Here is a 70190-nt window from a genome sequence, read left to right on the forward strand (position 1 = left end):
CACTGAGCCCCCTCCTCCTCCAACCCACAGCTGACAAAGGGACCTGGTGTGAGCAGCAGCTATGCGACTGTGACAAGGAGTTGGCCTTCTGCCTGAAGCGCAACATGGGCACCTACAACAAAAAGCTGCGTTTCGCCCGGTTCTCCAAGTCCAGCTGCAAGGATCAAACCCCTATGTGCTAGGAGAAGCCTGCCCAGCTGTCCCACGTCCCCTGCCCTGCTGGCTCTTGGACCTCGGAAGTCCGGCAGGATTGCTGACACCCCTGCCACAAGGGTAGCTAACCTCCTGAACCGGCCTGGCTCCTTGAACACACTCCCTAGAAGAGGGAGGGTCTCGGCTTCTTTCCCACCACCCACCTTGCCTCTTGGACCTTCTAAATCTTCCCAACCTAGGCAGCGGCTCTCTCCTTTGAGGGTGGGTTGTAATCTTGGAGAAATCCACAGCTAGGGAGCCCTGGGGGGTGGCGTTTGAGCAGAAGCAGCAGGTGTTGGGGGCAGGGCCTGGGGGCCGAGGAGTGGCAGGTTCTCCCTTGCCTATGGCACTCACTCACCAGGCCTCCCAGTCCCATCTCACTTCTCCAATACACTGTCCGAGCTGCAGCCGGAGTGGCCTCTCTGAAGGGCAACACTGATCTTTCCATCCTGTGACTCTACTTAAAACCCTAAGACCTTCTATCACCCGAGGACAGGGCCTCTTGCAGGAGTTTGGGACCCGCACTGTCTGCGCTGTATCCCTCTCCCTACTAGGCTTGAAGGTCCTGGTTGGTGGGGCCCATGCCTGTCTTGGGCTCATCTGCATTCCTGGTGCCCGAAGTAGTGTAAGGGGAGGCTCGGTACATGCCTCTGGAGAAGGCTGGAGGAAGCCCCTGCTGCTCTTGCCCCAGGCCCGCAAGCACATGCCCCACCGTCCTCCAGGTTCTTTCCTTTCCTGCCCCCAGGCCTTCACCCAGGTGGCCTTTCTTCGGAAATGCCCCGCTTGCCTTCTCCGGGTGACTACGCCCTCGTCGGGCTCCTCAGAAGGCTCCATGGCTGATTCCTCCCCGGCTCTAAGGCCTCACTCCCTCCTCTAAGCTCCCATAGCACTTTTTGGGTCTGCAATTTACCAAACTTCACCTTGGGTGCTTGATCATTGTCTGGACTTCTCTGATCCCTCCCAACTAGACTGGAGCTCCCAGAGGATGGAGGCTATGTCGGTGACAGCTTTCTTTCCTCCGCTCCTCCACATAATAGGTGCTCAGTTAATGCTTACTGACTGAATGAGCCCATAACGCGTAAGTGGAGGTGGTGGCAGATGTTGCTGGTGTCCCACTCAGAGCCCCTCTGGCCCAGTTCCCCGACTAAGCCAGACGTTGGCTCTGAAGTGCTCACATCTGCCTCACTCTCTTAAGGAATGACCTTGTCTGCTGGGAGCTACCTTGCCTATCCGCCCACACTCACCCCACCACCTCTAATGGATGAGAGTGGAATATAACACCATGGAGAGTATGATTGCCCACCCTCTGCCTGCGCAGGGCCATGTGGACTGTACCTTGCACGTCCAAGGGCTCCTCCTGGGGTCAGACATCTGGGGCCACCTCTTTGCTTGCTCTGTTCCCCGGCCTATCCTGTTTTCCTTGTTCCCTTACAGGTTTCTCCTGGGAGTACTCCCTCAATAAATCTGCCACTTGCACAACGAGCCTCATCTCAGGATTGGTTTCTAAGGAAACTGACTTTGAATGGATGAATGGATAGATGGATGATGGATGTACAGTCAATGAAAGAATGGATGGCTTTTTCATATAAGGATCCACAATCTGCCATTCGTATGTAATTAGCCATGTCTTCAGCAACAGGGCTGGGGTACCGGAAGCCACCCGTGACCTCCAGCCTGTGACACACACACATATGTGAAACAACTGGCCCAGCAATTTTCTGTCTACATGAAGCTCAGCGCTTCATGCAAAGGAGCATAATAGGGATTAAGAACTACAGATGCTGAGTTCAAATTCTAGTTATACCACCCACTAGCCACGCGACCTTCCAGGAAGGATCTCAGTTTCCTTGTGTGTGACATATAAATGAAATGAAGAAGAAAATAAGGTGAGATTAGTGCATTAAACAAAATTAATGGCGAAGTCTTAGCACAATGCCTGGCCATGGGTAACCCTCTTTAAACATTAACTGTGTTGTTATTGTGATTGCCATCGTTGCTACAGAGTAACCAAATCCAGTCACTGTCCCAATAAACCCGGAGAAAATCATGTTTTCCTCTGGCCACCCAATTCCTCTCTCTTTTCTACATGACTGTGTAAGCTGTGTCAGTTAGATCCTGAAGCACAATGTCCAATTTATTCAAGGTCAAGAGCTGGCGACTCTAGCTGTCCATCAGAACTTCCATGTTCCAGGCTGTGACTTGGGCATCAGTGTTGGTGGGTATGAGCATTTATTCCTATTTTAAAACGGAACAACCTGATGCTCAGAATGGGCCCAGGAACCTCCTGAGGTCCTGCAACCAGCAAAAGGCAGAGCCAGGATCCGCCCTCGGACTCTTCCCAGCATGCTCCCTGGCACCCACCCCATTTGTACTGATCAGGAAGCTTCCTGCTGAAAACTGTGACTCAATGGGCTTCGACAGTGAGGGCATTTATGACCTTACATGACAATAAGTCTGGGGGGGAGGTGGCTCCTTAGTGGCTTGATGCTGCCATCGTCCCCGGTCTCCCTCCTGCCCCTGGCTGGCCCCAGAGCCTTCCAGAGAGCTGCTCCTGGCTCCAAGAGGGCAGCCGTGACCCAGATCGCAAGCCAGGGCATGATAACATCCAGCAGAGAAAATGCAGTCGCTTTTGTGTCTCTCTTTAATCAGCCCACCACCACCACCTGCAGATCTCCCCACTCAGGACTAGCCCCCCCAAACCACGGTGGCCCCAGTGAGTCCCCTGGTCAGTCTTAACACCTCAGGATTTATTTACCTCTAAGATGGGGCAGGGTCAATGTCTCTGAGAGGTGCACAGCTGTGAGAATGGGGGCTGTCGGAGTTGTTGATGGGACTGGCATTGGGTGGGCACACCTGGGGCTGGGCCAGGAGCAAGGCTGCGTCTGTAGTGCTCCCCTCTGTGAGCTAAGCACCTAGTGCAGGGCCTGGTGGTCACATAATAGGTGTCAATAGGTATTTGTTGAATGAATGAATGAATGAATGAATGAATGAATCCCAGGCTGGTAAAGACATGGCACTTTGGACCAAGAGGAGGGAGGGGCACATAGGGTCTCCGGGTGGCCAGAACTGAGTCCCTGAAGTAAGGCAAGGCCCTCCCACCCAGTGAGTTCTTGTTCTGGGCCAATTGCCCATCACTGGAATCAGATAAGAGTCACAAAGGAGGGAGAGACTTCCAGGCACCTCTGTTCTCGGTCCCCGTCTCTCACGTACACTTGGATGTGGGAGACAGACAGAAGGATGCGGTCACTGAGCATCCTGTTCCCTTGAGGTCAGGTTCTGCACGGACACCAGTGGGTGAGGGGCAGAAGGGACACGGGACACCTGATACTGAGAACCTGTGGTGCCCACTTACCTACTCCTCTCCACCTCCTCGAGCCTTTGCCACCTGCATTTTTCAACTGCAGAAACTGAAACTTCAGGATGAGTCACTTGTTGATAAGTGGCAAGGCTGGGACTTGAACTCAGGTCTGTCTGGCTCCAGGGCCATGTCTCACCCTACCTCCCACACTCTTACTGAAACAGGTGGTGACTCAGCCCCGGTGTCCCTTAAGGGGAGGATAACCACACCCAGGGCCGAGGAGGTGAGGCTGGGTGTGGCAAGGCAGCCAGCCCGGGGAAGAGGGCCAGTGAGTGATTTACCGACAATAATAATAGTGCTCACATTTGGAGCACACTCTCCCGCACAGAGCCCCTTCCCACCACTGGCTGGCCCAGTCCTCGGGTCACCTGGATCCAGGGTTCTGCTTCTGGAGTGTGGGGGTCCCACCCAGGGGCCTCATCAACTGATGGCCTCTCCACATGTCTACCTGTTTTTCCAGCTGGATTTTGCTGCCAGATGCCCGGGCTCCCTTCACACATCCTCTCCTCGTGGCTGTGCAGGTCGGGCTGGGGCTCCTGTCGCTTCCACCACATCTCACTGCCCCTGGAAGGGGAGTGGGGGCGTCTACACTGGCGGTCCCTGCATCCATGCTGACTGCTGAGGTCGGCCGAATGCCAGCCTTTGACCCAGAGCAGCCCGGGCAACCCAGAGTCAGGGCCTATCTCTCTCTAGCTTAGGGTCTTCTGGGGGTTTTTGTCTTTAGTTTTGTCACTGAAAATAAAGAAGAGATTTTAAAGTAGCTTGTGAGAACTTCTCTCTCTGCCTTAGGGTCCTGGCCAAGCCTAACCCGCTCGGGGCCCCTTCAGGAAGGTTCTTTCAGGGCTCTCTGCGAGACTGGCCTCTGTCATCCAGAGCTCAGCTGACAGTCCCTCCCTCAGGAAACCATCCCTGCACTCTCAGCCCAGACTAATCCTCTCACCCCCTCACTTACTGCCAGTCTCTCCGCCTTATTCTAATTCTCCGCTTTCGATTTTCTGATGGTTTTCTTTGTCACTTACTCATTCAGCCATTAGCGCGTCTTACTCCAGCACTCAACTAGAATGTGGACACTCCAAATGCAGGGACCACAACATGCCCAGGATCCAGAACAAGGCGGGAGGTGTATAAAATAGCTGTTGAATGAATGAACGAAAGAACGAACGAATGAATGAATGAATGAAAATTGAAAGCTCATCCTATTTCTCTCAACTGAGCTACTTCCCAAATGCATGACCTTGAGCCAGTGGTTTTACTTCCCAGATTCTAGATTTGTGATCAGTGAATGAAGTTGATCACACCTACTTCTTGGGGTTGTTTGTGAGTCCCATGAACAGGAATTTTTGCCAGACCCTCACCTCTTTCTTGATGAGTGCTTCCGGTTGGTGAGAAGCATGGGAAAGAGTGGAAGGGGTGGGTATACAGACTGAAAAGGGGACACACATTTTATCACCTCCCAGCCCCCTCCATCACAACTGTCACAAATCAAGAACACTTCCCTACTCCCTGGAGGCCGTGGAACTGAGGTGGAAGGTCATTCTCCAGGTGGGCTGCTTTCTCTGGAGTTTACTCCAGGAGCCAGGGTGGGCTGGGGTGAGCCAAAGGCAAGGCTGTCCCCTCCACTCAAGTACCCAGACCGGAGATGAGTCTGCTCTGGTCTTGGCTCTGCTGACAGCCAGCAGTGGAAGCCCTTCCCTGATCCTAAACACCCCAGGTCAGGGAACCCGAGGGCGGAAGGAAGAGGAAGAGATTCACCTGGTTTCCTAAGGGGGAGATGGGAAGATACACTTTTCTGAGTTCTCTCATGCTGAGAACCTTACATACTTTTTTTTAATTCATTATTTCACAGATGAGGAGTTAGGCTCCGATAAGAAATGTCTCGCTGGAGGTCACTCCCTCAGTGAGAAGTGGCAGAGGCCAGCCAGCTCGGGAGGTCAAGCCCTATAAGTAATCCGGCATCCTGGCGCCCCACCCCCAGCCCAGGTGGGGCCTCCCTAAGGCCACGGTTCTGAGACTTCATAAGAATCCTTCAGGGGACCTTGTTTAAAATGCAGGTTCTTGGGCCCCATACCCAGAGAGTCTGATTCTGGGTCTGCGTGGGGCCCAGGCACCTGCCTTTTTAACAAGCGCTGCTGGATGGGAACCATACCCCCCAAAGAAAGCAGTCCTCCCTCCTCTATCACTGGGACCCCGGGACCCCACTTCCCCTATGCCTGGCGTCTAGAGCAAGAGGGATCTGCCCCCATGGCTAACCCCAGGGCTGATCAGCTCGTTAATCCCGAGGCGTGCTCCCTCTGGGCTGGCACGGCTCCCAGGGCGGGAAGACTGGTGACCCACATTCTAAATCAGACCACGCAAGCCGGCTCTCTGGGCCTCCTCGGCTTCACCTGCCAGAAAGGAGGGGGCGAGGGCGGCGGTCCCCAAACCTCAGCCTTTCACACGTCACAGTCCTGATGTCTGCTTTAATATTTCACTTTATGGAAAGCTTTTCTTACTCTAAATAAATTTAGGTAAGAAACATATGGCCTTGGCCGGGTGGCTCAGTTAGTTGGAGCATCGTTCTCTGCACCAAAAATGTTACAGGTCTGATCCCCCCGGGGCAGGGCACGTACCTAGGTTGCAGATTGGATCCCAGGTTGGGGTGTATGCAGGGTGGGGGGCAGCTGATCGATGTTTCTCTCTCTTTCTCTCTCAGTCAATCAACAAACGTATCTTTGGGTGGGGAAAAGGGAAACCAAAAGGAAACATGTCACTCTGGCATAGGGAAAACCAAGATCACTCGTCATAAACAGAAGAAGGGCATGAGAATAAATGCAACAAACAAAACTCTCCTTGGACAGAAGAGGTACACAGTCAACAGCTGGGTGAACCAGCAGGCGCCCGAGAGACACTCAGGGTAGCTGGGCTCCACACTGACGCCACCCTCCCCTCGACACCGTCTGAGGGCTCCCCGTGAGTCCGTGCAGTTCATTCAATCCTCTCCCGAAAGCCCCGCACCAGGGAGACGAGGGTGAGAATGTGGGATCCGCAAAAGTGGGCAGTCAGGGAGCTGGGGCCAGGAGCCGAGGGGCCTCACACCGGGCCTGCTGGTCTCTCCTTTGCTCCATGGCCTTGAAAGGGATGAAGATGTGCCACCCCCCAAAAATGTGCCACATTAAAATTAGAATTATTTGGAGCCAAAGGAAATTGAGAAGACTTCTCTGTGCTCCCTTCATCTGCCCTTATAAAAGCAGGGCCTGAATTTCCCTTTGGAGAGGTGCCCCCCCTCCGGCTCTGCCCTCGTACGAGGGAGAGAAGAACAGCTCTTATCTCTCGGACTGTCAACACCAACGTGAATTTGCATACACTGACTATGAAAATAGCCCTTATCTTCCCTTATTTCCCCCACATATTTCCCAGTCATTTCCCCCTAATTTATGGTCCCGCAAAGTCTAAACCCCCTTTCCTTTGCTAACGTGTTCGAGAAGCCGCTGAGTCCAACCGCGGCGCCGAGTTGAGCTTCTTTCCTGTGCACGCGAATATTAACGAACAAATATTAATGTCCCAGTGTGCCTCTTGTCTCGTCCATGCGTCCTTTGTTAGTTTAATTCACGGGCCCTCATTCAAAGGGGGAGGAACATTTTTTCCTCACCAACACTGTCCCGCAGATCCCCACGAACAGCAACACCACCAAAGTGAAAACCGCAGGCTGTGTGGAAAACTAAGGAACAGCACAGCCGCCTGGACTCGTGGGGAAAATGCGTCACATGAAGGGTTGGTGAGAGAAACGCTCTGACATAGTGGTTGAGACTGTGGGCTCCGTGTCCCAAGGGTTGCCAGCTCCGGGGTGTCCCAACTCCTGGGGAGGGGGTCTTGGCCACTCCAAGTCATTAAAACTCTCGGAGCCCAGTTCCTGTACCTCTAAAGTGGGGATTATGATACTGTCTTCACAAGGTATTGGGAGGGATGAATGACAGACCTCTGGGAAGCACTGAGCAGCTGGCCTGGCACGTAGAGACCAGCCCGTGGGAAAGGGGGCCGCTGCCATTGGGACTGTTGTGGCTGGTGAGTGAATGCTGTCAGCTGCCACCGCACCAGCGTCACCGTGTCACTTTCTTACTCCCCCCCAGGACTTGCCTGCTCTCATGGCCACGCCAGCTGGCTGCAGGTCTCTGGCATGATCACGCAGGCCACAGAGAAGGGACCCTTCCTCAGCTACCTCATCTATGGCTGTCACTGTGGCGTGAAGGGCCAGGGATAGCCTGTGGATGCCAATGACTAGGACAGCAGACGGGCTAGCGAAGATCTGAACTGAAACCCTGCCTGGGCATCCTCTGAAGCAGGGGGCAGCCACACTGATTCAGGTGGGCTCTGGGGTTCAGACGCATTCATCCTGCTGTGGTTCCTGGGGCAAACTCCTTGACCACTCTGTGCCTCAGTCTCTTCATGCACAGAATGGGGGAGTTCATGGTCCTTTTTTCATGGGTCCATAAGAGGATCAGGCCCTGGCTAGTGTGGTTCAGTGGATCGAGCACTGGCCTGTGAACCAAAGGGTCACTGGTTCGATTCCCAGTCAGGGCACATGCCTGGGTTGCAGGCCAGGTCCCCAGTGAGGGGGTGAGTGAGAGGCAACCACACATTGATGTTCCCCTCCCTCTCTTTCTCCCTTCCTTCCCCTCTGTCTAAAAATAAATAAAATCTTTTTAAAAAATAAGAGGATCTGTGGAACGAACAACGCCGGAGCACACTCAGGACACTGTCTACACTGGGAACTGCTCCATCACATCAGGCACCCAACCAAGCAGTGGGGGCCATGAAGGAGTCCCAGCCGCAGTCCTTGTGAGAAACTCCAACGCTGCTAGTCAAATGAGGGCCCCAGACTTGACGGTCTGAGACCCCAGTTCAAGTCCTGGCACCACGAACTTGCACGTGACCTTTAAGCAAGACACTTTTCTGTCTCTCACTTCCCACTCTGTAACATGAAATGTTTGGAGGCTATATTGGATCGTGGATATAAAAACACTTTGAAAAGCACACCATGTTGAAAAGATCTGGAGTGTTCTATATAGGAAGGAAGTCTGCAAGCTGCAACATGTTCAAACTTCGGCTGGATGTTCCATATGATATCACGGCTGTCATAGATAAAGAGATCCTGAGAGAAGATAATAGCAGGTTCAAGGTTTACAACCCACTGGTTTATTTGAAACCTGAGTACTCCCAGCGTCCAGCAGCTGGCTCACTCTGATCCAGAACAGCAATTATACAGCATTCCAGGTTTTGGAAGTCATCTGTTTAGGACTGATGACTCACAGAGTAGTAGACGTCGCAACTAAACCATTTTAGGTGCTTTGAATCAGGGGTTCTCGGGCTTGATAAATCAGTTGTTTGCCATTTCTCAGAACCTATCGTTTTGAAATGAATGGACTGGTGAGTTTGAGATGTGACCTTTCTCCCACTTTTACAATTTAAAAGTGGAAGACAACTTATTTACAATTTATTCCCATACAATTTATTCCACTTTCTCCCCAGCTCCTTGCTGGACTAGGGATGGGACGGATGAAGTGTATTGAGATGGTCCGTGCAGAGGAATTGACACGATGACCAGGAATCCTCCAGATAAGGATGAGGTCAAAAGAAAGCTAGAGCCAGACAGTAGTTAAAGCCGTAAAAGCAGATTCTAACTGAGAATGGTTACAATAGAAGACAAGGGACCTCATATGGAACTGGGCTGCATTCCAAATTCAGCAGGGACAGGCGGGTGGGGATCATCAGCCAAGGAACAGACAGGGGGATCAGCGGATGGAAAATTACTGAGAGGCTGCCTCTGGGGTCAGAGGTGACTCTGGCTAAACCAACTCAACAGGATTCCTGCTGCAGGCAGGCCACGGTGATCAGCCACCACCTGGAAAATGGTGGGGGATGAAGAATTGGGTGATCAGATATCCAGGGTGGGGGTTCTGGCTAAACCTACTTGACAGGATTCTTGTTCTCGAGGATGAGGCCCAGTCAAAAAAAGGTCTAGAGGAGTCTGACTACAGTTCCGCCAAGGAAAGGCATCAGCCAGCCTTTCTTGTTCAAGGAAAGAAGAAACACCCTTTCCTCTGCATAACTAGAGTCCATCTCTCCTTTGGTCATTCATGAAGGATCACCTACACCATCTGCCGAGACTTGGTTCTGGAGAATATTTGCCGGACAGTGTAGCAGTCAGTCATTTAATGGGCGGGTATATATGAAGATGAAAGAAAAAGAGAGATTAGTAGTTGGAAGCCCAGTTTCTGAGTTCAGAGCACAGACAACTGAGAAGGTTTCTTGCTGTTGGACCAAAAGCATCTTGAAGTGATGGAGCAAGGACAGGCAGTGACAATCTAACGCATTTCCTGGTTTGCAGTCTAAATGACTTCGGTGACAGTATCTGGGGTTCCAGTGAACTGTCTCAGTGGCCCACATAACGACAGGCATGAAGGTTGCCCATTCGTGATCTTCGGTTGTGATTTTTCTAAAGTTTGTAGCAAGTCATCCAGCTTCTGCTTGCCAGACTTCTGGAAAAGGGTAGTTTATAGTGCTCAGTGATGCCAAGTCAGGGAGGTAGGAGAATAAATTAGAAACCGGAGTTTGGCTGTTTGTAGCCAGATATTGGAGAATGCACAAGGGTGCACTATAGTTTTTCATTGAAACACAACATTGCTCTCCAGAATTACTTCCACTTTTATCAAAGATAATGGAAGTAAAGTTATCCTTGTTTACAAAATAAGTCTGATCTCATTAGGTTACTTACAGAAAGGCAGCAAGGATGGCAATGGACCAATAGGCCTTTTAGAGTTTGTGTTGCTGGAACCTTTCATAGGAATCTCAGACTAGACTTTTAAAAGCCTCCCAAAGTGAAGAAACCTAAGCCAAGAACGCATTACCAGACTTTGCCTTCAGTACATACAGCTTTGAGTGAATTCTTCTCTTCTTGAGGCCCCCCGAGATGTCCTCGGTTTCCTGGGCCCTCCAGGAAGTGACCTTCCCTAGTCATCTCTAAAGCTGGACGCCCTGGAGGCCAGGTACTAAACCATGGCAGTTTTTCCAAGAGGGTTTTGCAAGCACTGGCCCCAGTAAAGTCAACGTAAGTTCCTTAAAACTGTCTCGTCATACCTGAATCTATGCGCACCGTTTCCAAATACGACATTCCAGCCAAAGCCTTGGTAATGCAGCCAGTTACCTCCTGTTGCAAGGAGAACACATGTTATTACCATGAAAATAAGAATACTCAGTAAGAGTTTCTGAATATCGAAGGCATCAGGTCAGGAGAAAACATAAAGGTTTTATTTCTGTTTATAAAAGTAGAGTTTACTAAAGTATTGAGAGCGCAGATACCTTAAGAGACAAGGGAAAAGGGTTCCTTATGTGGAGGAGACCTGGAAAGTAGAATATTAAAGAACCAGCCACGCGGCAAACAAAAACCGTAATCACCCTTCATGGATTCAATCAGTCCCGTGTTATTCATTCCTGTCCTGCTGGATCGTGGGTCAGCAGTCTTACGAAGTCATCAGTCCCTGATTAAACGTGAAAAGCCTTGGTCGGTGCAGTGGGAAGGGCGCTCAGCTCCTCAAGCAACACATCGCGAAGGTGCTATAACCTGGCCTGTAACTGACTGCAAATGTTTTCAGAGATGAATGGGAATAAAACAACAAAAAGCTTAAGATGGCTGTGGTTAAATATATGATTCAAGTTCATTCAATAACAACAATGAAAAACTGGCTATGTCTGTGACACCCAAGATTTAAAAATAGTAACTGGGAATGTGACTAATAACATCAAATCAGGACACGCCACAGACAGCAGAAACATTGAGACATTTCTGGGAATTTACACAATTTCTGCAATAACATTTTACATATGGAAATGTAACCTAGGGTAGATTGAGTACCTCTTCTTATTCGACAATGCTTTTCATGCAACTTAACATATGGAATAAACCGAATTATTTGCGACATCTCTCTTTTGGTGGGGGGCGGTCGGTCCTCTGGGAAATCTCAAGGTCGGTTCAAGCACAAGAAGATTTCATTGAGGATTTGATTTTGGGAAGTCTAGACTGTCAAAAATATCTTTAAAAACACAACACTAAACAAGCAAGCAAAATAAAAACAACGACACTGAAATCGAGAACAGGGGGACAGCGACTGGAGGGGAGAGGGGAGGGAATTTCAGGGGAAAAAGGGGATTTACAGGAACAGGTATAAAGGACACATGGACAACAACTAAGGGGGTTGGAAAGGGAGGGAGGTGGGGGGCATGGGGGGGTGGGCTGGGATGGAAGTAAAAAAATACTGTAGTTGAAAAATAATTTAAAAATAAAATAATACAAAAAATAAAAAAATAAAAAAGATTTTGTAGAAAAGTACTAATTTTTTAATGACACACCTTTGTAAATTGATGTAAAATGTGTCTCCATTTCAGGAACTCTTTGTCTTTTGAGACGTCTTGGCACCATTTCAAAGTCTAATGAAAGACATGTACCTTGAATGCACATCATTATATAACTTCAGTGTCCACAAACCCCAAGTAAAGAGCTCCTGACCTGAATAGACAAGCCATGGATGACCCCCTTACTTTGCATTGTTAGGAGTTTTCCACTGTCTCACAGGAATACAGATGTGTCTGTGGGAACCCTTAACAGCAACTGTGTCATTTTTGCTGAGAAAACACCCCCCCCCAAAAAAAACCCATTAGATCTTTTAAATATGAGAATTTGGTTTGGGTTCTCTTCAACAATGATAAAGGTTAACCTAAGGTACAGGACATAATTCTGGTAAGACAAAATCTAGACCCCTAGGCTGATTACTTTTTGTAATCTCTTATTAACAGCAGGCAAACAATCCAAGAAAACTTGCTTGTTTTTACAGAGAGAAAACCAAATTCTAGTTTTGCATCAGTGTATTTTTGATAACAAAGTTAATTTTGAAAAAAAGACATAAATAAGTCAATGCAATCACAGCCAGCTTGACCACACATAAAATTCTTGTTCTGCAAACCTATGACCTTATAAGTCTATTTAGGTTTTGTCCTCTCTGTTCCTCTTTCTGGAATGACCTGTTGTCTCATTTTAGGAGAAAATTATTCTCTTTTTCCTTAATGAAAACGCACCCTTCATACCTTGTATACTTTTCCATATTAAAAACACATCCTAATTTCCTTGCTCCATTTTTCCTGTGTTATTTATAGTAGTTTTATTTTCATATTTTGATCATAATGTTTAAGTACTAATCATCTCTGTCCTACAGGGAAAACTGGGAAGTGGAGGGTTGTGAATGGTCACACGCCGACGTTCTGAGGCTGTCTAGCCCCTCTTCTGACGACACTTCAGATTTCTAGAGACATAGGTTTCTCCTACTGCAATTGTCCAGTGTCTCAGAAAGAATATGCTTATTAACAGACTCAAATATAGTTAGCTTCTCTATACCACATGAAAAAAGAAGCCGAAAATATGTGAACCCAAAGTTATGTCCATTAATTAGTGTTTCAGTAGTTTATCTTACTTATGAACAATCTAGATTTCTAATAAATATCTACGACTTCATTTCACTTAGCATAGGTTTAAGGTTTCAAGTTACTGAAATGACTTGGGAAAGTTTCTAAAGCAGAAATGTTAGACTATCACACAACATTTAATCTCAAGTTATTTCCCCGTTCACTATTTTTACAGCCTGTGCATGTTAGGAAAACATCACCAAAGCAGAAAACAACAATAACAAAAAACATGAAAAACCTAAACACAGTTAAATGTGTGGGTTTTTTTGTTTTGTTTATTGCTATACTCAATAAACATGAAGTAGTGGATATTAAACAATTTATTTTTATTGCATCTTTCCTTGTATATTTAATTTTAGGTTTAATTTATGACTTTAAAATCTTGACTGTCTAGTAGATATAATATTAGCTTATTGAAAGAGTAAACCCAAAGAAAATGAGAATGAATGCTCTTTCCATACTTAATGCTGATTATTCAGAAGACATAGCTGTTTTTATTACACCCAAAATATGTAACTGATTGTATTTACTGACAATTTACTCAGCTCACGTGAATTTGGAAACATTAGATTTAGTCTCTGTATTTCTGGGAGTCTCAGGAATTTAATCTATGTAAGCGCTTATTTATCTATATGCCAGTATGAATAGAACTCCGTTAAGGGGCTTTATAAATGAACTTGGCCATACCATCTGGAAGTAGAAAAACATCACACATCCATAACATACATACGTAATCACACCAACACACACAAAATAGAAAGTTTACAGCTTTCGCTCTAAGACGTCTGCTGTAAGTTAGGCAAATGCAGTATTAAACTCTGCCCTTGGCTTCACTTTTACACTTTTTATTAGAATTGTGTTTCTGGCAGGTGGGACAAGGGGAGGTTCCTTATTCGACACGAGGGCTAAAGATTTTCACAGTGTTTGTGGAGGGGGCCTTTAGGACCCGCATTTGTCCCATGCGTCATCTTAAGGAGGCTGTGGACTACGTTTAGGGTGAGAGACAAGAGGACATCAAGGAGCTGCTTGGATGTGTACAAACCCATCCAAATAGACAAAATAGCCAGTCTGTGTCCAATGAGCCTTCTGCCTTTGCAGCCTCAGTAGGGTTTGGGGGTCCCCTCGGCCTCTGAGATCCCCACATCGGGATTTGAATATCCAAGTGACCAAGGGGCTGGAGTGAGCAGGGAAAAGGTCTGGCAGGTGGATGGAGGGATGGAGAAGGTACATGTTCTCAGGGGGTAAAATCAAGGATTCAGGGGAACTGAAGGGAAGACCAAAGTGGTAAGACGAGGAGACCAGAAGGAAAGTTCTGAGAGGAGCCAGTCTGGGGACATCTCAAGTTTCCCGAAGAGGCCATCGAAGTTCCATGTCATCCTTAGTAAGACCATGCCACCAGGACAGGAGGAAGACAGAGGACACTGGACAGAGGACAGAGGACAGAGCTGGCAGGGCATACAGTCATCAGGGGTTCGAGAAGGGAGTTTCCAGTCCGCTGAGAGCTCCCGTGTTCTTGACGTGCCTGTACGTGCCATTCCCTCCAGAGACCTGCCTGTCACAAACGTGGAAGTCTGGGGCTCTGACCCAGCTTCCAGCAGGGGCGTCCAGCCTTTCGGTGCCTCTGCGCCACACCGGAAGAGGAGTTGTCTCGGGCCACATATTAAATACATTGAGACACATAATCACACAAAAAAAAGTCTCATAATGTTTTAAGTAAATTTATGAGTTTGCATTGGGCCCTGTTCACGGCCGTTTTGGACTGCAGGTGGTCTGAGGGCTGCAGGTTGGACACCCCACAGAACCTCACCACGCTTCAGCACAGGCTAGGATCTCAGCCTCATCAGTGGATCCTGAGCCATCAGTCAGGAGTGAAGACAAAGCCTTCAATGGCGCATACTTAGGGTCCTGGGTGAGAGGCCCAGGGACCCAGGGATGAACCGGATCCTATCTGGCTCTTGAGCCCATCGCAGTTAAAGAAACCAGAGCTGGAGAGTAGCTTAAGCAGCAAAAGCAGATTTTTGTAACATGGGAAAAGAGACCTCAGTTATGGAAAGGGACTCGATTCCAAGTATAGCAGGACCATGGGGATTTACAGCCAGTTAGCAGGCTGGGAGTCAGAGGGTGGAAAATTGCCGAGCAGGAACATCACGGGTACAGGAGGGTGCTGGCCAAACCAACTCCGCAGGATTTTTGCCAAAGGCAGGCCGGGGTGACCAGACGTCGTCACCTGGGGACAGTGAGCGATGAGGAATTCAGTCAGATACCCAGGGCGGGGGATTCTCTGCAGTTAACTTTCGTAGCAAGATTCTTCCTCCGAAGGACAAGACCCAGGGATGGGCCCAGGCCAAAAAAGTGCTTAGAGGAGACCAACTGACTTTGGTTAAGCCGATTTTGTCAGTGACACAGTTACTAGGGCTGAGCTCAGTTTAAAAGGCAGATGGGTGAGTCACACATATTAAGAAAATGTCCTATCATAAAATATGGAAACTGTTTGAAATACATTTTTAATTGGAAGAGAAAGTTACAAAAGGCCCGTATGTTAGGTGGGTGAGGGTGGTGAGGTATAATTCTGTATTTGCTAAAAGAACACGCCTCTTCCACTCCTCCCCCAGGGCACCATCCCAAATTTAGGAATGTGTAATGTACAGACCAGGACCAGAGGTTGTCCCAGTCTCTGGGATGTCACTGGGCTGTGCCAGGGGATAGATTTGAGCATATCAAGTAAGCTCTGCTCACCTTTGGTGACGCAAACCCTCCCAGCGTCCCTGCTGTCTGCATCGCCCACAGAGCTTGTTTACAAATGCAGATTTCCGGTCCCAGACAAGAGCTTCTGATTCAGCCTGGGGATTTGTGTTTAACAACGGGTAGTTCGGAAGCAGCCCGTCTACCTGGCAGGCCCTAGGGCATCCTTAGCATGTATCAGCTTCCGCCTATGCAGAGCTCTCCTGGCTGTACCAGGACTAAATCCCTAGCCTTTCCCATCCCAGGGGAGAATGCGCACAGCACTGGGAAGCTGTGGTCTCTGGAGCTAGAGTCATGAGGTGCCCCTGTATTGGCAGATGGGGCCAGGTGACCCCTTCACGGCCTGAGTTGTGCGATATGGGGTCCTTCATGAGCAACATACACACTCTTTGCTCCCTGTCATGGGGACAGACCCTGGGAGAGTCTGCGGGGAGCCTGGCCCACAGCGTCAGCCCACACCCTTCCTGCTTGGACAGGAGCCTCTGGCTCAACCCAAAACTCCTTCATCAGACATCCTATCTTCACTGTGTTGTGGAGCACTCGTTCATTGTGGGTCTGTCTCCTTCCCTTGACTGGGCTTCCTGAGGGAGAAACTCAGGTTCTGTGGTTATTGCTCAGTCTTTCTGTGCCCAGGGCCTAGCCAGGCCTGGTGCCCACAGGGGCTCCATCAGTGTGTTGAGGAAGTAATGGTGGGTGTGTGAGTGGACAAATGACTGGTGTTCCCTGGGAGCCCAGAAGAGGAAGGATGACCTCTGCTGGGGAAGATGTCACCTGGAACAGGTGCCACCCAGAGGTAGCATTTGAGCTCACTAGGCCTTGGTGGGTGGGAGGGACTGAGCTGGTGGGAAGGTTGGATGCACGTTCCAAGCTCAGGGCACAGCACAGACAAAGACTGGAGGTGCCGAGAAAGGCATGGCCTCCAGCCAGGCTGCAGCGCCCACTTGCCCTGAGCTCAGGGCAGGTCTCTCCACAGTTGCTGCTACTCCCTGCTGAGAGCTCACCAGTGCACCCCAAATAGGACTCATGACCACATCCAGTGTGGTAAATGCTTTACGGGGCAGCTTGGGAAGACTAGGAGAAGGGGGCCCACCTTCTGCCCTGGACACTGACCCTGGCCCTCAGGGCTTATATTTGGGGCTGACCATTTGCAGTCAAATCCCTTGGCCTTGGGTTTGGTGGTTCTCTTCCATAGCAAATACCATTTATTGACTGCCTACTGTACGCCGGGCACTGCAGGGGGTAATTTGTGTGCATCGTATCATCAAACATGTTTGACAACAACCTAGAGCCCATTGGACAACTGAGAAAACTGAAGCTGAGAGAACTAAAATCACAGGCCTCGCGAAGTTCCATGGCAAGGAAATACACGGAGTCACAATACGCGCCCCTATCTGATTCCAAAGCCCTTAAACACTAGTTCCCCGTGATTCAACCCAGTGGCTTGGATCTCTGTTTCCCGGTGAGGAGCCAAACACCGGTGTTTACTTATGTCCAGGTCCCGTGCCGGATGGCGATCGAACATTTAGGGACTGACATCATCGCAGGGATGGAGCGCTGCCGCCAGAAGCCCAGTTCCCATCTAATGGTGTTCGAGGAGAAGGCTGAGGGAGTCCTGGGCACTGACCCAGGGCAGCCTTCGGGGGTTTATTTATATAATGAAGGCTGAGACGCAGAAGCCACTGAGACACCCATGACTTCAGCGCCAGGCGGGCCCTGAGAGGCCGTGTGAGCTGGGCTTTCTCACGTCCGTCTGAACTGGCCCCAGCCGACCCGCACGGACACACTCACGACAACTTGCTGAGCCAGTACTTTACCGCTTTGTAAACATGCGCACACATATGCACGCACGCACGCAAGCACACACACGGATCTGCACGTACCAGATACAACCCTCCTGACTGATCTCGTAATCCATGGATGGACCAGAGATGCAGTTAAAATATTTATTAAACTTGTTCTTGTCAAATGGAAAAACTGAAGTCAGGAAGGGTCAGGCACGTGCCCGAGGTCACTCAGGACATGTGCAAAGTGGGACCAGAGCCTGGTGCCTAGTCCACAGTGCTAGTTACCCATGATTCTGAGTAACAGAACGTGAACCCAGCTGAGTGCCCAGAGGTGTTTGGATGGTTTGGGTGCAAAATGTGTTCAGCTAGTGAGGATTTCGTCTGTGCTTCTCGTGGCTTCAGGGGCACGTAAAATACTGCAGGGCCTCAGGGTCATGACTACGGTCATCCGTTTTTACTGAGCTAGTGGGGTATCGATGGCCAGGCCCCCCTAAAACCATGTTTTCTGTACTGAGTTTCTGATCTTGACTCCTAGCTGTGGCACCCAAGAAGACACAGACATGACCCCTGCTCTCTGGGCATCTGGGATCTACAGCAGCAATGATGGAGGCAAACGAGGCTGCGGCGTGTGGAGCCTGGGGACATCCCCTGAGAGCGCCCTCGGTGCCCGGTGCCCAGACAAGCAAGTAGGGAGTGTTCAGAGCATAGGCCCCGCCCCCGGGAAGCTCAGGCTCTGGATCTGCACCGTCCCAGGTCCAAATCCCCACTCTGCCTATCTTGTGTTGCTTGGCCAGGGCTACATTCCCAGGCTCAATTTACTCACCCATTAAATGGGATCATTGTACCTGTCCGTTGTGTTTTGGGGAAAATGAAATGAGATAACCTGTTTGAACATCTCTGGCACATGAAAGGCAATCAGTAAGTATTAGCTTTTTAAATTATTATTACCATCGTTATTACTGATAGGAAAAAATGCAATTCACAGGTAAAGAGAAGGGGTGAACGTTCCAGAAGGAAGACACCAAGCAAACAGAGGCAGAGCTGAAATCAAAGGGCAAGATTCACAGGGTGGAGGTTTGGGGACATAGAGAATAATTGGGAGATCAAGCTGGAAAGGCAGCACAGCCTCTAGGAGAAGATGCTAGATGTCAGGCTGAAGAACTTGGCAATGGGGAGCCATTGAAGGCTTTAGAGGAAGGGAGGGAAGGCCTTTAGAGGAAGGGAAAGAAAAGATGGGTAGAGAGCTCTTGAGTGATAATAGCAACCCCCTGCCGGAGGTTCACTCACTGCATAGTTGTGGGCTTTCTGAATTCCACAGGAAAATGAATTCTGTCGCCATCCTGGGAGACTCCTAGGAAGTGGCAGGATTTTTTAGGTTGCTGGGTGAGGCTCTTGCTACCTGGGCAGCGTGTGAGTGGGATGGGTTTTTCTGGTAAACCAGAGGTGAGCACTCCAATTTCCTTCCCAGGCTGGTACATGTTCCAGGAACAAGTGCCGGAAACAGGTCTGCAAGTGTGACCAGGTTGTCCTTGTACCTGCAGCATCTGGACACATGCGTCTGGACACGTGCCATGGCTAGGACCTCACTACCAGGAACAGGTCACGCAGGAAGTCCACACCCCTTCAGGACATCTCCGCTGGCCTCCTGAGAACACTGCCTGGCGTGACCATCTAACAGAGCTCCCACCCGTCACCACCATAACTCCAGACCAAGGAGACATGAGCAACTGGGAGGCCAGTGGGTGAGCCCAGCTTGTCCAGACCGCCCCACCAGAGAGGTCAAAACGTCACAACTGCTGTCGTGCCTGCTCAGCTCCTCAGTTCCTATTCCCAGACTTCCCTGTGAGTGAGTTCTTGGAGGGCAGGAACTTAATTTGTTCATTTGATCACTCATTTACTCAACAATCACCTGTTGAGCACCCACTCTGTGGCAAGCATGCTGCTGGGCACCAGGGAGCCTGCTGCATCCGCCAGGGTTTGGTCAGAGCAGCAGAACGACCAGGGCCATCGTTTGCAACCCTTTCATCTCGTGGCACATATAAGTCAATGACTAAAATTCTGCAACACACCCAAAAATCATGTTATAGTTTTAGCCGATCTAACAAATAAGTAGGTATACTTCTGATTCATTCACACAGACAGCTATTGTTGTGTTGGCTGTCGTCATTCTTTACTTTGACAATGTGAGGTCCGTGTCCCTGACCCCTTTTGGTCAGGTGCGGCATGTGTTAACAACCACTGTGCCCACCGGTGCACGGCAGCACACTGGGCTGAAAACCCAACTAGGGGGTGCCTGTGTGCAAAACAAGGGACCTTTTTACAGGGATGTGATGTCTGGGAGTGTGGGGGCCAGTAAAAGCCTGTGTGAGTTTCTTTCTTTCTGTGCTGTTGCTGCTGCCTAGGGTCTTGCAGCCCAAGCGGGAGAGCGAACGGGGCCTGTGCAAGCCCCAAGAACAGCCTGGGACTCCCATCAGCCTCACCGCTGGCAAGTCTCCAGCCAGAGAAGATAAGGAGTCCATTGGGCAGGATGAGATTCAGACGTCAGCGAGGGCTTCCTGTCTGTCGAGTGTCTGTGCGTGTGGGCTGTCTGCCTGCTTTTATATAAAGCTCTACCCAGGGAGGCATTTGCAACCTGGTCTGTATATCTCAGTATCTGCCCTGAAAGGGCGGCCATCGGGCAATTTTGGGAGAGATGAGCCTCCTGGTGGTTCTCTTGCCAGGCATAGTCAAATAAAAGAGTCAAGGAGACCCCTCTTCCCAAGTTGCAGCAATCATGTGACTTCAATCATTTCCTCCAGAGCTGTTCACAGCTGTGAGGGTGGATCCAGGCAGCAGGCATAGATGACCCCAGCGGGGTCCCCTCCACTGAAGATGAAGGTCAGGGCCCCAGCCAGGCTAACCACCCAAGGACAGACTTTGGAATCCCAGGAGACAGTTAGTTCAGAGAAGAAATGGAGCTGGCTCTCAGGTGGAATCCAGGTGATCCTTCTGAGAACCCCCAGTGTGGCTGAGTCCCTGAACCATCCCAGGTTCTATTTTCTCTCCCTGCGGGCTAGAGTTGAAGACAGTGGGAAAGTGGTCGGAGCCCAGGATTCAGAACCAGCCATCTGTTTGTCGGTGTGCTGTGTGGCTTTGCAAATGTCTCCTAACCTCTCTGGGCCTCCATGTCCTGGTAGGTAAATGCAAGTTCTTCCCAGACCCTTCCACATCAAACCCACATCAGCTTGTAGTGTTGCTCTCATAACTTCATAGCACCCCTAGTCCACAAATGCCTGTCAGCACTGGTCTGAATACTGGGTCTCTGAGCTGGGATACCCCGGGGAGAAGGGCCTGTTCCCAGCCCCTTCCTGCAGAATGTACAAGCAAGGCACCGCCTCGCCTGCTGGGTGACCCTGAAGGGAAGGGAGAAGCCTATGCTGGGTCTCTTCTCCATCACCCAGAACACTGCAATCAAAGGGAAATGGCGTTAAGAATGAAGCTCCCCTTTCCTCCACATACCTGGTTAAAAGTGAGCTTGGAAAACGACTCTGCTCAAAAAGATGTTGTGAATAAGTTGGACGCCTGAGCCCTGTTCTGTGTCACATCGTCGAATACAGACACGTGTCCTCATCACACTTTTCTAAAACACCAGTGTGTTTGGGGCATTCAAAAACTCAAACTGCATTTAGAAAATGGTTAACACTGGAGGTTTTAAACATAGACCCCATTTATCATGAGGCTATTTTGGGATTCGTCGGTGGAAGAGAGCCAAAGGTCTCTTCTAGGCTAGGACTCTCCTTTGTTTTAAAATATGCCCTTTCTTCCTGCTGTCTGGGTATTCTTACAAATTACTAGATGAGCTGGGGTTTTTAATGTCCTTACTTGGTAAAAATAAACCTCGTAGCTGAAACCTACTTTAAAAAACGTTCTGTTCTGTGAAACCCCAGGACCTCAGCATCCCTGCGCCAGCATCCAGGTGGCTTCAGGTTTCCCAGTTACGTGGCGTGAAACATGACAGTTTCTCTTTGTAAAAGACAATGTCAGAGAGGTTCAGAAGTGGGCTGGGCTTGCCCAGCTGGAGAAACCAAGCCGGGACTTGAATGTGGCGCTCTCTGTCCTGGAATCCCCTGCTTGTATAATTACAAATTCTCTTCTCCCCACCCCCTCAAGGGAAAATGAGACCCCTTGCTTGGCTCCAGAGGACCCCCAAGATTTAAGGAGGTGAGCCTCAAAGAAGGCCTGACACTCATCTCAGAAAACCTTCTATCTCAGAGGGCTTGGTTAACTTCGGGTTTAGTGGCCCAGAAACAGAGAAAGGTGCAGGAACCCCCCCACAGCAGAGAGGAATGCCTGTGTGGTTTGTATTACTCCTGAGGAGACATTTTAATATCTACATGTCAGATGTATGGAGTCAATTTTGCTTCTTGTTGAGTAACACTCCCTAGAGAGTGGCAGAAACTGAGAAGTACATGGATACCAGGGAAGTCTTCCTCCCGGAGATGGGGCTCTGTCTTCAGAGTCGACAATGATGGGCTTGGAGTTCAGAGGGAGCTCTGAGCTCCAGAAGGACTGATCTCACACGTGGAGAGGCCAGGGACCTTGACTTTGTCGAGTCCTATGATCAGACTCAATCTCTGGGGATTCTGTGGAGAGCGAAAGGTGGCCATGGGGCTCCTCCCAGGCCAGTGGACCATCAAGAAAAAATGAGGGGCAAGACAAGGGAACCTCTCTCAGGAGCCCAGAGTTGGAAAGCTCCATGTTGTAGGAGGAGGGGACAAAAGTCATGATCTGGGAGGAGCTCACTGAGGGTCACTAGATGCAGCAGAGTTTGGAGACATATCTGTAGGCAGGGTTGTAGCTCCTTAGGTTTTTCTTCAGGCATTCGACCAACTTCTGGTCACAGGCACAGAGCTGCACCTGGCATTGGGGTCCGGGCTCTGCAAACAGGATGCCAAATGCAGAATGAGGAACAGAAGGTACGCTCGCTCTACCGACCTTGACTCCCGGGCTTGCTTCAGTCAGGACTTGCTTCTAGGCTGAGCGGATTCTTAGTCTGCTCCCTGCTCTGTGGGAGCACTCAGTCTGGTGAGGGAGCACAGTGTCTACACTGGGGGGGGGGTGGTGCGTAATCTGATGGAAGGGACCAGCTGCTACCCAGGGTGAGGTTGCAGCCCAGGGAGTCACAGTTCCTGCCCTCAGGGAGCTCCCAGTCTGAGGGTGGGGACTGCCCCTGTTCCGAAGGAACCCCAGTTCCCACAAAGACGCCACACTCAGACTTAGCTTTGAACTCAGGTGGACCTGAACTTGAATCCCAACTCTAGCTGTGTGTATTGGCAAGCCTTTGAGTTTCAGTTTCTTCATCTGTAGAATGGGGAAACTAAACCTACTCATGGGGCACTTTCAGGGAGCAAGTAAAAGGAAATATGCAAAGCATTTGGTACTACTAAACACTCACTCTAAGAGGTCAGAGACAGGGGCAATATTTCTGCACACACACACACACCCCCCCCCCCAGCTCTGTCTCCCAAGATGTAGGCTGACTGACATCTAGGGGCAGCTGCATTCAGAGCCAGCAGAGGCCCGGGCTTTTCCAGGGGCCTGAATGGGAAGCCCCAGCCTTACCGCAGGAGACCAGGCCCCGTGAGATTCTGTACTTGTAATACTGTGCCCAGGTGTTGCAGCCTTTCTTCTCCAGCACCTCATAGCAGCGGTCATGCACCTGGCAGCACCTGTCAGTGCGAGACACTTAGATCCTAAGTGGAAGGGGCGTGTCGCTTAGGCAGAGACCACATCAGTAGGTGTAGTCTGGCAGAGAAAGAATCTAGTAATAATATGCCCTTCCTCTCGGACGGCCTACCATTGGTGAGCAGCTCATAATCGTGCTTTGTCTTCCTAAGCTCTCCATGAGACTACATCTCCCAGCCTCCCTTGCAGGTAAATGTGGTCACATGACCAGGTTCCAGTCTGGAGAATGCGGGTAGAAGTGATGCACACCACTTCCGGACCTACCCATAAAAACCTCACACGTTATCCTCCCCTCTCTCTCTTTCTCCATCTCTCAGCTGGATGACGATCCAGCCAAGGACTTGGAAGCTGCAGGGAAGGGCAGAGCCACAAGGTAGAAGGAACCTGGGTCCCAGAATCAACAATGTTTGGTCAAGCTGTTATAAGACCAAAAAATAAACTTCCAGTGTGTTAGGTATAGCAGCTTGCATTAAAAAAAATTTTTTTTGAGATACAGAAAAGTGGAGAACATTGTACAGAATGTTCCCATTACCCCAGATCCAGTTTCCCCTATTATTAACATCTTATACTAATATAATGCATGTGCGACAATTAACAAACCAATATTAACTAAGTAATTTAACCAACTACTAAATAACAATAGACCGTTATTGATTCATTATTGCAAAAAGTTCACAGCTTATTCAGCTCTCCTTGGTTTTCTCCTACTGTCCTCCTTTCTCCTACAGGACCCCGTCATGACATTCGGTCATCAGGGCTCTTTAGGCTCCTGTTGGCTGTGTCCACTCCTCACATGTTTTTAATGCCCTTGACAGTTCTGAGGGAGGCTGGTCATGTGTTTGTAGGATGCCCTGCTGCTGGGATTGCTCGGACGTTTTTCTCATGTGAAGACTGTGGTTATGTGCTTTCATTTTTTGCTCAAATTGTTGCAGCGTTGGCCAGGGGGAGCCCTTTGTGTTGGCGCCTGTGCTCACGGACACATCTCTCAGCCTCCCTTGTTGATGCGGGGTCTGTCTGGGGTGCGTCAGGTTTTCTTCGCACCCATCCTAACTGTCCGCATTGTAAGAAGCTCCTGGCTCATCTTGAGTATTTCCCGCCCTGGTCCTGGCATCGGCCATTTCTCCAAGGAGCCATGGTTCCTTGGAGAATGATATTAGAAACCAGCTCTGGCCACCAGCTGTTGCTTATGGCAATTGAGGGGTTGTTTCTTTTAGGTCCTGTTAGCTGACAGAGTAAAAATATATGTATGTGTCTGTATTATCAATAACCCCGTGTACACATATACGTATACATATGTCCATATGTAACCATTGCATCTATATGAAGTTAGACAAGGTCCACACTGAAGTCTCTACCTCTAGTCCACTGCCATGTAGAGTGTTCCAGCATCCTGTCCCTGTGTGTCTGCGAACTGCCACTCCAGCAGTGAGAAACTTGGCTCCCACCGTCCGCCATCCAACTGCTCAACTGCCCCTTTCCATTGTACATGTCTCGAAGTGTCAAAATTGTTAACCCAGCAGGTTGCATTTTCCAAAGGACAATCACTCTCATCTCCCATGTTCTGGAACATGGATGCTTCCCAATCAAGAACTAGCTAGAACCTCCCTCTTAAAGCCACTGTAACTGCCTTAACCTAGAGTTTACTGGAAGGACTGCCATGACCCTTCTGAGGCCTAATCATAAAAATGCTATACTCTCGTCTTGCAGCCTTGAGATACTCTCTCTTGGAACTCTAGAGTCACTGTGCCTTGAGACAACCCAAACAACCTAGGAGAGGCCCAAGTACCAGGAGCGGAGGCCCCCGGTCCCCAGCCTCCTTTGAGCTCCCAGCCAGCAGACAGCAACAACTTGCCAGCTACCTGGGTGAGCCATCTGGATCACCCAGCCTCAGTCAAGGTGCCCAAGCTGAAGCCACTTGAAGCCATCCCACCCAGCCTTAGCCAAATGGCAGATTCTTAGCAAAATCAGTGGTCATCATCCTTTTAAGCCATTACATGTTAGGATGATTTGTTATGTAGCAATAGCCCATCTGATACTTAGGCCACTGGGATTCAGAGGGTTACTAGATGTATCTTGGGAGAGTTGGTTAACCTCTCCGAGACTCAGTTTTCTTATCTGTGAAATGGTGCTTTAATATTCATGGAGTCAGAGGAGATAATGTGGGTGCAGAGTGGGAGCAGAAGGGCAGTTGTGATACTCAGCTCACCCATCGGTAGCATCCTTGGGGGTCCCCTGACCGCCCAAGCCGCAGTAACAGCCATAAAAGCCATAGTCTATCAGGGGGTCCTTTCCCGTCACGTCCTTGATCATCGAATTCAGTTCCAGGAAGCCTCCCAGCACAGCGGGCGCACCTGAAAGACAGCCCGTCCCCAGATGAAACCCAGGCCTGCCTGCTGCAGGCCCGCTCTCCCAGCATGCCCCTGCCCCTTCCCCCACCCTGGGGCTTGGTGAGGGGGCAAAGGTCTCTTCTTTTATCCTCCCCATTAATGGGGCAGGGACAAGGAAGGCGAGGGCAAGCAACACAGGGAAGCCGTTTCGAGTTTGGACTTGGAGACTGAGTGAGCCGGGGTCCAGACTGCAGCCCTGCCAGTAATTCACAGCATGATGTTGAGTGGGTCACTTACCTCTCAGAGCCTCCGTTTCCTCAGTTTCCTAAAATGTACACCCAGCTCTTAGAGTTGTGATGAGGTTAAAACGAGACAAAGGGTGTGTCGTAAATTTGGAGCCCAGCGGCAGGTGTGTACCAAGTGACCAGAAACAGGAGGTAGAATTGACGTGGTATCTGTGTGAAGCTGGCCACCCAGCTCTCATGCGTGCGTCTCCCCGCCACGTGCCTCTCCCTCTTCCCACTAACAGCACCATTCAGAGCACGAGGCTCCGCCAGCGAGATGGACCCCTGAGAGGTCACTGAAGCCAGCCAGCTCCCTCATCTCCCAGACCGGGAAACTGAGGCCCGGAGGGAAAGGTGGCTCGCTCCGCAGCACACCGTGAGCCAGAGGCTCCAGGCCTCCTGCTCCCCCTGGAGTCCCCACGGGTCTGGAGACCTCCAAGAGCAGGACAGCCTGACGAGGAGTGCAGGGGAGGCCTGAAGGCAGACCCCTGTGCTGTGCCGGCACCACCAGCTGGGAGGCAGCAGCACAGGGGTGAATAGAAACCTGGACAGGCCTGAGCAGAGAATGACCAGAAACCCTGGGGTGGAATATTTCTATAAGGTGATTTCTATCATTTCGTTTTTGTCTGCCTCCTGCTTCAATCTCAATACCACATGTTCTCCATGTAGCACAGCCCTACATGTCGCCTGGGACCACCCTTCCCATCTCACCCCCCCCCGCCCACAGCCCTGCCAGTGGGCTTTCAGCAACATCATGGACCAGAAAACAGGCTGGGAGTGGCCAAGACCCTGCTGATGTCCACACAGTAAGTGCAAGTCCCCGATTCAAACTTAAGTTCTACCGACTCAGACTAGTCTCCTTTCCATTACCCTATTGTTCCTAGAGAATAGAAGGTCACAAGTTCAAAGGCCATGAGGCCATAACTTACTGCAAACCAGGAGCCAAGCCAGCATGAGGAGGCCCTTCATCTCTGAGACTCTGGAAAAAAAAACACACCCCATGACATACTTACCAGGAGATGTCCCCATGGCCCTTTCCAACCCTACCCCTGGCTTCCCACCAAATCCGAACTTCTCGTGTTGGTCAAAAAATAGGCAACTCCAGTGAGAAAAGATGAGGCAAACACCTCAAGGACTTGACCCAATGGGTCTCTGGGGACAGAGGGACATTTGTGAGGTCCCCTATAGAGATGGGAGAGAACCCTCCCATCACAAATGCACCTGACCACAAACACCCCCAACGCAACTGCCCCTTCCACAGAAAGTGGCTAACGGTGACCGAAGGAGTCGGTGGGGTCCTTCAGTGGGCGGGGACTTGACGGCACAAGTGAGGGGCAGGAGTAGACACGGCTGGGCAGGGTGATGGATGAGGGAGGTGGCGGGGAGAAAAGAACACGGGACGAAGGGAGAGACAGGGTCAGGGCTGGGAGGACAGGAGGGAGACCAATGGTGTTAAGTCTCGTCTCCCTTTATCTCACAGTACAGAGGGCCTGGCTGAGACTGTCTTCTCTACTGGGTTGTTTTGGTGTTTTTTTTTAAAGATTTTATTTTTGGAGAGAGGGGAAAGGAGGGAGAGAAGGGGAACAAAACATCAACGTGTGGTTGCCTCTTGAGAGCCCCCTACTGGGGACCTGGTCCTCAACCCAGGCATGTACCCTGACTGGGAATCGAACCAGTGACCCCTTGGTTCGCAGGCTGGCACTCAATCCACTGAGTCACACCAGCCGGGGCTGTGCTGGTCTCCTGAGGGCAGAAGCTGGGAGATTCATCCCTGTCTCCCAGCACTGAGGACGGCACCCAGCCCGAAGCAGGTGCTCAGGGAGGAAGCAAGGGCACACTGCGTGTGACGTGGCTTTCAGGGCCTTGTTAGGGCTTCTGTGGGTCCCAAGCACTTTTGCCTTCATAGTCCTCTTTCTCCACACACACAAAAATCCTTTTTACATTATATTTTACAACTACATTGGTATAAAAACAAATGCAATTCAAGCTGGATTCACTATTGCTACATGCATTTTTTCTTCAATGTTAAAAGAATTTAAAACTGAAACATTTTCATGGGCCCCAATAAGTTGACCCTGGGCACTCGTGAGCTCTCTGAAGGCCAGGTATCATCATTGCCATTTTACTAGTGGAGAAACGCAGGCTCAGAGAGCTCAAGGAACTTGCCAGGAGTCACATAGCTAGTACGAATTGGAGGCAGGGTTCGAACCCAGGCCTCGAGCCCCCATCCCCACAGGGGTGAACTCTCCTTTGAGCCATGGACCTCTGTCCCGTGGACTCACAGGCCCCAGCTGCCTCCCCCGGCAGACACATGAATCACTGGCCTACGGTCCAAAAAAAATCACATCCAGATGCAGAGGAAATTCCATGTGTCTTGGGCCAGTGCCGGATCCTAACTTGGCCTCTCACAGGGTGCTTTGCTAGTGGCTGCCTGCTTCCCTTCCCTCTCTTCATCTCAAAGTCCTCTTTCATCTGCAGCTGCCCAGCCGGCCAATGGTCTGCCACCATTTCCGCTTCGGTGCCCTGCCATCTCTGATCCCTTCAGAGGTCACTTCTGCTTGTGCTGTACCCAGAGCCCCTGGCCCCTCCCAAGGCCTGGCTCCAAACACACAACTTCCAACTCCAGGGCTCCTGGCTACTGGGATGGCCTCTTCATGCAGCTCGTCTGAGTTCCAAGAATATTCCTGAGGGTTCTCTCCACCCATGGCCTCCACCCGGAGGGCTCTAAATATCCAAGCCAATGGCCATAGATCCTATCCTTCCATAGCGATCTTTCTCACAGCAGGAGGAAGATGCCAACTACCGTGTCCTGGGCACCTACAGTGGGCCCGGCACCACCCACTGCCCCTTCGAACCCGCCAATGACCATGGCAGGAGCAAACTGTTAGACCTGCTGGCACAGCACCTGTCCCTTCAGCAGTCGCTGGTTGACTGAGAGAATACCACTGGTCAATTTTACAGACCAGGAAATTGAGGCACAGGAAGGGAAGGTGAGCTGCCTGAGGATTCAGCCCAGGGGCGTGGCTAGACTCCTTTGACCGACCGGACCGCCCTGGAGCAGCCTCTGCGCAGTAGCCACGTTGCCACTTTTCTATATCTTAGGGTGCCTTGTAGGGCTGGGGGCCTTGCTGGGCTGGGAAGAGACAGCCCCTCCCAGGACCAGCTCACTCCTAGAGATAGCCAAAAACAAAGCAACCAATCCAAAACTTCCTTGCCCAGTCACCTCCTTTATTTAACATTCCGGCTCCCAGCCAATATTTCCTCTGCTCTAAGTCACCCCAGGGCCTCGGACAGACCACAGCTCCCACCCCCAGACTGTCCTGCCCTGCACCCTGGATCGTACTCTCGCTCATTTCTTCTGCCTCCTGACCGACCCTGGGGCGTTGCGAGCAGCCCAGCCTGGTGTGGTGTGTTCCGTCTCTTGGAAACTGTGAGTAACAAACTACCTTTTAAATGGCGCATCTCCTGTTGGCCTCATCATACCCGAGTTAAGAATAAGACCCGGTGCGTTTTAGAACAAGGGCTGTGGTCGTGAGTGGAGGCCCGGGGTGAACGGTCTGAGAAAAGTTTCCCAGAGGTGGCAGAGCGGTTGACCAGCTGCTCTGGGGACAGGGAGAATGGACACCAACGAAGCCCAAAGCAGACCCCCAGGCGAAGGGTGTGGGGCTGGCTATTTTCGTCAAGCGGCCACAGGGGACAATGAGTGTGGCCAGGAGATAATTTCGGAGTGGAGCAGTGGCTGTGGTCAGGAGAGGTGGGGACAGCAGAGACAGATGGTGACAGAGCATGGAAATGTGGGAGCCGGGGAGTGGCAGGTCCCCGGACAAACTGATCCTCCCAGTCCCCATGCAGCAGTGCCCCCCACGCCCATGACCCCCTCAGCGCACGTCCTCCAGCTGGAAAGATGAACAGTCCCAGTCTCCGCTCACGGGAGGCACAGGAGATCTCCCTGCCATTTGTGGGGCCAGCGCTGAAGGGCCAGGGGTCCCGCCTGACAGCCCCTCTCTGTGCCCGTCCCTGCCACCCCCTCGGGTAAGGCAGCCCCCAGAATGAGACTCCTCACCAGGGAGATGGGCTGTGAGTCCTTGTCTTCGTCGTGCCTGGAGAAGATGCCCGGCTTGGGCCCGCCTGGTTTTAAGGGCTTCCCTGCCTGCCCTGCACCTCCCCCTCTCCCCGCCCCCTGGCCAGCTCCAGGATTCCCGGTACTCACATAGGAAGTCCAACTTCTCCTCTTTTGACCCCTGAGGATTCCCCCCCCCTCTGTATTCAGAAGCTGCTGTTTCCTCAAGGATGCCACGGGGCCTGGGTGGGTTTCAGGAGGGATAGTGACCTCAGCCTGGCCGGCCCAGCCCCAGTCCAGAGTCCTCCTCCACCCAGAGCTGGAGATCTAGAACCCTCTCCTGAACGCAGCTGCCCTCCCCCCTGCCCACTCCCCCACCCCGGGCCACACCAGGGTCTCTGTCCAGGCCTTGAGCCCACACTCCCGCTTGGATTTCACTCTGCCTCGCTGGGCCCCTTCCCAGGGACAGCCAGGCGGCACCCCCTCCAGCCTCTGCCCCGTTCTCTTCCTGTCGGTCCCCACCTGCCAACCCCAACTCTCTCTGTCCTGGAGTCAAAGCAAAATGTTTCCAAACCCACCTGGCGCCTTTCTTTGCCCCAAACTCCCTACCAAACCCCTGCATTTCCTCCCTCTGAGGAGAAACCGCCACCTTGCAGTTAAAGAGCATAAGCTGGAGTCCCCCCCCTGCCCCCCTGAAGTAGCTGTGGGGCCCCCAGGAAAGTCACTGCTCTTCTCTGTTCCTGTGACACATGAGAATAATGACTCCCGGCCACTGGAGAGGCTCAGGGAGAGAAATGGCCTGTAGAAAATGAGGCCCAGTGGGGAAGTGTGAGAATCAGCGGTTAACATCACAGCTCCAAGTTCTGGGTGCAAATCCTGGTCTCCCCACTACAAGCTGTTGCATTCAACTCAGGGCCTCGGGTAGTTTTCTTGCCTATAGTTACTAGGATTAAATGACTGAATGCACTTGTAACAGAGCAGTGGCAAAATAATGCTAACAGATAATAACCCCCTGGAGTGTTCTCGCAAGGACACAGGAGCTGTTATTATTCTCCACTCATGTTAACCCCCATGCCCCCATCCTGACCTCCACTTACACACACTTTTCCGAGAAGCCGGGAGTGCACCCGCCCTCCTGTACTAAAAGCCCCTCCTTCGGGCCTTGCTGAGACTACCGCATCCTGGGACCCAACCATAAGCACCCCGCGGACTCCGGGAATCCAGTTGAATACAAAAAGTCCCCACTGAGTGTCTGCTACATGCCTGGCACGGCTGGGGACCCACAGTGAACAAGAGAGACCCCCCTCAAGCCGCCTTCTGGTTGGGGGACACAGAGAGCAAAGGCATCAAGCAAATAAACAGGCAGCACGTCCAGGGGCAGTAACTGCGGTGGGAAACTCCTCTGCTCTGCGTTTTTATTTCTCTTTTACCACCACCAGCTTCTTCCTGTGCCTGAGGGCACCACCCTCCCATCCTGAACCAAACACAAGGAAGCTAAACAAGGGAAGACATCCCCTGCCTCTGCTGACTTCTCTTCAGCTTTCTCTTTTCTCTAAAAGCCCGATCTCTGGGCAGAGAAGCTTCTGCTGGCTCATTGTCTGCTGCCTTCTGAGTCCTTTGCTGCCTGGTTTCAGCTGCCTCCCCGAGCCAGCTCTCAGGGGTCCCCCAAATCCTGGTGTTGCCCAAGGCCTGGGCTTCACCCCACTCAGTCTCTCGGGCACTCCATCCTGCTGACCATCAACTCCTTCTCGAAACTCTCTCTCCCCTGGCCTTCAAGAGGCTGCCATGACCTGCCATCTGCCCTCCTGTTCCTTAGCTCCCATCCCTGGTGGCCCCCAAAATCTGGCGTTTTCAGGGGGGTCTGCTCCCTCTCTCTACATCTCTCCTGGGCTGAGCGCATCTGAGGTCAGGGATTTGGGTCTTACTCCCACGCAGAGCCCAGGGGCTCTCACTGGCTGAGCAGCGTCTGGCACTAGCTCTGACTCGATAACACCAGGTGAATGAGTGATCGAATAAACGAACGGAGAGAAAGCACAGCGTTGGGTCAGACAGAAGTGGATTCAAATTGAGGTGTCACCTCTGGCTGCCTGTGTCCCCTCCGGCCTCTTCAGGTCTCAGTTTAACCATCTGCCAGGCAGTACAATCATAGAAGCTGCTTCATGTGGTGGTTTTGATAATCCAATGAGATGTGGCGGGCTGAGGGTCACAGCACGGAGCCCAGCACCCAGCAGGTGCTCAATGAGCCATAACAGTTACAAATATTACTGCAGTTATGTCTTTCCACTGAACTGAGGGTAGATACTGTAACTGCCTCCTTTCTCTACCCCGGCACTTGGCACATAGCAGGTGCTCAGTTAGGTTTGCTGAGTGAATACGTGATTTCTCAGGTCTAGCTTTCATACATACCCCGTTGCCCCAGCCTACACTTCTAATATAGTTTGAATTATTATCAAGTTTAAATATCAGGCAGGTATTTAAATTTTAATGATTATACTCTAATGGTATATTAATTACATATTTAAATGAATATCATTAAAATTCAAATACCTGCCTGATATTCTAGCTCAGTGGCCCACAGGAACCCCAGAACTAAATTTACTGTCTCCCCCACAATCCAGCCCCTCTCCACTCCCCTCTCCCCAGTAATGGATCCAGTCCTTAACACATTATCAATTAAAATACCCCAGCCAGAACAGAAGACTGTTGAGGGCAGGGATCTTCTCTGGTTCATTTCTGATCCCAGCACCCAGAACTATTTGTGGAATGAAGTCAGGATCCCATAAACATGCTTGTTCTCTGGCACTTCTTACGTAGGCTCATCCCTGGGCTGCAACCCCCACTGAGGGCAGCCACAGACACCTGGCCAATTTCTGGCCTTGGAACCCAACTACTGAAACATCCACTGGCCTCATCAAATTTTTCAATGACATCCAGGAGGCTGGCACATAGAACAGGATTGCCTGGGGCTCACCAGCAGAAAATCTCCATTGAGTTCTCCTCCTCCAGGATGTCTTCCCTGATTGCTCCTTCCACGTGAAGCTTGCCTGGCTCTGGAATGTTACAGAACTTATCACACATACTGTCTATTCTGGCAGTATAACCCCCTTTCTTTGGAGGGGGTTACAAAGTTCCTAGCTCAGAGAGGAACCAAAGAGAAATTAGGTACTCAATAAGTGTACAAGTTCATGACACATTCAGCATTTGTGATCATTACCCTTCACAAAATCTTGTGGGCATTATGATCCTACTCTGCAAGTAAGGAAACTGAGGGGCAGGTGTTAGGTAGTTTTCCCAAGGCCACACAGCTAGTAAAAGGTGGGCCCGGCACCTTACACCTGACCTATTTGTCCCCCAAGTCCATGGTCTTTCCACTACACAAAGGGGTTGAGATACAGTGAAGACATAATGATCGGGATTTCCACCAGAAATCTGACCAAACTGTCACATGATTTCTTCTTCTTTTTTATTTTTTTATGTATTCATCTCTTTATAGAGGGGAAAGGGAAGGAGAGAGGGAAAGAAGCATCAATGTATGGTTGCCTCTCATGAGTCCCCTGCTGGGAACTGGCCTGCAACCCAGTCATGTGCCCTGACTGGGAATCGAACCACGATCCCTTAGTTCACAGGCCTGCACTCAATCCACTGAGCTACACCAGCCAGGGCTCATCATTTCTTAATAGACACAATGGAGAAGTGAAAGCTGAGTTAACTGTTATTGCTCATAACTCCCTATAATTCATCGCTTGGTGAGTGGAACTGGATCCCTAGGGATAAACTTTCTAGTTTTCTAGAAACCATTCCTAGAAACTGCTTTGCTTGTCCTACGTGGTACTTAAAAAAAATGGGATCAGTGCTAATATATAAATATTAGGAGATCTCTCAAAAATCCAAATTTCTGGCTTCTCTTTGAAAAATTTGGTAATCCTGGCTCTGGATTTCTACATGTCAACAAGTGGCCAGAGCTGAGCAGTAGCTGCACCCATAGACTGGACATGCGCTTAGCTTTGCTTTGGTCTCCACCATGCCTTATTGTCTTACGCCCAGCCCGCCTCGCTGGTCCTATCTTCTCAACGAGTTCATCACTAATGGGGCAGTGAGTGTCTGAGAGCAGAGGTCATCTCTTAAGCTATCCTTTGTTTCAAGTGCTGAGCTCAGAGTCTAGTACAGAGCAGATGCTCAATAAATACTGTGTAGCCATGGCTGGGTGGCTCAGTTGGATGGAGCATCGTCCCACGTGCCAAAAAGTTGTGGGTTCAATCCCCAGTCAGGGTACGTACAGGAGGCAACCAATCATCAATGTTTCTCTCTCTCTCTCATCCTCTCTCTCGAAAATCAATACATACATCCTCAGGTAAGGATTTAAAAATAATAGCTAGATAAGCAAATAAATAAATATGTACTGCATAAGCACATTAGAGAGGCCCATCCAGGATGGGGGATTTCTGGAAGAGTAGGCATCTGCTCTGAATCTGTAAGAGGACTGGAGGAAGGGGGAGCCCTTGTGCACCGTCGGGGGAACGCAGAATGGCACAGTGCTGGGAAAAACAGTACAGCAGCGTCTCAGAAAATCAGGAGGGGAATTACTACATGACCCAGCAATTCCACATCTGGACATGTGCCCGAAAGAGCTGGAGGAAGTCTCAGAGAGGCGTTCGTCCATGTTGAGAGCAGTATCACTTGCTATAGCTGAGACATGGAAGCAACCCAAGCGTCCGTCAGCAGGTGAATGGATAAGACAAATGTGGTGTTTACGGCTGATGGAATAGCATTCCGCCTGAAAAAGGAAGGCAGTTCTGCAATATACTACAACACGGATTAGACTTGACAACATTACACTAACCAAACTAAGCCATTCACAAAAAATGACGCATACTATATGATTCCACTTACATAAGATACTTAGAGTCCTCACGATCACAGAGACATGAAGGAGAATGGTGGCCACCAGGGGCTGTGGGAGGGGAGAATGGAGGAGGATTGTTTAATGGATTCAGAGGGTCAGTCTCATGAGATGACAAGAGCTTTGGAGAGGGATGGTGGTGATGGCTGTGCAACATTACACGTGTATTTAACCCCACTGTGAACTTACAGTGGTTAAGATGATGGAGTTTGGCTTATGTGTATTTTATCACAATGGAAATAGAGTGGACCGGAGCTGACCTGGACGAGAACGTGAGGATGGGCATTCCAGGTAGAAGCAGCAGCCTGCACGAGACCTCTAGGAGAGCATCTAAGGGCTCATGGGGTGGCTGGGGGTGTTAGGCAGTGGTACTGGTACCCTAGTAAATATCTCATCACTGGCTCTCCAGGGGGGAAAAAAGCCCTCATTTCTAACATTTGCCAATTTCCATAATGTAAATACTCCCGCCACGAGCAATGTCATGCTGCTGAGGTAGCATCAGAGTTGGGGGGGAGACATGCGGAGCCCCCTATGGACTGAGGCAGGAGGCAGGTAGTTAAGAGCCCAAGTTCTGGAACCACCAGTTATCAGCTATGTGACCTTGGGAAAGTTTTTTAACTGTTCTCTGCCTCAGTTTGCCAACCTGAATAACGAGGTTAATCATATCACCTGTCCCATCCCCGTAGCAGAGGTTTAGAATTGGGTTGGCACGCAGCAAGGGCGCCGTGTTTGCTACTTTTACTAGAAGGATGAGACGTGCCCCTACTTGACTTCTCAGAACAGGGAGGCTTCTTTATGTGTTGAGTAGGAATTTAGGGACGGTGGGAAGGGCTGGCCACAGAGAGGCAGCTGGTCACACAACCTTGGGTGTCAGGCTAAGGAGTTTGGACTTTTCTCCTGATGGTGTCCCCGGATGATGGCAGTTTAATAAAAAGAGACTGAAAAGGTCCTATCCTGAGATCCCCAAATCTGAAGGCACAAGGACAGGGCAGGGTAACACGGCTCAGTAATCAGAGGTGTGACCAAGGGTGGAACCAGTCAGACTGCAGTGATGGCAGGAGTTGAAGGCCCGGGCCCCTAGCAAACCCATCTGGAAAGATGGGCCTGGTCCTAGCCCCGACTCTAAGGGGGGTTTCTAGAAAACTATAGACCCTCTCAGGGGCACATCTGGGTCACAGGATGCCTATCAGAGGAGGCTATGAGGGCTGACTGGTGTCTGGAAGGGGGCTCAGGGCACCCAGCCTCTGTCTCCAAATTTCTGAAGACCTATCGGGGTCATACTTTCCCACGTGTCTGCAGAGCCAGCACCAGGGTGGGCCCGTTTCCCAGTCAGATTCTGGCTGGAGCCTAGAAAGCACTTTCTAGCAACCCAAGTGTGCTGGGAAAACAGTAAGCTCTTTTGGGGGTGGTGGGTGTCCTGTCCCCAGAGGCACTATTTATTTACCGCTTTTAGAAACCAGATGTAGCATGGGCAGTGGGAATGAGGAGATGGGACACACTCCACTGGACTTCTCAGGACGAAGGGGCCTTTCTTTATGTGTGTGGAACACGAGAGACCTGTCAGACGCACAGGAAGTCAGCTATGTCAGTTATGAAGCGTAGGCTCTAATCTGTAAAAGTGTTTTAAAAATTACATTTACCAAGATAAAAAAAAAAAGAGCACAGAAAACTCAGGAGCCCATCGGTTGCTCTATAGTATGGAGAGAGCCATCAAATAATCTGTGCCACCTGCCTTCTGGGTCCCAGCCCTCCAACACTGATTTGTGCGGAGTCATGTTCAGGGATATTGCAAAGAGTGACATGGATTGAGTGGGATACGGGCTGGATGGGCTCCAGGGTGGCCACCGGGTCTGACATTGGGTGACAGTGTGAACTATCATATTAGCCTGTTCTTGAACATCCCACACTTTTCTACTGAAGGCTTTGCGACCTGCTGCTCCCCCTGCCTGGGGATGAACACTTAGCATTAGTATTAGCTCCAGGGCTCATCTTAGAAGCCACCTCTTCCAGGAGGCCTCCCCTGACCACCTACCCAGGGTAGCTCCTCCTCTTCCATGTAATCCCATATCACTCTGATTTTTCCCCTTCCAACATCATCTTCAACTCTCTTTACTACCTTACTTATGATTTATGTCCCCCACCCCTGCCACTAGAAGGCAGGGAACCTGTCAGTCTTGCCCATCACATTATCAGCAGCTAGCCCAAGCCTAGTGCATATTGCGTGGTTGGCACTTCTTTTGGGAATGAAAGAAGGCTTGGATGAATGGACCACTAAGGCAGGAGGGAGTCCACTGGGAGTCAGCCATCTTATAAGTTGGCAGCTTGCTCTCAGGACACGCACAGCGAGTCCTCTCTCGGCCTCAGTCTATTTGTACATATGTGACAGCTACTGTTCAGTAACAGGCACAGGTCCAACTTTCACCAAAATTTTTGCTAAAAATGCAAATCTAAACACCTACTCGGTAGCTAGTGCCTGTTGTGTTTTATCTCTGAAAAACCAATTAAAGTGTTCACACTCCAGAAAATTGCCCTGAACCTTAGTTCAGGTATTATCTTTCTGTCTTTGCTTCTGGAATGTTCTTCATTCTCTTTTCTACGTGGTCAAAGCCTATTTGTTTCTCCACGCCGTAATGGCACCTCTTTTTTGGAGGAAGGAGAAACTTTAGAACAGGCTATTGCTCTGACTGGTAGGAGTGAAGATGGCGCCCGATGCTCTTGGCCCATGAACCTGACACTCACAGCTGCAGGCCATTCCCCTTGGCTCCAATCCCACTCTGACCCAGCAAACATTTCTCGAGCAACGTCTGTGGGCAGAGCTCCAGCGAGGCACCAAGGAAACAAATGCAAAGCTAAAGCTGTCAGCCGCTGTACTCGAGTTTAAAATCCGGTGTCTGCTGTTGGGATGGGGGCATTCAAATAAATAAAGGCAACCTCTTTGGAATTGGAATCGGGAAGTCTCACAGGGGGAACGTCTCACGCACACAGCACTTGTTCCAGCCTGCACAGTCAGCAGGAAGAAGAAAGATAATTATTTTGACAAGGGAGAAATTATTGCATGACAATTTCACCTTCTGCTTTAAGAAAAAGGAGGAAGACCTCTCCCTGCCCGGCAACAGCACACTAACCACCGCTGGCAGCCAATGAGGAACCACCACAACCTCCAACTCTTCTCCAATGAGCTTTTGTTCAAAACAACCCACTGCAATTTCCTCCTCAAACCTAATAAATGCAAGCCCCTCTCCTTTGTTCTCAGGTCTTGCCAATGGTTCTCCATCACTTACTTGTTCTGAGTGGCAGTTCTCGGCTATTCCCCAAAATGCACATGTTGCTGGGGGAATAACTGCTGTTTTATTTTTAAATCAACAGGGGGAATGAGAATAGGCCTTTGAAATGTCTGTGACAGAGAGTAACATTCGAACTCTTTCCCTGAGCCTAAGTGGAGGTGCCGCCTCTTTCTAGATGCCTTCCCCGATACCTGCCAAAGACATTTCGTGGCTTCTTCCCTGTTTTTCCATCAGTCTTCTCTGTGACAGCACACACCACATGCCACCCAAGTCAGGGGTACGTGTCTGTCCCACAGGCTCATGGGCCCTCATGATCGGGCCCCCTGCCACCCTCTCTGGCCTTGTGTACCACCTTGTGCAGTGCACTCCTGGAAGAAGCCTCATGCAAGCCTTTCAATTTCCCAAACACAATTTCCCCCCAAAAAGACACAAAACCCAAACAGTGTTTGTTGAATGACTAATAAAACTAGCTAATTCTTATTAGCACAGATACCCTGTTAAGTTCTTACATGCTTATCCCATTTTATCCTTTAAGGGATCCTATCAGGCAGGCAGGCACTGCCCTTGTAGGCAGTTTGCAGATTAGGACACCCAGGCTCAAAGGAAAAGAAGTTGCTCACCCTTGCCACTGAGCTGGCGGGCGGCAAAGCTCTAAGTTGAACCGGATCCGTTTGACTCCCAAGACCACATTTACTTACCCCAAAGCCTCCCTGACTTCTAGGGGGAAGGGGTGGGGGCCTGGGAGTGTGGAAAGAGAGGAGGGCTAGAGGGAGATGGAGGAAGGGAGGGGGACGGTCTTCCTGTGCGGGCTGGTGGTGGCAACTCGCCCATCTCCGCGTTTCTTTCTGTGGGTTCCAAAGAGTGGGGTACGCAGTGATGTCAGAAAAGGTTAAGAAATGTTAAATACAGGGCCCAACACAAATAATGCCTCTTTTTTATTTCAAAAAAATTTGTATTGCAAAATCATAAGCATGCAATTCTGTAACATAACAATATCGTACTCAGGCACACCATTTGACATTTTAGGTGAAATGTTCAAATTCAAAGTGTACATTATTCCACCCATATTATTACCCTACCAACCACACTCAAGCAAGCGTTACTTCTGCCAGGCCCTGGAGACACTGCCTATTCCTGTTCCCAATAACAAATATTTTCCTGTGGTTTGAGTTAAAAAGAAATTCCAGCAAGACCTCGGATTAACATAAACACAAGTCTCAACTCTAATTGACTGTGACCCTGCCCAACTTTGACCTTCTGGCTAAGCTCCATCTTCCCTTCAGGTGTGGCCTTGCCTCCTTAGGAAAAACACAGCTAGCTAGGGTTGACAGCTTGCGGGTAATGGACCCCCGTAGACCCAGGGGTCTCCTCCTACAGCATCTGCACCCTGCCCATCCCTCTTTGCTCCCTGGACCCACCTTCTCCAATTTCTCCAGCTCCAGTTGGTTTGTCCTCCCTGGGCTGTGCGGCCCCCATGCCCGTAATTGACCTCTTTGGCCTGGCCTCAGCGCCTGCTCTTGTGGCCTGTCCCCAAGAGCAGCCTCATGGGGCAGAGCCTGGAGCCCCTGGCCCTGCTGGCTCCCCACCTCCTGCCCCAACACTGGGGGCCTCGGGCGGCAGGAGCCCAACAGACTCGTGGGCTCCAGAATCTCAAAGCCACGAATGGGAGCGAGCAGTGAAGACAGGCCTGGAAATGGCGAGGAGAAACTTCCACCTGCACCCAGGTGGGCATTCTTCCACTCAGCCGTCACTAACACAGGAAGTCCAGCAAAATCCCGGAGAATGGGGCTGGCGCTCCTGCCCAAGGGGCCTGGCCATCACCCAGAAAATTCTAATGGGGGCTAGACTTGAGTCCTGAATTACCCAGGTCACAGCCTTGTCCGGCTTCACACGGCCTCTGTTAATCCCCTCCGGCTGGAATAATCACCTCCACCTGGGCCCTGAGCATAGCACTTTCTTTAGAACCTGACAATCTTGCTTATGTGGGTTGCCTGGCTGAGGCAGGAGCATGAACACACACCCCGGGCATGCGGTGTGTGATGCCCAGGAAAGCAGGTGGGGAGGGAGGAAGGCAGGCAGAGTGGGAGGAATTGGAACCACCGAGGAACCAGATGAACTCCTGGAAGCGAGTTCTGAGAGCAGAGAACAGTGGCTAGAACTTCAGTGGTGTCGTTCTTGCAGAAATAACTTCCAGAGTACCTGCTGTGTGGCGCACCAGGTATAGAAATGAAGTGTGTGTGTGGGGGGGTGCCTTGCTCGAAGTTTAATGGTGGAGACAGCACATGAATGAGATGTCACCAACACCATTGTGGAAATGGGAGAGGGACAAGGCTGGAACAACAGCGTGGAAAGGGACGCCCTGCCCAGCCAAGCAAGCTGGGGATAATATTAGCAGCAGCTGCAGCAATAACAATGGTGGTATTAACATTTCTGGGGGGTTTCCTGTGTGCCAGGCACTGTGGTAAACAACAACACATGCGTTATCTCATTTAATACAGACGTTAACACTACAGGGAAAAGGGCCCTTCAGACAGGCGGTCCCAGAAGGGCCAAGGTCACACAGCTAACCAGAGACAAGCGTAAGCTTAGAGGGACTCTTTTTTTCAGATTCCCAATCCCTAGCTGGACTGATATAGTCCTTGACCCAATACAGATAGTAATTTTTTTCTCATAACCAGTGAGAAGAAAAAATATTAAAAAGTAAACCAGAAATGTATAAAGTTAAAAGGGAAACTTCCCCATATCTACCCTAGATGACTACTGTTAAGAATTTTTTTGTTTGTTTGTTTAGTTCTTTTTCTGGGGTTTTGTTCTGTCCTTTTGTTTGGGCCATATTTCTTTGTCTCCTCAATTTGGCAGCCTCCCTGTGTTTGTGTCCATGTATTAGGTAGAGCTGCTTTGACTCCCTGTCTCAGGGCACTCGTTAAGTTGTATGGGGCAGAGACCCAGGTATTCTCCAGAGCAGGGCAACCCGCTTCACCGCTTTGTGGCTCTGCATGGGGAGAGGGCTCAGAGAGAGGACGGGGCTGCTGCCTGGTTTCTGGAGGCTTGCCAGGCACTTGCCTTGTTTCCAGTCACTCAACCCACTTCCTGTATGCAAGTGGCACCCTTCCAGCTGTTGCCCTAGTGCTGGTCCCCAAAGTGGATAGATTTGTGTATGTTCTAAATCCATGCGGGCCCTTTAGAGTATTGTCCTGAGAAACCCATGGTTTCTTCCACCGTCCCAGCCCCCGCTGGTTTTTACTGCCAGAAGCTGTGGGGCTTTGTCTTCCCTGTGCTGGAACCCTGGGCTGTGTGGTTTGGCCTGGGGCTGGGATCACTTGCTCCCAAGGTAACCCTCTTGATTTTTACTCACCACACGTGAATGTGGGACTGCCTGGTTCTGCCAACACTGCTCCTGCCTCTCACCACCACACTGCACCCTCTCTGCCCCAACTCCACGACTCCACCCTTCCTACTCATCTAGATGAATATGGCTGAATATGGCTTCTTGGTTGTCGGACTTCCATACAGTTGGATTTTCTGGCAGTTCTGAGTGTTTTTTGTTTTGAAGTTAGTTGTAATTCTTCTTATAGTTGCATGAGGAAGTGAAGCATGTCTACCTGCAAAGATCACCAGCCTACCAGATGCAGAGTTCAAAACACTAGTGATCAGAATTCCCAGAGAACTCATTGAGTAGAGCAAAAATGTAAGGAAAGAAATTAAGTTTACACTAAGTAAAATAAAGAAAAATCCACAGGGAACCAATGGTGAAGGGAAAGAATCTGGGATTCAAATCGATGATTTGGAACATAAGGAAGAAATAAACATTCAACCAGAACAGAAAGAAGAAACAAGAATTTTTTTAAATGAGGGGAATATACATAAGAAGACTCTGGGACATCTCCAAAAATGCCAGCATCTGATTCATAGGGGTGCCAGACAGAGAAGAGGAAGAGCAAGAAGTTAAAAACTTATTTGAAAAAATAATGAAAGAAAACTTCCCAAATTTGGTGAAGGAAATATACATATAAGTCCAGGAAGCATAGAGAATCCCAAACAAGATGAACCCAAAGAGGCCCAAACCAAGACACATCATAATTAAAATGCCAAAGGTTAAAGAGAAAGAGAAAAATCTTAAAAGCAGCAAGAGAAAAGCAGAGAGTTACCTACAAAGAAGTTCCCATAAGACTGTCAGCTGATTTCTCAAAAGAAACTTTGCAGGCAAAAAAAGGCTGGAAAGAAGTATTCAAAGTGATGAAAAGTGAGATTACTCTAGATGAACAACCTAGATGACTCTATCCCGCAAAGCCATCATTTAGAATGGAAGGGCAGATAAAGTGCTTCCCAGACAACGTCAAGTTAAAGGAGTTCATCATCATCAAGTCTTTATTCTATGCAATGTTAAAGGGACTTATTTAAGAAAAAAAGATCAAAACTATGAACATGAAAATGACAACAACCTCACAACTACTAACAACTGAATCTAAAAAGCAAGCTAAGCAAAGAACCAGAACAGGAACAGAATCACAGAAATGGAGATCACATGGAGGGTTATCAGCAGGGAGGGGGTGGGGGGAATGAGGGGAAAAAGGTACAGGGAATAAGAAGCGTAATTGGTAGGCACAAAACAGACAGGGGGAGGTGAAGAATAGTACAGGAAATGGAGAAGCCAGAGAACTTACATGCACGACCCATGCACATGAACTAAGTGGGGGTGCGTGGCTGGAGGGAAGGGGGTACCAGGAGGAGGGGGGCAAAGGGGGGAAATTGGGACAACTTACAGTAGCATAAACAAAAAAATAGACTTTAAATTTTTTTAATTTTTCTATTTGTTTTTTTTTCTATTTTTGATTTTGTTTTAGATTTTTTCTTTAAGAATGAAAGCCTTACGGACTAGGTTGAAATTCCTCATTGTCCCCTTTCCCATCGTGTTTCATTTTCTGCCCACAGGAAACCAGATGGTGAAATTGATGTGTCCAGTCCAGAGTTCACACCCCTGCTACATCTTTGTATCCATAAACAATATATAACATTATTTCCTATTTTCATTTCTACTCTATTAATACTGATCCCTAGAGACCTGATTTATTCTAAGCCCAATATTGAAGATACCAATGTTGGGTCATAGAGCGCTCACATTTTTTTCACAAAATTTTATTTTGAAAAACTTAAAATCTACAGAAAAGTTGTAAGATTCCTATCATTAACACCCATTAACCCTCCGATTCACCCAAGGGTTAGCATTTTGCTACAATTGGTTCACTTCCTCCCCCATAGGTATGTGAGAGTAAACTGCAGACACTTTGTCTTGAATAATTCAGCACCTGTCACCAAAGGACAAGACAATCTGTTATATAACCCAATGCCGTCACGATGAGAATTTAACATCGATACGTTAATGCTACCATCCAGTCTCCACTAAAACTGTCTGACGTCAGTTTTCCCCCATTGTCCTAATGATGTCTTCTATATCCAATCTGTTTGCTTTGTTTTTCCAATCCGGAATCCAAACATGAATCAGGCTTGGCGTTCTGTCATGGCTCTTGCTGTCTGTCCTTTAATCTACAGAGTTCCTCAATGCTTTTTCTTTAATCTTTCAAAACCTTGACATTTTTTAATCCAGGCCAGTGGTCACATAGGATGTGTCCATTTCTCTGTTTCTTCGTGGTTATTAGGTTAAACACTTGGGGCAGAAACACTCCCTAGGTCAGCTCGGGGGCACGCACATTTTCAACCTTCCCAGTTGTTCCAAAACACTGTCCATAACAGCTGCGCCAGCTTACACCCCTGGCGGGACCACAGCCAACAGTCGGGAAGGTCACATTTGTCAGTTTTCCCAGTGTGATGAGTATGAAATGGAACATCACTGTCACTCGAACTTGTTCTAAGCCCTGGCCTGAGCAGTTTTGCAGGCCCTTAGTGGCCACTTGGACTTCCTCTTTAATGACCGGTCTGGCCAGATCTGGGCTCATCCAGGCCCTAAGAGTCCTCTGCTCCCCACCAATCTTTTCCCAGCTCAGCTCCGTTTGGGGGCAGGCAGCGGGGAGGGGTTTCTGTTCCTCCCAGTATCAGCCGCTTCCAGGAGACAGGAAGATGTCGATCTTTTGCTTTATATGTTGCAGATACATTCTCTAAGCATGCCCAGTGTCTCTCAGTGTGTTTAAGGCATCTTTTATAACATAAATGCTTTTCAATTTTTATGTAATGAAAGTTATCAATTAATTTTGGTATCATATTTAAAAAGTCTGTCATGACTCTAAAGTAAAAAAAAAATAGTGTTCTTGATTTTCTTCTATTGGTTCTAGAATTCTACTCTGTACACCCACACTTTCATTCTTTCACCCACTTGGAGTTTGCTTTTGTGTATTGTCTGGGGCAGGAGTGTGATTTCCTGTCTCCACGGGGATGGTCGGCTATTTCAATACATTTTGAACAGCCCCACCTCCCTCCTCTGACTTTTAACACCTGCCCTGGCCCCAGAGTTTCCACCGATGCTTAGGTCTGTTCCTGGGGCTTCTGTATCTTAACTCTGATCCATTCATCTAGACTCCACCCACTCGTGACGACTTTTTAAATCTCTATGTACACTAAAGGACATCCCTCTCCTTTTTTCTCCTTCTTTGGAAATGCTTTGGGTATTCTTCAACCTTTACTCCACTATATGGATTTTATAATCAGTTTTTCGAGTTAACGTGGCAACTCCCATCGGGGTTTTTATTGGAATTCAATGAAATTTTATAGGTTACTTGGATGATATTTAATATTTAGTCTTGTCAACTCTGAACACGACATGGTCTTAGTCTCTATTTGTTTAAGTCTTCTGATGTGGTCTTCAGCAGCATTTTATGATTTTTCTTCATAAAGGTTTTTCACGTACTAAATTTTTTCCAGGAATTCTATATTTTTTGTTCTTAGTATGAATGGAATCTTTTCCCCACCCCCCAAATTACATTTTCTCACTTATTATTGGAAGTGCGTGGGGATGACTTTTGGTTTTGTAGGTTGTTCTTGTATTTAGCTACTTTGTCAAATTCTCTTAGTGTATAATGTTAATAATCTCTTGGGATGTCTACAGAAAAAATCATGGTGTCTTTAAAAGACAACTTTGTCCTTTTCTGCCTATATTTTAGACCTATTCATTTTCGTTGTATTATTCCATTGCCTAAGACTTATAGTAAAATATCGAATTCCAGGTGGGACAGCAAGCATCTGTGTCTTACTTTTGACTTTGAAATAATGAAGTGCCTACTACATCACAGGCACTTTAATTAAGCATGCAATAAAGTGAAACAGGAGGTTATTGTCATATCAAATTGCATTTAATTCCTTAAATTAAAAAAACTCACAAAATATAATTATTATATGCACTTTGAATGATTTTAGATATTTTCAAAAAATCAGATTTCTGAAGTTACAAAGCTCTTCTTCCTTATTAATTTAGTTTCATCAAATCATTTGTAATTATTAATTTTACATGTGTATTTGTGACAAAAATCACATCAATAACCAGAACTTTAATCACTAATATCAAAGTCATTTATAAATAAACAACACAGTAACAATTAAGAAAAAATACCAATTTATATTATTCGGGAACTCCTACCCAGATACAAAAATGATGATAGCCCTCTCTCCTATGTGAGAGGGGAAATGTGAACAATAAGAATAATTAAATCAAAGGAAAATAAAATGCCAACATTTTACTCAAAACAAAAAACTTCTCTGGTGCATAAAAATAGAATCATTAGGAAAGCCAGAATCAGACCAACGGATGATTCAGTAGAAGGCTAACAGGAGGTAGGTGCGTGCTGGCGAATGTTTTATAACTGACTTTTGTGAGAAAAAAACAAACTCTGATTTATAGAGTTTGTCAGCTTCTGAAGTGTAAGTACTCCCACGTGGCTGATTTCAAGCTACCCACATGAAACAGCTGAATGTGGAAACAGGGAAGAATTGTTAAGCTGGACTTTATTATAATTGAAAACTTCTGCCGGGTGAAAGACACAAGCCACAGACTACCAGCAAGTGTTTGCCAAACACATATTTGGCAAAGGACTTGTATCCAAAATACACAAAAAAAATCTCAGTAATAAGAAAACACGGCAAAAGACTTGCACAGACACCTCACCAAAGAAGATATATAGATGGTGAAAAGCAGTTGAGAAGATTCTTCACATCAGATGTCATCAGGGAAATGCAAATTAAAACAACAACCATAGGCCTATGAGGATGGCTAAAATCCAAAACACTGACAACATCAAATGTTGACAAAGATGTGGAGCAACAGGAACTTTCATACATTGCTAGCAAGAGTGCAAAATGGTACAGCCACTTTGGCAGATGGTCTGGCAGCGTCTTACAAAACTAAGTATTGTCTTACCATACCATCCAGCAATTGCACTCCTTTTCTCAATTCCCCTGGGTTGGAAGGTCACATGTAGAAAAAAACCTGCACTTGCATGTTCACAGCAGCTTTTTTCATAATCACCAGAAACTGGTAGCAACCAACATGTTCTTTAATAGGTAAATAGATAAACGAACTATAGTACATCCATATGGTGAGATACTATTCAGCGACAAAAGACACGAACTATTGCCCTGGCCAGTGTGGCTCAGTTGGTTGGAGCGTCGTTCTGTAACCAGAAAGTTGCAAGTTCAATTTCCAGTCATGGCACATACCTAGGTTGTGGGTTCGATCCCCAGTCTGTGGGTATACAGAAGGCAACCAATCAATGCTTCTCTCTTGCATTAATGCTTGTTTCTCTCCCTTCCCCTCTCCCTAAAAGCAATAAAAAAAATGTCCTCAAGTAAGGATTAAAAAACACACTGAGGAACCTTAAATGCATATTACTAAGTGAAAAAAAACACTCTGAAAAGTCTACATATTGCATGAGTCCGATTGCATGTCATTTTGGAAAACGGTAATGCCATGGAGAGAGTAGAAAGATCATTGGTTGCCAGGAGTGCAGGATGGGAAAGCAAATGAGCAGGTGAACCACAGGAGAATTTAGGGCAGTGGAAAACTAGTCTGCAAGGAACAGTGACCGTAGATACGCGACATTATGCATTTGTCAAAACCCATGCACAGAGTACCCATCTTAAATAATTTGAGTTATGGACTTCAGTTAAAAATAATGTATCAATATGAATTCATTCATTGTAACAAGAGTACCAAACCAGTGCAAGATGTTTACAGGAGGGGAGACTGTGTGTCCCGATTGGGAGGAAAATATACAGGAATTCTGTACAATTCTTCTGTAAATCTAAAACTAGCCCCCCCAAACCCAAAGCCTATTAATTTAAAAAGGACCAATACTGTAATAAATGTTTTTACATGATTACATACATTCTTGGCTATGATGCAAGCACAGTAAATATTTTATTCTCTTTCTTCCTCCGGGGCCTGTTTTGTGTCCGACTGGTGTTCCTTCTCCAGAGCAGCGCTTCTCACATCTTCCTGCGCCTGCATGTCGCCCTGGGATCTTGTTAACTTGCAGATTATAATCCACATGTCTGTGATGAGTCTTGAGATTTTTTCTAACATTTCTAACAAGTTTCCTCATGATCCCAGTGCTGCTGGTATATGGGCTAGACTCATGGTGTAGCAAGACAGGCAAACAGACAAAGTCCGAGAGTCCTACGTGCCACCTTCTGTCATCTGTTATCTAAATAGAGGAGGGGAGAAATATCTAATTTCATGACAGTGCCAATTGATGTTTCTTGTGTTTATTTTTTAATCCATCTTTTTAAAATCTGTGTTTTTCACTGCCCTTTCTCTCTGAATCACATCCATGTTCTGTTTCCAAAGGCATCGGAACTCCTTGCTCAACCAAATAAGTCTGAGATTGGAAATCATGTGTCTCAAGTGAAAGTCAACAAAGGGTGGGTAACACCCCATGGCAGCCAAAAGGGCAACCAAATATTTGTGTTTGAACAAGTCAAGTGCTTATTAAATCCTAGAAGCTGTGAAGGTCACTGCTGGGGTTGCCCAGACAATGGCTTCTTTGCAGTTAGTAAGGACGTGCTTCTGACTTGAGAGTCTTAAGCCAGCTGGCACACACAATGACAGGGAGGTGATTGATTGGATAAACTTCCTGTTCCCAGATAACCGCGACCCGGAGCAAAGGCTCCGAGGAGAGCGGGCTGTCAGCTCTGCTGTGATTCCCCCGAGCCTCTGCTTCCCGGTCTGTAAATTTGATGACTGAGCTCCAACCTCATTAAAAGTCCTTCCCACACTGCATTCTTTATTTTTATTCTGAGCACTTTCCTTCCAAATCAGGGCCCTGTTCTTCCTTTTGCAGGGCAGGGGTTTGAAGTTTCCGAATGCACCTCCCTCCACCCCCACACTCATCCCTCCATCAGTCCTTTAAGGAGGGTTCAGACCAGGTACTCAGCCTGCTGCTGCCTGGCGACCTGTCTCAAAGCCAGTTACGGGCCAAGTAGCCCCTCCTGGAAAGGCTGGGTAGCCAGGGACTACAAGCAAAGATAGAGAACCTTTTTCCCCTGGTACCTCTGACCACAGTCTCCACTGATCTCAGATGGCCTCAGAAACATTTTGGCTGGAGGAGTTCCTGCCTCCATCCCATCGTAGCCAAAGAAGATTTTGCTGCAATCGAATCAGCCAAGGAAATGACTGAACAGGCAGCCAGCACCTACCAGAGCACCTGCTCACTGTGAGCAAACCAAACACAAACTTTTAGAAGCCATGAGCGGGCTTTTTCCAGAACCTTCTCCGGACCTTCTCAGCCGCAGGTCCTAAGACTCTGAAGACTTTGGACCATAGTTCTCTCCAGTTATGAGCAAACCATGCCTCAGACAAGCAGCTTCGCTATCAGTCAGCTCAGAGCCCCCCAAAGGGGGGGCCCTTGGATTAGCAACTAACCTTTCTGCCCTGCTACCGGGTGTCTGGGAGGGGCCCCCTGTCCCCACATATTTACTATTCATCCATCTGCTCATTCATCCACTCAACACGCCCTTGCAGAGCCCTCCCCTTCTACAGGTCCCATTCGGGGTGTGCTAAGGGGAGGAGATGCACAGTAGCCAACCATCTCTCCTTCTCAGCCCAGAGCCAGTCCCCTCGGGGTTTTCAGCTATGGGGGGGTGCAGTGGGCCACTGAACTTGATCCCATTAATACTAACAGAGCTTTTCCTCTGCGGGGGACTTCCATGCCACCTCAGGGGTCCTGGCAGTCTCCCCGCGGTTGGAATCGAGGGACCACTTTCCTACACCTTCTTGCAGCATGGCATGGGTGATGTAGGTGTGTGAGACGCAGGGCCTTTCCCGTCGGACGGAAAGACCGTTCCATATTCCTGCAGGGTCCTCAGTCTGCAGGGAGAGCCCCTCGACTTTGAAGAGCCCCTTGTTGGGTGGACAGATTGGGTACACAAACACTAATATCCAAAGACATGTGGCAGCTTATAAAATAGCAGTAGGGTGGCTTGTTCTCCAGGGAAGGAAGGGAGGTGTCTTATCCCAAGGAGAGGCCCTTTGACATAAGATATGTGGAAAGAGGAATTTGGGGGGGGGGGCCACCCACCTTGAGCAAGAGGAGGAAGCCCAGGTCAGTAACTGCAGAGAGAGTGATGGCCGGAGGGCAGCAGGCAGGCCAGGGCGGAGCCAACGTGTGGTCGCCACGCTGGGTGCCAGTGTTTTTTTTTCACAGTGGAAAATGGACCAAAGCACGCTCTCTGGAAAAGATGAAAAGGTGGGTTTATTTGTGTCCCTGGATCAAATCCCGGAGCGAGGGGTGAGCCGTGGAGGGATGCAGCCAACCCGGAAGCGGCGCACGGAATCGCTAAGCTGTGTAGTCCAGGGAGGGTCATCCAGCCCCCCTGCTGCAGTGAAAGACTTGCTTTATTCGGCCCTCAAATGAGCTCTTGGCTGATCCGATTCCGTAAGGTCATGGGACACTAGCCTCTGACTGTGTCTGGTGTTAAAACCATCGCCCAAACGCATTTCTCTTCACACCTATCCTAACCCGGCCACTGCACTTCTCTCTCTCCCTCCCTTCCTCCCCCCTCCTCTCTCTCTCTTTCTCTCTGACTTGACTGAAAGTAAGGACTGATCAATAATATTTCACGTTTTACAACATGGCTTCACAGCGTCATAGGTCGAGCCAAGCAGGCCAGAAGGCTCACAGCTGCCTGACCCCTTCCAACCTCCCCGCTCCATTTCATTCTCAGTGGTCCGTCCAGCACCTTTTCTCTCTGTCTCCAACAGCGCACTTCCCCGGTAACATCCCTGGCACTTGGGGCCTCCTTTCTCAGAACGCCCCCAGCAAGTGTCCCCTGGGGCACCACTCGGAGAGGGCAATCTAGCTATTAGGATAAAAATACGCACAGAAGGGCAATGCATCCTGCAGAATCACTGGGAGTCCTGAGAACACAGGGCGAGTTTCCAAAAACACATTCCCAGAGTCACGTCACAGAACGGCTCTGCCAAGGGAGCTGCTGCTTCCGCCACGACGGGAAGCTGCTCCTGGAACCACGAAGACGTCATCACTGCTCCCATCACCAGGGGCGCACCTTCGGCAGGACTGAGCCAGCGGCTCCCATCCACGCCGTGAGCTCACCCGAGGAGACATGGATCACTGAAACAGGTCAACAGTCATTAAAGAAATTACACCTATAATTAATAACTTCCCCAAAGAGAAACCACCGGGTCCAGATAATTTCATTAGTAAATTCCACCAAATATGTAAGGAAAAATTATACCAATCTTTACGATCTCTTTCAGAAAACACAAACAGAGGGAATTCTCCCTACCTCATTCTACGAGGCAAGCATGATTCCAATACCAAAACCAGAGATTGTAAGAAAGGAAAACTACAGACATATCTCTCATGAACACTGGTACAAAAATCTTCAAAAATACCAGCAAATTGCACCGAATAATGCATTTTAAAAATTATACAACCAAGTAGGATTTATTCCAGATGAGCAAAGTTGATTCCATATTTGAAAATCAACTAAATTAAAAAAACGAGGGAAAAAAAAGAAAATCAATTAGTGCCTCTGTCCCATCAACAGGTTAAAGAAGAAAACCCATATGATAGAAACAACAGGTGCAGAAAAAGCATTTGACAAACTTATTCATGATAAAAACTCTCAGCAGTAGAAGGGAATTGCCTCTATGGATAAAGAACATATTTAAAAACCTACTGAAATCATACTTAACGGTGAGAAAAGCAGACGTTTTTCTGCCAGCATCAGGAACACAAGGATGTCCCCTCTCAACACTCAATGTTATACCGCAAGTCCTGGCTAATGCAGTAGAAAAGGAAAGACAAGTGTTCACCTCTGAAGCAAGAAAGAAAACTGTGTTTCTTCACAGGTGGCGTGGTTGTCTATGTAAAAAAAAATCCCCCCAAACCAACAACAACAAAGGAAAATCTGGAACTGATAAGCAATGATAGCAACACTGCGAAAGGCCACATTTAAATTATTAATGTTGAAGGGACGAGAGAAATAAAAAAAATGCCAGTAACAGTTGTTGCAGGCAAGAACATGGATTAATGTTAAAAACTAGTGAGTAGAAGGATGAGGAGCAATGGAATACTTGGGTGGTTTCAAAGTAACTCTCCCCAAGATACTAACTGATCACGAAAGGAAAAAGGGTAACTTTCCCGGGTGACACCTGGCAGACACCACCTTCGCCGAGGGCCCAGGGTGAACATCGATGGGAATGAGACCCATCAATATTGTGGACTGTTGACACGTTTCCCTGAGAAAGGCGCAATGTCACTTCTGTGACAGTCTTGCCAAAGATGCATACCCTCAGCCTGGTTTCCAGGAGACATCAGATAAACCCAGCTGAGGGACATTCCACCAAACCCTGAGCAGTGTTCTTCAAAAGTGTCAAGGTCACGAAAAGCAAAGAAAGAGTACGGAGCTGTCACAGGTTAGTGGAGACCAAGGAGACATGAAAATGGCATGTGATGTGGAACCCGGATGGGGGCCTGCATTGGGAGAAAGGCATTCATAGGAAAACTGGCGGCCTTCCAATGCGTGCGCAGATCAGTGAACAATGCTCACTTCCTGGTTTCCACCGTCATACCGTGGTCCTGTGTAGGATGCTAACATTTGGGGAAGCTGGAACTTCCCCAAGTTTACATTGCAACTTTCCTATAAATGCAAATGTATTTCAAAATCAGATACTTCCCCCCCCCCAGAAAAGAGTATTGAGTAAGCTTTCCTCATACACACACACACACACAAAAATAGAAAACAGAAAGCAGCAGAAAACATTTCAACCATATCCTGACATTGAAAATAACCACTGCCAGCCCTGGCTGGTGTGGCTCAGTGGATTGACACTGGCCTGCAAACCAAAGGGTCGCTGGTTCAATTCCCAGTCAGGGCACATGCCTGGGTTGTGGGCCAGGTTGCCAGTAGGGGGCGTGCAAGAGGCAACCATACACTGATGTTTCTCTCCCTCTCTTTCTCCCTCCCTTACCCCTATCTAAAAATAGAGTCTTTAAAAAAAGAAAAAAGAAAAGAATCACTGCCAAAAGGCTGAGTCTTTAGAAGTATGAATAATTTAAGTAAACTTTTCTGAGCACTGACTGTGCTCAAAGCATGTTGCATTTGGGAATGTCCATCCTACGTAAAATTGCAGCCCATCCCTCACCTACTCACTCCTGCGAGCCCTTCTCTCTCTCTATTCTTCTTTCTCCCTTGCATTATCACCACCTAACATACATACAAGTTATTATCTTTCGTTTATTCTTTGTCTCTCTCCAATAACATGGAGACCCACAAACAGAGATGTGTATTCGGTTCACTGATGTACTCTAGTGCCTAAATTAGTCCTGGGGTGAAGGAGGCACACCAGAGGCCACTTTGAATCGTGGACTTTGAATTCCTGGGGGAAATCCTGAAAAGGCGGGAAGAGAGAAGGCCGACAGAGTCCTCGAGTGTTGTGGCCAGGCCGCCACACCGGGGCCCAGCAGGATCAGGATGTGTGTGCGGGAGGCAGTTTACCTGCTGGAGAAATGACATGTTAAAAGCTGAGATGCTTAACAAAAAGCCACGGTCTGGCCCATCGCCTCTGAGTCTTGCCTCGGGTCTAAAACAAACAGCTAGGAGAACAAACATCCCAGCCTGGCACAGCCCCCTGGAGGGTGCATGAGTTTGCTAGGGCTGTGCACTAAGCACAAAATCCTGCAAACGGAGTGGCTTAAACAGCAGGAGGTATCATTTCAGAGTCCTTGCAGCCAGAAGTCTGAGATCAAGGGGCGGGCGCAGTGGGTTCCCCCGAGGGAGGACCTGTTCTATTCTTCTCCCCTACCTTCTGGTGGCTTCCCAGCAACCCTCGGTGTTTCTCGGTGTACAGAAACGTCGCCCCAATCCCTGCCGACATCTTCACGTCCACCAGAAGGGGGCGTCCTCCGTGTGTGTGTTTGCGCCCAAATTTTCTGTTTTGATAAGGACACCGGTAATATTGGATTAGGCACACCTTCATGATCTTATCTTTGCTAATTACAGCCTCAAGGACCCTACTTTCAAATACATTTACATTCTGAGATACTGGGAGTCAGGGCTTCAACACAGGAATTTGGCAGGGCACCCTCTTCCACCGAGCACAGGTCTCGCACTTGAAGTCAAGTGTACCTCCAAGGTGAAAGCTGCCTAGACGGCTGCTGGCGTAGACCACGGTATGCGGCAGTCACTACCAATCTCAAGGATCAGTGATGTGAAATGACAAAATGTCTTTCTTGCAGAGTCCACTGGCGGTCTGCAGGACTCTCCACCACTGGTTTTTTCCGTGCCCTGACTCAGGAACCTAAGCTGCTTCTCTCTTCTGGTCCCGCCATGAGGGGCAGGGAAAGGCCAGGGTGCCACGCATGGTTCTGTCCCTTGGTTCAGGCCGAAGTGAGCCTCAGCACCAATGCCCGTGTGTTCTAACCAGAACTGGTGTCCTGGGCCTGTGTACTGGGAGGGGACCTGGGGAAGGTGGGGAATAGGTAGAATGTTTATGGGCATCATGACCTCTGCCACACTGACTTTTTGGGGACAGGTGTCAGGGAGTGTTTACTCAAGGCTGTGGAAACTAAGCTCTTAGGGTGTATTGGGGGGCAGGGGAAAAAAATATTTGCTTTAGATGTTAAAGCCAGACCCACTGCGTCCCTGACAGTTGAAGAAGAAGAAACAATCAGTGCAGGGAGAGCTAATTGTTCCCATCTCAAACAGGTAAGGACTGGGCTGAGGTAGAGGCAGTACTTAAGGGCAAACTCCACTGCAGTTTCTGGCTTTTTCCACAAGGGGAGGAGAAGGAGAAGAAGAAGAAGAAAGAGGAGCAAGAAGAGAAGTTGGAGACACTGACCCAAGTCAGTGGGAAGGGACCTTCTGCTTCATTACACCCCTTTCCCAGCTGACGTCCCCAGGGGCCGGACGAGGCCTCATCATCCTCCTTTAGAGACTCACATGGGTCCTGGCACTGTGTGGTGGTTGAGTACGTACTTTCTGTGAATGACTGATCAGGGCATGAATGAATACCAATGAACGCCCCCCTTTCTATAACCAGATGCCACACTTGGCTGAGGAAAGGCGCCACGGTCCCGTGGCCGTGCAGGTGAGTGCCCAGCCTGCAGCGGTAGGAGCCTCTGCTCCATAAACACAGTCCCAGGGAGGAAACCAGTGCTCACTCCCAGAGCCAGTTCTAGCAATGTACTCAGTCAGGAATGAGGCCCAGGGGAAAGATTACAAAGTAATCTAAAATTTTGGCATCAGCTAACAGTACATAAGGTTTTTCCATCCTCGGCTCTGCCCTGCAAGCTAATGAAGAAGAAAAACAAGGGGATCGCCCTGGGGGTGTGGGCATGCCAAACTTTGAGTCCACCAGTCGGCCACACCCCTGCCCATCTGCATATCCACCCACTCCCCCCCTCCCCGGGTGGGGCAGCTATTTAATGGCACCTGGAGTTCAGAGTAATCAGGACAGTTACTTGGAGTTGTCGACTCTGGCTTCTTCTGAAAGGTAAACACCCAGAAAACCATGCCCTTTAGGAGTATGAGTCCCTGCTGTGTTTGTGCATGTGTGTGCACATGTGTTTATGCATGTGGGGGCATGCATGGACATAAACATGCATGTGCATGCTTTGGGTCTGTGTGCACAAGCATGTTGTGTGGGTATGGGAGTAGACTGCACGCAAGGCCTGCACTGGGGGGGAGCTCGAGAGTGTGCATATGTATGTGAGTATATATGCACTTGTGCGTGTGTAGGAATATGTGTGTAAGGAGCCGGAAAGTCCTGCAAAGAGTGGGTGTGGCTTCAGTTTTGGAGAACATTATTGGGGACCGGACTGCATGGATGGAATCCCCAAGCCTCGAATCAGCTGGAACAAGTAAGACACGTCCAATGCGGGGGCACACAACCTATGGCCTTGGGAACCTCTCAGCTGGTTGGGGTGGCTGGGTTGCAACCTCCAGGAGGTCTCGGTCTGATGGGTACCATGGAGGTCTCCTTAGTGTCCTTTACCTTGTGTACCATGTGGGGTTCTGGCCGGGTCTGAGGCCCACGCACGTGTGTGAAAACGTTCAACAGAGCTGGGGAGGGTCAGGAGGTCCTGTGTGCACATATCCCTCATGTGTTCTGTAGGTGACAAGTCACCTAGATTAAGGATACGTCTGCATGTTCCCTTGAAGATTCCTTCCTCCAGGGCTGCTGAGTGCGAACCGGAGAGCAGGGGGCCAGGGAAGAAGCTGGGACCACCTGGGAGAGGAGTCTAGGTCCACTCACCTGCATGTCTCCCACAGGGAACTGTCGCCATGAAGACCCTTCTGTTGTTGGCCTTGACCATGGCCTTTGGTAAGGGCTGACCTGACCTCTGGCCACAAGGGGACGCCCAGGATGCAAGCACCCAGAGCCCTGGCTTTCTGTCCCATTTGGACAGACCCTCTCAGTGGGTGGGAGAGAGACCAGGGTGGGAGGGAGAGTAGCCTCTCAGCAAGGGGCACGGAGGGGGAGCACAGAGCCCCAGACCCTACCACCAGCCAATTTCCTTCCAGGCACGCTGCAGACCCAGGGGAGTTTACTGGATTTCCATAAAATGATCTATTTGGCGACAAGAAAGGAAGCTGTATCTAGTTATTCCTTCTATGGTTGCCACTGCGGTGTGGGCGGCAAAGGATCCCCCAAGGATGCGACGGATCGGTGAGACCACCCCAGCCCTCCCCACCCTCCACCCATTTGTGGCTCCTGTAGGTCTGGTGCCCATCATCACAGAATCCCAGGAGGTCCCTGCTGGGAAAGCAGCCAGCATGTTTGGGAAACTCTGCTTAGTCTATGGCAAAGTCACTGGGTCTCTGCCCAGGGTCAAGGGGGAGAGACCGCGGCACCAGGCTCACTGGCGCTGTGCGGAGTCAGCCCCAACGACATATTCCCGTCACAGGTGCTGCGCCACACACGACTGCTGCTACTACCGTCTGCAGAAACGAGGGTGTGGCACCAAGCTTCTGAGCTACAAGTTTGCTTACCGGAAGGGCCGAATCGTCTGTGGTAAGAGTGTCCTACAGCCTCGCCCCAGCTCCTTCGTTTCTCTTACCGGGTGTCCGCTGTGCCGGGCACTGTGCTGGGTCCCAGGGATGGAGATACAAAGGGACAGTGACCCTGCCTCAGGGAGCTCAGAGGGGAGTGGGAAGTCAAAAACATGAAAACACAACATGGGAGACAAGAATAGGAGGTAAGCAAAAGGGTGGGGCCCCGAATACAGGTTGAAGTTCAGAAAAGTGTCTGAACACAGGGCATCCAAGCTGAGTCTTCACGGCTGGCCATGCAGGCACCAGGGGAGAGCGTGTCTGGGGGGAATTCCTACCAGAAGACTCACTCGGCAGAGCCCAAGGGACCCAGGGGAACGAGGCTGAAGGACACGGAGTGCTGAGAAATGAGGCTGAAGGCGTGGGAAGGGGCTAGATCAAAGCCAAGGTCATACTGTATTTAGATTTCATCCTGGAGCAGTAGGGCACTGTCGAACAAAGGAGTGACATGACTGCATTTGAGAGGACTCACCCTGGCTGCTGGGCGGGTGCAGAGAACAAGGGAAGGGGGTGGGGAGCAGTGAGAAGATCATTGCCATTGGACATATGTTAATGGCAGCCTTGATGGAAGGGATGGGGAGTGACATTAAGATGCATTTCAGGCAGAGATGCGCAGGGTCAGAGGGAGCTGTTGAATGGGTACACGTCTGTGTGGCTGGAACAGGAGGTTGTCCTGGTGGATGAGGGGTAGGGGGATTCATGTAGAGCCTGTTTAAGAGGCTTCCAGCACACCCCAGGGGAGGTGAAGCAGGCAACTGGATGTAGGAACCTGCGGCTCCAGGGAGGGGTCTGGACAGGGGCCCCAGATTCAGGAGTCATCCCCTACTTGGTGTTTAAAGGCCTAGAAGGAAGACAGAGGAGGGGATAGTCAGAGAGGGAGGAGAAGAGCGGAGAGAGAAGGGCAAGGAGTTAACTGTGGCCGATTTAACAGCAGCGGAGTCTCCAGAATAAGGGCTGACAGGCTCCTGGGACTTAGAGGCAGGAAGACCACTAAGGATCTCAGTGGGAGCTGTTGCCATGGAGCATGAGGGCGGAGGCAGATTACAGTGGGCGGGGAGAAGCAGAAAGCCAAGGCGGTAAGTAGAGACAACCTTGTGGAGCAAGTGTGGCTCTGAAGGGGAGGAGAAAGCTGGGTGGTCCCTGAAAAGTTCTGCCCAGTCCCCCCACCCCCCCCACCACCACCACCACAGGTCCACAGGAGGGCCTTTGAGGAAGCAACACCTCTCACCGCACACCTTGGGCTCTTTAAGATCAGAAATTAGGTCTCCCCATCATGATCTCCCCATGGGGTCCTGTATTTTAGCAGGCTTTGGGTTGCAAGCAACAAGATGCCCAACTAGAAGTGGACTGGATAACGGGGAAGTCTGACTCCGGCAAAACGGAGGTCTGGGAGAGGGCGGTGCCAGGGCCGGGGCAGCTTCTCAACTGCGTTGTCAGGGACCCAGCCTTTCCCCCACCTTCTGCTCCACTGTGTCGCAGTGTGATGCCAGGACGCACGGTGCCCTCCAAGAACCATGGCCTTACCCTTGGAAGTCTCTTTTTGAGGGAATAAATTAATCCTTCCCACAACCCCCAGGAGTCTTCCTCTGGTGGCTCATTGGACAGAACCAGGTCACGTGCCACCCAGAGACCAATCATTGAAAGGAAAAAGGGATGACTATGCCTAGTTTACACCAATCGCCACCCATTCCCAGGCCCCAGCGGCTGGGGCTTTGCACCTGGACGCATCTGTCGGCGAGAAGAAAGAAAGAATGGCTGTCGGGAAGGCCTTTAAGAGTCCCCCAGTGCTTGGATGCTGTTGCGTCCCCATCAGGCTGGGTGCTAGCTTCCCAAGGGCAGGAACCCTATCTTCCCATCCATCAGAAATCTGGGGCATAGGTGCTCCTCTCAGACCAGAAGCTTCTGGAGGACGGGGGCCGCATCTTTTCCCCCCAGGGTTCCCACGAAGAGCTATAAAATTAACAACCCTCCATCTGGTGTTTATTTTCTTGTGACTGCAGCAAAGCAGGACTCCTGCAGGAGCCAACTGTGTCAGTGCGATAAAGCAGCCGCCATGTGTTTTGTGAAAGCCCGGAAGAGCTACAGCAGAAAGTACCAATACTACAACAATAACAAGTGCAGGGGCAAGGCCCCCAAGTGCTGAGGGCTGCCTCGCCCTGGAAGCCCCCCCCCCCGCCCCACCTACCGAGGCCGGGTTTCCTTCTCTGGGCCCCACCCCTTCTGCACCCTAGCTAGTCACCCCCGGCAATGAAGCGACAACAAACACCCCTCTCTCATCCTGAGGAGCCCTTAAATCCCCAGATAGAAGACTTCTGCCCAGAGTGAGAAGCCCTGAGGCTGGCATGCCTTGCACCTTGTCCCCCTCTTCCTCATGTGGCAGGAGATGTGCTCCCCCACTCTCCCCCCTCTCCAAGTCCTGCTTCCTGCTGAGCAGTGGCAGCTACACTCCCAGGGGCTCTTCTCAATAAAGCAATTCATTGGCTGTGTGTGTGTGTGTGTGTAAGCACCTGGCAGACTGCTCTTTGATAAAGGTGTTTTTCATCAGTGCTCTCATTTCATTCCACTTACCCGGTTCAACAAATATGTCCAGACTGGTACAAGACAAGTAGTGTTGGGGGTTAAAAATACAGACCCTGGAGTCAAACCAGCTGAGTCGAATTCCCCAACACCACCTCCCTGAACCTGTCTTCCCTCATCTAAATGGAGATGATAGCTCTGGTACCGAATGCTTGGGCTTGCTGGAGAATTCAAAGAGATACCAAATGTAAAGCACTGGGCCAGGCACAGGTGAAACTCAGCCATCCACGGCTCCTTCCCTGGGCAAGAGCAGCTCCTGCTGGCCTCCTGGGGGAAAACAGGACCATTGGTCTTGAGGTTTTGGGGGCTGTAGTTCACACGTTCCACCTGGTATGTTCTCCTGTGTTGCCAGCCTGGGGAAGGTGGGTTCAGGTAATGCTGGCCACCAGCTAGACCCTGGGGCGCTGTCCCCTCACCTCGGACTGGCTTCCTGGGCTACGACACAGGCAGAGTCCTGCCCAGCCCATCCTCGAAAGGGCACCACACCTCGTTGAATGCTGTGCCCCAGCCTCCTCAAAATTCATAATAGATAGGCTCCCGCTTTTTGTTTTGCACTGGGACCCATAAATTATGCAGCTGGTCCTACCTTCACCTGGATGCTGCTGCCCCTCCTGTCGTCCAGGGTACCGCTGGGACCGGTTACTTTAATTGTCACTCTCAGGGCTGCTGAGTGTGGACCCCCACACAAAGGCCCCCTGCGTGGGGACACGAGCGAGAGCTGAGCTTTAACCCATGCACAGTCCTATTGTCTGCACTGACCCAGAGGCAGCGCCTTTCTCTAATTCATCTTCCCAGAGGGGAGCCTTTTTCAAATTCTGCATAAACATGCTTCACTTGCTAGTGAAAGCCCTGAGCATGTCCACAGTCACTCGTAATGAGAGAAATGCAAATTAAAACTCCACTGAGATATCATTTTTATGTTATTAAAATAGATATAAATCCCAAAGTGTGACAACCTGCTCTGTGGGCAAGGCTGAGTCGGGGAAGCAATTCGCTCCTCTGTAGCCAGTGGAAGGGCAAAATGCCCACAGAGGGCCAACCGGCGTATCTGTCAACATTATAAATGTGTTTATCCTTGGGCTCAGCGACCCCTCTTCCTGAAATCTACCCTACAAAGGCACACAGGCGCATGCACACGCACAATGACCCATGAGAATTTTGTTTAATTGCTACATTATTCTGAATTGGGTTGGAAATAACCCAAGTGTCCATGTAGAGTGGACTCGCTCGATAAATGATGATACAACCTCGAAATGGAAAGCACCCGTTTAACGAGGGAAGCTTTCTCTGTTGCAGATAATAGGGCTCCAGCATGGCAGCAAGTGAAAGGAGCAAGGTGAAGGGCAGCATGAATGGTGCGCTACATTTATGTAGGGGAGGCTGCAGGGGAGGGTACTTGCTGATGTTACCAGAAACCTTAAAGAACACACAAGAAGCTAACGAAAGTGGTCACCTGGAGGGAGCAGCGCTAGGGTGGCCACGAGCAGCACATTCCTCTCCCTAGACAGACACTAAGTGTCAGAGACAATAGAGGGTAGTGCAGGGACTGGCAGACTATGGCCAGTTGGCCAGACCTCCCCGCTGCCTGGTTTTGTACAGCTTACAAGCTGTACAAGAGTGGTTTTTATGCCCTGGCTGGTGTGGCTCAGTGGACTGAGCACCGGCCTGTGAACCAAAGGGTTGCCGGTTTGATTCCCAGTCAGGGCACGTGTCTGGGTTGCAGGCTGGGTCCCCAGTTGGGGACACATGAGAGGCAACCACACACTGATGTTTCTCTCCCTCTCTTTCTCGCTCCCTACCCCTCTGTCTAAAAATAAATAAATAAAATATTTTTAAAAAATGGTTTTTACATTCTTAAGTAGTTGGAAAAAATCCAAAGAAGGATAATATTTGTCACACACTTAAAAGGGTGTAAAATTTACATTTTAGTGGCAATAAATAAAGTTTGATTGCAATCTTTGGTTTCACATGTTGTCAGCGAGCGCTCGCAGGCCAGGACAGTGGAACCGAATGGTTACAACCCGGACGTCTGTCCCCTCACAGGAAGAGCTGGCCGACCCCTGGTCTAGTCGGGGCTTTCTCAAACTGTCCCTGCTCTTTCATCTGTCTCAGCCTGCTACTTTTGCAAAATAAAAGACATACCAAATACGAATCCAGATGTTTTGTTATTCAGTTTGATGAGTATAAAATCACTCTGTGAAGTTGCTCTGAGATCGCTAAACATTCCCTCTCAATCCCTGCGTGCACCTCACCGCGGCCGGAAAACCCTGGCCCCTAGGCCTCTCGGTGGGAGGCACCGGTCCAACCTGTACTGAGGAAAAACAAATACCCTTTGAAAAAAATTTAATTACATTTTTTGATTATGCTATTACAGTTGTCCCTATTTTCCTCCTTAGTCCCTCACCATCCAACACCCCCCCACTCCCTCAGGCAATCCCACACACCATTGCTCATGTCCATGGGTCATGTGCATAAGTTCTTTGGCTACTCCATTTCCTATACTGCACTTTACATCCCCATGGCTATTCTGAAACTACCTATTGTTACTTCTTGATACCCTCACCTCTTCATCCATTCCCCCAAACCGCCTTCCATCTGGCAACCACAAAATGCTCTCTGTATTCATGATTCTGTCTCTGTTCTTCTTGTTTACTGAGTTTGTTTTTCAGATTCAATTGCTGATAGATATGTGTTTATTACCATTTTATATGTTCATAGTTTTGATCATCTTTTTCTTAAATAAGTCCCTTTAACATTTTATATAATAATGGTTTGGTGATGATGAACTCCTTTAGTTTTTTCTTGTCTGGGAAGCTCTTTATCTGCCCTTCAATTCTAAATAATGGCTTTGCTGGTGGAGCAGTCTTGGCTGTAGGTCCCTGCTATCATGACTTTGAATATTTCTTGCCAATCTCTTCTTGACTGCAAAGTTTCTTTTGAGAAATCAGCCAACAGTCTTATGGGAACTCCCCTGCAGGTAACTAACTGCTTTTCTCTTGTTGCTTTTAAGATTCTCTCTTTATCTTTCACCTTTGGCATTTTAATTATGATGTATCTTGGTGAGGGCCTATTTGCATCCATCTTGTTTGGGACTCTCTGTGCTTCCTGGACTTGCGTGTCTATTACCTTCACCAAATTAAGGAAGTTTTCTTTCATTATTTTTTCAAATAGATTTCCAATTTCTTACTCTTTCTTTTCTCCTCCTGCCATCTCTATGGTTCAAATGTCAGTATACTTGAAGTTGTCCCAAAGGCTCCTAACACTATACTCAATGTGGGGGATTCTTTTTTCTTCTTGTTGTTCTGACTAGTTGTTTTTGCTTCCTTATGTTCTAAATCATTGATTTGATTCTAGGCTTCATCCACTATACCATTGTTTCCCTATAAATTGTTCTTTATTTCAATTAGTATATCTTTCATTTCTTTCTGGGTCTCTTTTATGCTATCAGGGTCCTCACTAAGTTCCTTATAACCAGTGTTTTGAACTCTGCATCTGACAGATTGCTTATCTCCATTTTGTTTAGTTTTTTTTTCTGGAGTTTTGATCTGTTCTTTCATTTGGGCCATGTTTCTTTGTCTCCTCATTTTGGCAATTTCCCTGGGTTTGTTTTTATGTATTAGGTAGAGCTGCTATGACTCCCTGTCTTGGTAGCATGGCCTAGTGTAGTAGTTGTCCTGTAGGGTCCAGTGGCACCCAAGCTGGGCACTAAAGGTGTGCCCTAAATGTGGGCTGAGTACACCCTCCTCTTGTAGTTGAGACTTGATTGCTGTTGGCAGGTCAATGGGAGGAATTTTCCCAGGCCAGTCAGCTGCAAGGACTGGCTATGACTACTGACCACCAACCTCCACCCTCTGTGGAGAGTCAGCTGTGCAGGGGCAGAGTGGTAGTGCTCTGACATGGTCTGTAGCTGTCCACTGGGTGCAGGCTCTGGGGCAGTCCAAGGTCAGCCACCACCTGTGTTATGGTGGGGGCCACACTGCATGAACTGCAAAGCAATCTGAGATAGCTGCTACCTATGCTGAGCTTGGAGATTCCTAGGTGAAGCCAAACTGTGATCCAGGGCTGGCTGCTGCTAGGGCTGGGACTGTGGCCACTTAGCTAGAGGTACAGGGGTTGGGGAATCACTTAGGCTGGTTATTGAGGGGATTTAGGAAGATATGAAGCATGAGCTAAGACAAACCATTTATATGGAAAAACCGCTACTATTAGCTTGGATGGGCCCATAAATTGGGTGGGGCAGAGCCTCAGGGAATCTCCAGGTGGGGCTAACGAGGTGAGACAGGTTGATGGAGTCTCAGATATAACACTGACAGGATGGCTCTATGGCTCTGTTGCTCTGTCGGGGGAAGGTTCAGGAAAGGAACAATGTCCTCTGCCCCTCTTTCTGCCTGGCAGAAAAGTGACCCCAGCTCTCACCCTGATGCCAGACACTTCAGTTCCTCCCCGTACGCCACTGGTGCCTTTCAAGCTGCTACCCCTGTGCTAGAGCTCAGAGGGAGTGAGTCTGAGTAAGTCTGTGTCTGCACCTCTTAGCAGGAACTGGTTGGGAATCCAGTGCTTGCTTCTACCAGCTCCATCTCCACTAGTTTTCACAGACAGAAGTTATGGCGGCTTATCATCCTGGCCCTAGAATCCTGGGCCGGGGAGCCTGGTGCAGAGTTGGGACCCCTCACTCACAAGATATCCCTCCTGAATTTTTATCCACCACATGTGGGTCTGGGACCAGCCTGTTCTGATTCTCCATGTTCCTGCATGTCCACCCCTCCTACGAGTCTGGATAGATGTGGTTCCTTCAGTTCTGTAGTTGTCGGACTTCCTTTCAGCTCTACTTCTGATGGTTCTGGGAGATGGTTGTTCTGTAGTTTAGTTGTGATTCTGATGAGGTTGTGTGAGGAGGTGGGCCGTATTTCCCTACACCTCCATCTTGACTGGAAGTCGCGAATATCCTTAATAATTTCATAATTGATAATAAGTGTTCTTCGACTTACAGTAAGTACCACTTACTACTATCAGGTACAGTCTCGTTTCCTTTGCACTACATTTCACGATACACTAGAGAGAGGACGGGACCATATTACTCCTCCATAACTGCTTTTCAGTCCAAAGAGAGGCTCTGAAATTCCCTCTGGAAAAAAAAGCCGTAATTGAATGCCTGCCAGGAGTGTTCTTTCCTCCTGCCTCGATCCTGGGGAAGGGAACGAGGGCAATGGCTTGTTTGCTCGGTTACCTCCATCCACGGGAGAGTTTGCACTGAGGATTCTTCCAAGAATTTCTTCAATGTGAGTCTTTGTGTGCAAAAGTCTGGAGGGCTTCTATTCCTAAGAACATTCCTTTTACAGCCTCGCATTGAATAACAGTTTGGAAGGACATAATATTCTAGGATTAAATTTTTTCTATACCCTAGAGACACTCCTTTATTTTCTTCTCACACCCAGTACGGCAAGAGGTCTTATATTAATCACTCCCCATCAGAGGTTGGTTTCCTGCTTTCCCTCAGAAGCCTTTAGAATTTTCCTCTTTGTCTTTGATGTTCGTAGCATTCACTACAGCGCATCTCGTTGTCAGTTTCCTTGACCTGTCCTGTGTGCATTCTTAGGTCCTTTCACCTTTCTTCAAATATAGGGATTTAATCTTCATTATTTCTCTGAATGGCCCCTTCCATTTTTCCTCTCTCCTACTGGGACCTGCAGTACCTGGATGTTGGCATATTTCTCCTCCATATCTCTTAGATTTTGTTTTCTATTTTCTCTTTATATTTAGATTTCTCAAGCTAAGCTTCTAAGTCCTGTGTCATCCATCAGCTGGCTATCCCATTTCAATGACTATATGCTTCATAACTAACATGTACACTTAAGGGTTGTGTCCATGATTTTTTTCCTTGGCGTATAGTGCTCATATCTTGCCTTATCTGCCAATGTGTATGTTTAACATGCTTATTTAAACTTCCTGTTCATCCGTCCTGACCATTCTGTTTCAGAACACATATGTCGCAAACTACATTTCCTCTCCTGTCGTGGGTGTAGTTCTGCGTCTGCAGGTGCATTTGCAGGGAGGGGAGAGGATGTGTCCTGGGTTTAATGATCCCTGTTTGCTGCCACTACAGGCAGGTGCTCTGGTCAGGATTTCATCATGAAACACCTGGGAAGCAGCCGCACTGGCAGGAAGCCAGATCCTGAGGCTGAAATCAGCCATCCCTTGGATTGTAGGGTGCGGCGGTGGAGGAGGACGTGATGAGGGACAGAAGAAGGAATGAATACCTGCAGGTAGCTGAGCGGCCTGCATTGTCTTTAACAATTCCTCCACCTGCAGGGTTTCTGGACGGCCCTACTGTGACATGCAGAACTCGAGCCTCAGCTCTGGCTTCCGGGGCAGAGAGGCAAAGAGAGAGGAAGAAGAGAATGTCGGAAGCTTTTCCAGATCTCGCCAGCCCTTGTCCCTGCTCAGCCACCCCTTCTCCCTGACACCCACTCCCAGCAGTCAAGATCGGCTTCCTTTTTCCTGGCAGGACTCTGGATGTGTCCTTTCATTAGTGCTTCCAATCCAAGCTTCTCCCTCAGATGTGGAGTTTTGCTGGATTCGTTTTGACAAAGGCAGCCCACAGCCTATGCCAGTTTGTAAAAGGGAAATTATACGGGGGTGGGCAAAAGTAAGTTTACAGTGGTGAGTATGCGAAACACCGAGTTTATTCTTATATTATTATTAATTAATTATTGTACTATTTTTTCCTAGGAACAACTGGAAACCTATTTTTGCTCATGCCTGCAGAGCGCCATTATCTTGTGTATAATTTAGAAGCACAATTGCACAAACAAGAAATATCTCTCAGGGAACCATGTCTCTAAATAAACAGATGAAGGATGAACTGCAGTGTAGAGCGAGGATAAAGGGAAAATGAAGTAAGTGAAATGAAACCAGAGTCTTGCACAACCCATGACGACCGTGTGTTATGAACAAGGACTGTGGTGTAACCGGCTAAGCAAACAGCCAATTATAAGGGCACTTACCCTTTGACTCAGCATCCCGGTGTGTGGAAATGTACCCCATAAATGTGTGAACACACGTGCACACTCACGTGCACACACACACAATGAATGAACAGTGTGTGACGGACAGAGTGGGAATTCAGACCCAGAATTGTCTTGATCCAACGTCTGTTTGTTTCTACTGCCTGTGATGCTGGGAAGTTCGACTAAGGTGTTCGTGTGAATCCAGGAATGCCCATCCGTCAATTACTGCTCTCTGTGCGCTAGGAAACAGAGGTCGTACGTACGTATTCTAAAAGTCATTTCTATTTCGCTTTTGTCCTCAGTTTGAGGATGGAGTTAAACGGATGCATCCTGCCCAATAGTGAGTAAAGTCAGGTCTATGCTGAGTGGTGGAAAGGGGAACATCTGAGCCTAGAAGTCTCTGCACGTGATGAAATGGGATATTAACTAATTAACGAAATGAGTGGATGGTGGACTGGGAGCTCCTCAAGGATGGAAACCACACCTGGTGCGCTGTCAGCGGGGGGCCTGGCTGGGAGGCAGCGACTGCTGAGGGTCGAGGACACGGGTGAGGCAGCGAGAATCTGGGGAGACGCACAAACACTTGACTCCTTGAGCCACTCACATCGACTCGCACCCTCCGCGATGCTCAGCTTCCACACTGCAACAGGGGCCTTGTTCCCTTGTGACAGATAAGGAGATGCCTGCCCTGCCACACTGGGAGGGAGAGACAAGGGCCGACGGGTCCCAGAGCCCTCTTCAAGATCCAGTCCAGACTTCCTAAAAGACTTCAGTCAAGAGGAGGAATGAAACAGTCCCTGCTACTTCTCCGTTGCCGCCATGTTCTTAAATGCTATTCATCATCCCCTCCCTCTCGCACCCATGTCTGATCTCCTTCATTCTCAGCCAGTACCTGGGCTGGTTTCTTGTTTGTGTGGCATATGTCACCTTCGCTCAAGAGGACAACCTGGGCAAGTGACCTACACAGGTCCTGAAGGTGACTCTGAGCCATTGGGACAAAGAAATTACAGAGTCCAGGCACTCACACCAGGGTCTAGAAGGGGACCCCGGACTCCAGGCAGGCACCCAGCTTGACCTCCCACCCCAGGGCAGGACCCTGGAGAACCAGATCTAAGGATGATATTGCTATTCATCTTAGCTCAAGAAACTCTGAGAAAGGACCCTTGGAGAAAAGGATTTCTCCCAAATAAAAGGCTCTTTCAGGAGAGACTAGGTTTTTACAGAGGGAAAAACAGCCTTTTTGTTGATCATCTTCCCAAAAGCACATCTTTGCTTTGATTTCCAGCGTTTTTATTCGGCCAGCAAAGTGATGAGGCTTTTAGTGGTCTCTGAAGACCTTGAAAATCAGATCCAGACCATCCGAGTGCCTCACATTTAGTTCAAACCTCGCCCAGGAGACTTTTCAAGGGCAAAGTCACTGATGAGTTCCATTCCCTAAGGCCAATAAATCACATGGACCACGGCCTGCAATGAAAGAGCCAGCTGGCTGACCAAGGGACTTCCCCACTTTTCAACTGGGTCATGGCCCGAGAGTCATTTCCTTCCCAGTGGCAGCCTAAGGCTCCCAGAAGCCAGGACAGTGACGAGAACAAAAACAGCAGGTCTCAACAACTCCGCACTCACTTTCTGTGGCAGGTCCCAGGCCAAGCATTTTAAATGCATTTCTCATTCAGTTCTCTTCGAGGTCCCAGGAGGGAGATGGTACTGTTTTTCCTATTTTCCATTCATTCCACAGGACATTTATTGAGCACTTTTAATATTCTGGGCACAGAACCAGCCGATACATACCCTGCCTCCCTTTGGCACTTATAAGTCACTGGGAGGAGACAGATGCAGCCAGGAAACACATTACGAGGGCGGGGGAAAGATAGTAGTAAGTAACCCAAAGAAAATAAAACAGGAGAGTAGGAGAGGGTAGGGGGAAGGCAGAGCATGTATTTGAGAGAATGCCCGGGAAAGCTGCTGCATTGAAATGGCTGGAGGCGCGAGCCCTAAGGTGGTCAAGGGGAGATCACTGGAAACAGCTAAGGCAAAGGCTCGGAGACAGGACCGAGCTTGGCGCACTGGAGGGCAGAAAGGAGGAAAGTGTGGTGTGCAACAAAAACAAAAAGAACCAAAAGAAAGTGCAGTCAGCAGGCGGCAGAGTAGAAGAAATGAAACCTGCTTGATCTTATCTATGTGTGAAATCTCTTCTCAGGCAGATCGGCAGTAAGAAAGGAAGAAAAGGAAGAAAAGTCCTAGGTATCTGGAATAAGATATGGAAACACATGTACCGCTATGTGGAGGCTTTGGAAAGTAATAATAATAATAATAATAGGAAAGAGAAGAAGGAGAAAGAGGAGGAGGAAGAGAAGGAGAAGAAGAAGAAAAAGAAATAAGAATAAGAAGTAGAAGCTTGTGTCTCTGGATCAAACCATACCTGAAAGCCTTTATACTTACTTTTTTTTTTTTTGCATAAGTCAACAGATTTCTTTTATTTTTTAAATCTAGTTAGAGTTGCATTTTCTTTTATTTGCATTAAAACATCCTAAAGGATTTGCATATGTTCTTCTGTTTAGTATTTTTCAACTTCCCCAATAAAGTAGCTACATTAATTCTACTACATACATGAGAAAAAGAAAATGAAAAGGGTCAAATGATTAATACAAAGTCTTAGTTAATGGCAGTTGGGATTCCAACATGGGACTCCAAAGACAGCGCCTAATTCCTGCGATACACCGCCTCTGTGAAACCATGGCAACAGGTCTTCCACTAAGCCTGAATCTCAGAATCTTCCCACACCCCCAACCACTCACGTGGAAGGACAGAAAACCAGGAAGTCTACCACCAGCCAGGAAGAGAGACAAGAGCGCACCACCCCAAAGCACTTAGCCTTCTTATTTTCAACTGTGGGGTTTTGATAGCAAAAATGATATAAAAACTCCTCTGTATTCCTCGCCCAGCTTCTACATTTATCAACATTCTGCCTTCTTTTATCATCTGTATCTCCTTCCACTCTGCACCTGCACTCACCTATCATCATCGTAGGATTATTTACGGTTCTGTCTTAGAGGTAAAGTGTACTTGTGTTGAAACGCACAAATCTCAGCTGGACAACTTTGACAAGTGGATACACCCACACAACCCGCATTCCATCGCAGCAGAGAACATTTCCGTCTCCCAGAAAGCTCCTTCTGACTCCATGAAAACTGCACTCCCCGAGGCCCCCACCGGCGTCCAGGCCTCTAACTTCAGCCATGACCCCACTGGGTCGGTCTGCTAACATTGTTGTCCAACATCAGTCGCCACCTCCCGCTTCTTCGTATCTCCTGCCTGTTGACTTCCACGACCCTGCTCTCTCTTGTTTTACTCCCACTGTCCAAATTGTTTTTCTCTGCTCCTCTCTGAGCCCTTAAACATCAAATGGGTAATTTCTTTCAACTCTCAGTGGTAACGCCAGTCGAGGTCCCCAGCTCAGACCCTCCCCTGAGCTGCTCACACGCACCTCCAGGTGTCCCTGGACATCTCCCCATGGGTGTCCCATGAGTGCCTTGTGTTCAACGTGTCCCAACCTGGACACCTCTTCTTCCCACAGCTCCATCTAAGACTTCCTCCCATGGTCCTTATCTCAGCCAGAGGGGCCACCATCCACCCAAGCTGAACATGAGCTCATCACCTTGGCAAGCCCTCTCACTCTCCTCCATGTCCAGTCAGTCACGGGCACTGCTAGTTCCACCTGCTAAGTATCTGCCGGACCCAACCCCTTCCGTTCCAGGCACCATGGCCTTGCCCTGCCCACCTTGATCTCTCCCTTAGCATCTACATGAGCTTCTTAATCTCTTTACCTCCTCTGAGCAGCCTCTTACTTCCAGACTTACTTCCAGGTCATCCCTTGCTTAAAACCCTTTAGAGATTCCCCAGTACCCCAAGAATGAAAGCTAACCCTCCTCCTGGGACATCCAAG

At 49.1% G+C, this 70190-nt stretch overlaps 3 protein-coding genes and 1 long non-coding RNA gene across 7 annotated transcripts in view; 2 read left to right on the forward strand and 2 right to left on the reverse strand.

Annotated features, from left to right (window-relative positions):
* The window catches only part of PLA2G2D (phospholipase A2 group IID), a 6557-nt gene extending 4883 nt beyond the window's left edge, over positions 1-1674 (forward strand). The window contains exon 4 of one of the 2 annotated variants that reach the window (XM_037140097.2): positions 1-6. This exon is cut by the window's left edge and continues 736 nt beyond it. Coding sequence is in view for 1 of the 2 variants with exons in the window: in XM_037140096.2 (XP_036995991.2) it covers positions 31-182 (152 nt within the window). In the remaining variant the exon portion in view is untranslated. Of the gene's footprint in view, positions 7-30 lie in introns of those variants that run through there. The other variant, XM_037140096.2, reaches the window with a different exon arrangement.
* A 20233-nt stretch (positions 1675-21907) lies between these two features.
* Positions 21908-29999, reverse strand: PLA2G5 (phospholipase A2 group V). The gene is made up of 5 exons (XM_037140102.2): positions 29964-29999; positions 26830-26879; positions 25496-25640; positions 23167-23273; positions 21908-22481 (listed from the first exon to the last, which is right to left on the reverse strand). The coding sequence occupies exons 2-5, from the start codon at positions 26867-26869 to the stop codon at positions 22357-22359; spliced, it is 417 nt and encodes a 138-aa protein (XP_036995997.1). The 5' UTR covers positions 26870-26879; positions 29964-29999; the 3' UTR covers positions 21908-22356.
* PLA2G2A (phospholipase A2 group IIA) lies at positions 29138-58839 on the forward strand. 3 transcript variants are annotated; one of them, XM_037140101.2, is made up of 5 exons: positions 29138-29330; positions 55884-55935; positions 56136-56280; positions 56519-56625; positions 58664-58839. In XM_037140101.2, the coding sequence occupies exons 2-5, from the start codon at positions 55896-55898 to the stop codon at positions 58804-58806; spliced, it is 435 nt and encodes a 144-aa protein (XP_036995996.1). In that variant the 5' UTR covers positions 29138-29330; positions 55884-55895; the 3' UTR covers positions 58807-58839. The 3 variants fall into 3 exon arrangements, with proteins under 3 accessions (XP_036995996.1, XP_036995995.1, XP_053516503.1); XM_037140100.2 differs by lacking the exon at positions 29138-29330 and adding an exon at positions 54675-54699; XM_053660528.1 differs by lacking the exon at positions 29138-29330 and adding an exon at positions 55080-55104.
* On the reverse strand, positions 45500-58248 carry LOC128626666 (uncharacterized). The gene is made up of 6 exons (XR_008390690.1): positions 57899-58248; positions 56604-56749; positions 53416-53542; positions 50467-50716; positions 49664-49814; positions 45500-47791 (listed from the first exon to the last, which is right to left on the reverse strand). It is a non-coding gene; the product is annotated as an uncharacterized LOC128626666 (long non-coding RNA).
* Positions 58840-70190: the final 11351 nt, after the last annotated feature.

The sequence above is a fragment of the Artibeus jamaicensis genome, unplaced genomic scaffold (assembly GCF_021234435.1).
Source record: "Artibeus jamaicensis isolate MK-2021 breed Jamaican fruit bat unplaced genomic scaffold, CSHL_Jam_final scaffold_847, whole genome shotgun sequence".
NCBI classification, from domain to species: Eukaryota; Metazoa; Chordata; class Mammalia; order Chiroptera; family Phyllostomidae; genus Artibeus; species Artibeus jamaicensis.

Bases quoted from the DNA above. Each gene is read 5' to 3' on its own strand.
- PLA2G2A (XM_037140101.2), top strand. From the start codon at position 55,896: ATGAAGACCCTTCTGTTGTTGGCCTTGACCATGGCCTTTG. The intron at 55,936-56,135 runs GTAAGGGCTGAC...ATTTCCTTCCAG, and splicing joins GGCCTTGACCATGGCCTTTG to GCACGCTGCAGACCCAGGGG. The intron at 56,626-58,663 runs GTAAGAGTGTCC...TTGTGACTGCAG, and splicing joins GAAGGGCCGAATCGTCTGTG to CAAAGCAGGACTCCTGCAGG.
- PLA2G5 (XM_037140102.2), bottom strand. From the start codon at position 26,869: ATGAAGGGCCTCCTCATGCTGGCTTGGCTCCTGGTTTGCA. The intron at 23,274-25,495 runs GTGAGCTGAGTA...TCGCACTGACAG, and splicing joins CCCAAGGATGCTACCGATGG to GTGCTGCCAGGTGCATGACC. The intron at 22,482-23,166 runs GTAAGGCTGGGG...TCCTGTTTGCAG, and splicing joins ACGGGGCCTGGTCTCCTGCG to AGCCCGGACCCCAATGCCAG.